Consider the following 70,521-nt stretch of genomic DNA (forward strand, 5'->3'; position numbering starts at 1 on the left):
TGCATTGTTGTGTTGTTATCTTAGTGCTCTCCCAGAGTATACTACCAAGCCAGTTTACTTATACTGACAAATCCAAGCCAAGATATATGGGAGTAAGGGCAATCAGTCTTTTGCAGAGCCAACATCCTGACTCTAAATTTGAAAACAACACCACACACTGATGTGACCTGTGCTCATTGATTCATTCCCGTGGCTTGACACTGCACCACAAATAAAGAGTTAAAGCAGCCTAAAACTGATCTCAAATTCAAATTCAAATTCAAATTTTATTTGTCACACACACACACAACCATACACAGTATGACATGAGGGTGAAATGCTTGTAGCTGTGCAATGGCCGACCATTAAATGACAGAAAAAAGTTTTACAATATTTACAATTTACAGGTTACTACAAAATTTACAAATCAACTTAGAAATTTACAGTAAAAAATGTGCAGATAGCAGAAAGAGATTATAAAGACTATAAATTATAGGAAATGTATGGTGGTGCGTGTGGTGATGTGACGTGTGTGAGAGTCCAGTCTTATAGTGATGTAATGTGTTTGGGAGAGTCCAGTCCTACACCTGGTTCAGGGCCCGAATAGCCTGGTGGAAGAAGCTCCTCTTCATTCTCTCTGTTTTGGCCTTAAGGGAGCGGAAGCGCTTCCCAGACCTCAACAGTGAGAAGAGTCCATTGTTGGGATGGGAGAGGTCCATCATAATCTTCCTAGCTTTGGACTTGCACCGCTTGGTGTAGATGGACAGCAGGTCAGGGAGCTCTGATTGAATGATGCGTTCGGCTGAGCGCACCACCCATTTGCAGATCTCGTCTGTCCTGCTTGGTGCTGTTCCCAAACCAGGTGCAGATGTTTGCCGTCAGGACGCTCTCGATGGTGCAGGAGTAGAAGTTCTTGAGCACCTTCAGTGGCAGATGGAAGTCTCTAAGTCTTCTGAGGAAGAAGAGACGCTGACGGGCTTTCTTAACCAGGGTGTTGATGTGGCAGGACCATGACAGGTCCTGAGTGATGTGGACACCCAGGTATCGGAAACTGTCCACTCTCTCCACTGGCGTGCCACTGATGATGAGGGGTTTGTAATTCCTCGCCTGCTTTGTAGTGAAGTCCACGATCAGCTCCTTAGTCTTGCTGATGTTTAGGAGGAGGTTATTCTCCTGGCACCAGTTCTCCAGGTTCCTAATCTCCTCCAGGTAGGCCGTCTCGATGTTGTCGGAGATCAGGCCCACAACAACAGTGTCGTCAGCAAATTTGACAATGGAGGTGGTGATCTGTTTCAGAAAGGAGGTTCAGTGCAAAGTCTGATAACCTGGATATGAGTGTCTGTTACCACCTGACTCCTCCCCTTCTTCTATACCTGCTTTATTTACTTTTAGCTGCACTCAAAGCTTTTGTTTGCAAGTTTATTACTTTACAAACATTGAAATCAGGTTTAAATCAGTTCTTAGACAACAATCTCTCATCAGTGTGAATCACTGTAATAATTGCTGTTTTCACACACTGTCACACCTTGACTTAAACACATAACTTCTTAACTCAAAATTCACCCCCAAAATAAACAGCAATGAATTTAGTCAGACTAATATGCCCTATTTTAAAACGAATTACTCAAGATCAGAACAGAACAGAAGCCCCACTGAGTGAACATTTAATTTGGTTTTAATTTCCAATTCAGCACCTTTGGACGTCAACAGGCGGTGCTTACCTCTCATATTCCGGGGCCCATCACTCAGTCGGCCTCCTGGCTGTCCGTCTGACACCACTCATACCCCAGCCACGCTCCATTTGTCCCTCCTCAAACCGGGTTTTTCGGCACCAGAATTGTCATGGTTCGGATTTCGAGGAAGAGACTACGACTGGGATATAGTTTGGGTCAGCACAGATCATTTATTAAAACACACATTACAGTGTGGGAAGAGCCGGACTTCTTCTTTGTTTGCACAAAGACAGAAAGCTTTATAGTCATTATGACGTCACACAGTTAGACCTTACTGGCAATGATAACAGTTCCTCGCACTCAAAAAGTTCTCCTTATATGGAAATCAACTGCTACTTTAGAGAAAAACAAGTGTGTATTACATTGTGCACTTTGTGATAGTGTAGCTCTCAGAGAGACTGTCCTAAGACGACCTTTCTGTTCTTATTAAGTGTGTATGTGAACGTGCGTGTTTTACATAACTCTGTATGTGCATGTTTGTGTAAGCCTGCAAGTGACTGCAGGAGGCCCAACTGGACCCTCTAGCTCGAGAGGTGCTTTCGCCACATGATAGAGTATTACATCTAGAATGGGTTTTATCCTACGTGCTCTGAAATAAACAATAAATGATACATGATAAACTGAAGATAAGTAATACAGACTAATGAAGTAATGATGAAATAATGACAGTGCCTGTAAATGATAACCAAGTAACAGTAAAATAACAGGTTTTCCTCGACACACCCCCTCCTCCAATCCCTCTCTCAGCAGCAAGACATCTCCCCCCCTCCCCTCCTCCCAAACACCTCCCAGTGTCACAGTGGATCAGGTCAGGAGACAACTGAGGAAGCTTCGCCCCAGAAAGGCAGCAGGCCCAGACAAGGTGTGTCCTAGGATGCTAAAGGCGTGTGCTGCTGAACTTGGGGAGCCGCTACAACGAGTCTTCAACCTCAGTCTGCGACTGGGGAGAGTGCCCGCCCTATGGAAGACATCCTGCATCGTTCCGGTCCCCAAAACGAACCGGCCCAATGAGCTGAATGACTTCCGACCGGTGGCACTGACGTCACATCTTATGAAGACTCTAGAGCGGCTCTTCCTCAACCTCCTCCGACCACAGGTACAACATGCCCAGGACCCACTACAGTTTGCATACAAGGCGGGTGTCGGAGTGGAGGATTCCATCCTGTACCTCCTACACAGAGCCCACTCACACCTGGATGGGGGAAAAGGCATGGTCAGGATCCTGTTTCTTGACTTTTCCAGTGCCTTTAATACCATCCGGCCCTGGCTGCTTCAGGAGAAACTGAACAGGATGGAGGTGGACCACTGCCTGGTCGCTTGGATCTCCGACTACCTCACCGACAGACCACAGTACGTCAGGCTGAAGGACATCACGTCTGACACAGTGGTCAGCAGCACAGGAGCACCACAGGGAACTGTGCTGTCCCCTCTTCTCTTCACCCTGTACACCTCTGACTTCTGCTACAACTCTGAATTATGCCACATTCAGAAGTTTGCAGACGACACAGCCATCATGGGGTGTATCTGGGATGATCAGGAAGAGGAGAAGTCTGGTGAGGAACTTTGTCGCATGGAGTCACACAAACCACCTGCAACTCAACACCTCAAAGACTAAGGAACTGGTTGTGGACTTCGGGAGGTCCAGAGAAGGTCCACTGCCGGTTCAGATAGAGGGGGAGGAGGTGGAGGTGGTCAACAAGTACAAGTACCTCGGGCTGTGGGTGGACAATAAACTGGACTGGTCATGCAACACAGAGCACCTGTATAAAAAAGCCCAAAGCCGACTGTACTTCCTCAGGAGGCTGAGGTCTTTTAACATCTGCAGGAAGCTCCTGAGGATGTGTTACCAGTCGGTGGTTGCTGGAGTACTTTTCTACGCACAGCAAAGAAGGACTCATCCAGGCTGGAGAAACTGATCAGGAGGGCTAGCTCTGTGGTCGGCATGAAGCTGGACACTCTGGTGACAGTGGCAGAGAAAAGGACATTAAAGAAACTGATGGACATTATGGACAATGCCAGGCATCCTCTGCACACGGCCATAAACAACCAGAAGAGTCTGTTCAGTGACAGGTTGCTTCTCCCAAAGACAAGAACTAACAGACTTAAAAACTCCTTTGTCCCACACGCCATCAGACTGTTTAACTCCTCTCTGGAGGGGAGAGGGAGGGGAAACAGGAGGACAAAGGAGGGGGGAACAACTAAGCTGTAGTGCCTCTGCACCTCACTGTACAATACCTTTTGTGCAATACTTTTGTAAATAGTCAACAGTGCAATAGACTCAATACTTGAAATGTGCAATTCACTTGTATTTTTATTTTTTTATTCCTATTTATTCTATTTATCCCCTTCGTATATTTTATTTATATTGTCTCTGTATTTATATATATATGTGTGTGTATGTATATATATATATATATAATATTCTGTAACTTCTGTCGGTGCTGTGCTTTTTTGGAAATCGAATTTCCCAGAGGAACCCACCCGAGGGATTAATAAAGTTCTATCTAATCTAATCTAATCTATTTTAGAGTTTAGGAATGTGTTAGATGTAGGATGTAGAATTGTGAGACACTGACACTGCCCTGGATATAAATAAAGGCCTGACTGTGTCATGAACTTAGGAGTAGATTTTAGGAGATCCTCCCCCAGTTTGAGCTGTGAAAGTAAGACAAAGAGGAGTTAATGCTGAGTGGAAATTCTCCAGAGGATACCTGGGTGGGGGTCTCAACATTTGTAACTGGATAACTGTGGTCTGGAAGGGAGATGGACTTTTATGACCAGCAGGAAGTCACGTACACAGAGACACACACAGTGCTTTAACTGTTACGACGCACCTACACCTACATGCACACTCACTTACGTGCACTGACAGACACACACATGTACGCGCATACAGTCACTCACGTGCACTCACATAGACATACGGGTACGTGCACACACTGGTGTAACCCAGAGTAATTTCCTGCCATTGAACGCATCACAAATGCATGACTCCAACCACATGACTTTGCTCAGCCAATCGAATGGCATGTAGGTCATAGTAAGCCTGTCCCGGCTTCTTCCGTCAGATGCGTGGAGGCAAGCCAGGTGACAGAGCTGTTGCAGATGCTGATTACTGTGAGCCAGAGCCATAATGTTGTTGTGCACTGAACAGAACGGAATTGGCCAGGTGAACCTTTTTTGGGTATGGAAAAGGATGGCGAGCCAATGAACGGCTAGGAGCAGGACTCATTCTGCATTGAAGCTTCCACTGGACTGGTAGGAAGCTATCAAAGGCGACGCTCTGTCCCGTAATTTCCGAATACACTGATTTCCACAATCATACACACCAGTTCCCCCGTTTATGGACAATAGCGCTTGGACATCTCTCATGGATATTCAGATAAAACTCATGGACTTCAGTGTGGATCAGTGTTTTCGATGTTAACATGTGTTATTTATGGGGAACTTTTTTTGAGAATCTATATTGCTTGGTATAAGCCAGAAGAATTTGCTTAGTTGTTTTTGTGCACCCCCACTGGGTTTTTCTATTAATTAAATAGCTACAGCAGGAATGATTATTTAAGCTTTCATTTTCTTTTCTTAATTTTCTTTGCTTTCGGTTAAATACATGGTACCTGCAAAAGCATTTTGTGTTGTGTGTATTTAATTACTGCCCATCAGCTCCGGTAGCATTCCTAAATCTTCTGATTAATAATAACCACAAAATCACACTCAATCCCTAGCCTGTATTAACTCATTAGCGCTACATCAGTGTTACATTACTTGGCGAACCAGCCAGGAGCTGATTTGGTTAGTAATTAATATATATTCAAACTCACCAATTCATTTTTCCCCATAATGGAAGTTTTTGAGACACTTGCCATTAAGATCCCAAATGCGGTTTTAGTTGACGGAGTAACTGAGCACTCAGTTAATGAAGTTGTACTTTTCCTAGAACAGTATGGTGACATAGCTCGCAAGGTTACTATAGATTCACCAGAATCTGAATTTAATGACATGCTTGTCGCTGAGTACGCTTCGGGTTTATCTTTAACGCGGTTGTCTCAGTTGCTACCGCACACATCTATGTCAGATTCAGGTGACAAACTCCATATTGAAAGTCTATCTGAAGTTTATGCATCAAGAGTTAGTGGTTCCAAGACAAATACTTACTTGGCAGACTTAAAAAGAATAGCCAAATTATCTGGGAGGGATTATGCAGAAGTCCTCAGTGAGGGGATGACCCAGATACGCCGGTCCCTTGCAGAGCTCAACCCAGAGACTCCAGTGGTTGCAAAACCAGAACTAGAAGGTTCAAACCCTCCCGATTCAGTCTTTCCTTCTTCACTACCAGCCCCTCTTCCATCTAAGTCCCCTTCTGTTGCCAGTAGTGCTGAAGCGCACGGCGGAGAGAGGCATTCTGCCTCCATTCCAGCGGCTGATCTCAACCCTCCTGAAGTACAACGCTATGTTGTGGAACACGTTGTTCGGAGTGGGGACAGTTCGCTGCATGCATTCCATCGACTGAGAGCGTTTTCTGGTAAAGTGCCCAGGCCAATTCAAGAGACAGATTATGATATATGGCAGTCAGGTGTTGAATTAGCCCTGAAAGATCCATCTATATCTGATCTGCAGCGCACCAGACTGATTCGTGACAGTCTACTCCCTCCTGCCTGTAATATGGTAAAATATCTCAGCCTTGACACACCACCAGAAGTCTATATGAAACAACTTGACTCAGCCTATGGCACTGTGCAAGATGGAGAAGAGTTATATGCCAAGTTCATGGACACCTTCCTGGACAGTGGAGAAAAGCCTTCGGCCTATTTGCAACGTCTGCAGGTGGTATTACAGCATGCAGCAAAAAGAGGAGGTGTTTTACAGAAAGACATGGACAACCGACTGTTGAATCAATTCTGCAGGGGATGTTGGGATAACAATTTAATATCGGAACTCCAACTTAAGCAAAAGAAGCACAACCCCCCCAAATTTACTGAGCTTCTATTACTCCTTCGAACTGAAGAGGACAGAGAGGCAGCAAAGACATTAAGGATGAAACAGCATTTGGGACCAACAAAACAGAAAGCCACCACTAATGCCCAGTTTGCCAATACTGGAGAAGAAACTAACCTCTGTGCTGCGCTAACCACTCTGACTAAACGGCTCTCACAACAGATGGCAGCTATACAACAGCAGCTTTCAGCTTTGACAGCACAGCAGTGTAATGTCAAACCATCGGTTGCTGCCTGCCCAGCTCCAAAGCTCTATGGGCCAAAGAAGGTTGGTAAGAATCCAAAACCTAGCGTCTCCAGCCCTAAACCAGGGTTTTGCTTCCGCTGTGGAGAAGATGGTCACATTAAGCCGCAATGTGAAAATGCACCCAATTCAGCATTGGTAAGTGCCAAGCGGAAGCAATTTGACAGCAAACAAAAGTGGCAGAAGCAAAAGTCCTCTGCTTCTGAGGATTTAAACTAGTTCCAGTTCCTGTTGAGGGGCAAACAGGAGCTGAGCTGGACCAACCTTGTCCCGCTGAGAACAAAAAGCATGCCAAGTGTGCAAAGTCGCAGACAAAGATCCACACTAGATTACCACCAGGATTAGTTGGATCCAGATGTACAGCAGAAGTCAACATTGCAGGTTGCAACTGCCCGTGTCTACTGGATACTGGTTCCCAGGTTACCACAATTCCAGTTTCATTCTATAATGAGCATCTCTCCGATCAGCCAGTCCACCCATTGAATGAGCTTCTTCATGTGGAGGGGGCTGCTGGTCAATGTGTTCCATACCTTGGGTATGTTGAGGTTGCCATGACATTTCCAAAAGACTTTCTTGGGAGTGACTTCCCAGTTCAAACGCTTGCACTTGTTGTTCCTGATGTGAGACCTGATTATCCAACCTCAGTACTTGTTGGCATGAATACACTTGAAATTCTTTATGAACAATTCTCTTCTAGTAACTGTTCATCATTCCAGCCTACCTCTTACGGGTACAGAGCAGTTCTGCAAACTCTCCAAGTGACATACCAACAGAATTGGATTGATCATCTTGGTGTTGTGACGACCCTTAGTAAATCTCCTGTGCTAATTCCAGCTGGCTGCACAGTTGTGGTCGAGGGTTCTGCCAAGCTTCTCAGCCCAGCTAGTCAATGTGTTGTCATTCAGCACCCGGGTTCAGGCCTGCCGGGTGGTTTGTGTGTCAGTAATTGTCTAGTCGCTCTTAAAGCTGGTACACACACTCAGGTTCCAGTTGTTGTGTCAAACGGAACAGAGCAAGACATCTACATACCAGCTTTGAGTGTCATTGCAGAGCTGGGAGCCTATGACTGCATAGTCTCTGAGCACAGTGTGACCAACCCCCCAGATCGGGAGATGGTGTCAACACCACTCACTTTCAAATTTGGCGAGTCACCAATACCAGCAGAATGGAGAGAACGGATCACAACAAAACTAAATGCCATGTCTGAAGTTTTTTCACATCATGACTTGGATTTTGGTTGCACTAAGGAAGTGAAGCATCACATCAAGCTCCATGACAATACCCCTTTTAAACACAAAGCAAGACCTATTCATCCCCAGGACATAGAAGCTGTTCGTAAACATCTTCGAGAGCTTCTAGATGCTGGTGTTATCAGGGAGTCGGAGTCATCATTTTCATCACCAATAGTGGTTGTCAAGAAGAAAAATGGAGACATTCGACTATGTATTGACTACCGCAAACTCAACCTGCAAACGATTAAGGATGTGTACGCATTGCCCAACTTGGAGGAATCGTTTACAGCACTCACTGGATCGAAATGGTTCTCTGTGCTTGATCTCAAATCTGGTAATTATCAGATAGAGATGGATGAAGCTGATAAAGCCAAAACCGCTTTTGTAACGCCAATTGGGTTTTGGGAGTTCAACCGAATGCCTCAAGGAGTTACTAATGCACCTTCAACGTTCCAAAGACTCATGGAGAGGTGCATGGGAGACTTGCACTTGAAAGAGGTCCTCGTGTTTTTGGATGATTTGATCATATTCTCCAACACTCTTGAGGAGCACGAAGACCGTTTGCTGAGGGTGTTGAATCGCTTGAGAGAATTTGGGTTAAAACTTTCTCCAGAAAAATGCAAATTCTTTCAGACATCCGTCCGATACTTGGGCCACATTGTTTCAGAAAATGGTGTTGAGACAGACCCAGAAAAGGTTGCCACCTTGAAATCCTGGCCAATTCCAACCAACCTGAAGACCTTGAAATCTTTTCTGGGATTCGCTGGCTACTATAGGCGTTTTATTAAGGGATATGCCATGATCGCCAAGCCACTCAACAACCTCACACGTGGATACCCATCCACACACAAAAGCTCCAAAAATGAGACTTCTAAGAGCTCACAGTTTGATCCCAAGCACTCCTTTGGTTCCAGGTGGAGTCCTGAATGTCAGTTGGCTTTTGATACCCTCATTGACAAACTTACCACTGCACCAGTTCTAGGTTTTGCTGATCCGGCACTGCCTTACATTCTCCACACAGATGCCAGCACCAACGGATTGGGCGCTGCCCTTTACCAAGAGCAAGAGGGGAGACTTAGGGTGATAGCCTATGCTAGTAGGGGGTTGTCATCCAGTGAAAGTCGTTACCCAGCTCACAAGCTTGAATTCTTGGCACTGAAGTGGAGCGTGACAGAAAAATTTCATGATTACTTGTACGGAGCAAGCTTTACAGTAGTCACGGATAACAACCCACTTACCTATATCTTGACATCAGCAAAGTTGGATGCTACCGGCCATCGTTGGCTGGCTGCTCTTTCTACATTCTCGTTCAAGATACAGTATCGAGCAGGCAAGCAAAACCTGGATGCAGATGCACTTTCCCGTCTGCCCCATGATGGTACTTCCTCTGGGGAACCTGCTCAAAAAGATGAGGAGCTAATTAATCAGTTTACTCAACAACATCTCTCAAGCAGCAGTGATGGTGAAATATCAGCTGAAGTTGTCGATGCGATTTGCCAAAGTGGTGTTGTCAGGACCCAAGCTGAGAATAGTTTGGTTGAATCCCTGTCCATCAACACAGCAGTGCTTCCTGAGAATTACTCAGAAGATTCACATGGACTTCCTGTTATTTCCACCATATCCCATTCTGAGCTTTATGAAAAACAGAGAACTGATCCAACTCTTCAGGAGGTTATTCACCAGTTGGAGTCAGGAGAAAAAGTTCCTCTGACAGCCAGGAAAGAGCTTCCTGAAATTCCTCTTCTCCTTCGCGAACTGAACAAATTGGAGCTGATTGATGGTATCCTCTATAGGATAAGATATGAAAATGAACAACCATCATACCAACTGGTCCTTCCGACAGAACTGCGGCAAACTGTTCTCCACAGCCTCCACAATGATATGGGCCACCTGGGAGTGGAACGGACCCTTGACCTTGCCAGGACTCGGTTCTATTGGCCAAGAATGGCAGTGGATGTGGAAAATAAAATAAAAACCTGTGGCCGGTGTATTCGCCGGAAAAGCTTGCCGGAGAGAGCTGCTCCTCTGGTTAACATTCGGACATCACGTCCGCTTGAACTCATTTGTATGGATTTCCTCAGTCTCGAGCCCGATACTAGCAACACCAAAGACATCCTGGTACTGACAGATCATTTTACCAAATATGCCCTTGCCATTCCAACACCAAACCAAAAGGCAAAAACTGTGGCTAACTGTCTTTGGGAAAACTTCATTGTTTATTATGGAATTCCAGAAAGACTCCATACAGATCAAGGGCCAGACTTTGAGTCGAAATTGATAAAGGAGTTATGCGCCCTGTTGGGAGTCCAAAAGTGTCACACAACACCGTACCATCCAAGAGGAAACCCAGTAGAGAGGTTTAATCGCACTCTACTGGCCATGTTGGGAACTCTTGAATTCAAACAGAAATCCAAATGGAAACAGTTTGTGAAACCACTTGTCCATGCCTACAACTGTACTAAAAATGAAGTCACTGGCTACACCCCATACGAACTAATGTTTGGACGTTGTCCTCGTCTCCCCATTGACCTCGCTTTTAATCTTCCTGTACGTGAGAAAGAACAACAGACACATTCACAGTATGTACAAGACTTAAAAGCTAGGTTGAAAGAAAGTTATCTGCTATCTTCAAAGAATGCTGCAAAGAACGCTGAGAGGAACAAGACTCGATTTGACCAACGTATTATACCGTCCAAGCTAGAAGTTGGAAGCAGAGTTTTGGTACGGAACATGAGGCTGAGGGGCAAACATAAACTTGCTGACAAATGGGAACCAGATGTCTTTGTAGTGCTGAAATGTGCCAAAGATCTCCCCGTCTACACTGTAAAACCAGAATGCAAAGACGGCCCAATTCGCACATTGCACAGAGATCTCCTTCTTCCGTGTGGGTTTCTTCCTGCAACAGAGTCAGGACCATCAGATGAGACTATTCCAATCACACCCTCTTTAACTCGTCAACAGGCCAAGAAACAACAGGAATCTCCTGAGTACTTTGTTGAAGAGAATGTATTTGAACCGACCTTTGTCCACCTTGCCCCGCTCCCAATGGAGTTTAGAGTGGAGAAGTCTCTCAACCCCCTACAGTCTTTTCCCAGTGGTGAGGAGGAAAGACTTCCTCCAACATCTACACCTGAAATGGAATCAGCTGGAGAAGCTCTGTCAGGATCCCAGAGGGAAGACCCATTGGAGTTTGACGCTGATGAGACATCGGGGGAAGATTTGCTTGAAATCTTACCCGAACCCATTCTTGAAACCGTGTCTACAGACTTGTCCGATCCTGGAGTCTCTGACAACTTAGCGGCCGAGCCTAGTCCTGTGACATTACCAACTCTTAATTGCTCAGATTCGGTTATTGACCCCCCTCTGAGGCGGTCAACGCGTCACAGATCACCACCTAGGCGACTGCAGTATGCCCGCTTAGGCAATCCATTGATATCAGTTGTTCAGTCTCTGTTACATAGTCTGTCAGATGCTTTGACCAAGAGGAGGAGGGATTGACACCCCGTTTTCCCTGACGGAAAAAGCTTTTCGCAATTTAACATCACAAAGGTCTTTAGATTCTACACACTGAAGAATGCTTCAATATGATGAAATCCCTTGGAGGAGTTCGTCAAAGTATGAGGCCTGAAAAGGGGGGAAAATGTCATCAAAATTACACATTAATTTTAAAATGGCTGACTTCCTGTTGGATTTGGGATATTGCTCCAAGAGACTTTTTTGTACATCTTGATATCTTACACAAGCTTACCAAGTGTCAGACTCATAGATGAAACACAGAGCAGGGGCTGATGTTTTGAAAATATTGTAGGGGGCGCTGTGGAGCCATTTTGCGCTATTCAAGGAAAATGGTTACATAACAACAATGCCTTCATCCATTTGGAGGTGTGTGCCAAATTTCAAGCCTCTATAAACTTTCCAAGCCCCTCAAAAGCCACTTCATCTTCATGATGAACCGCATTGCCACCAGGGTGCGCCGTACAGTTTAAAGTCACAATTTTTGCACTGAAGCATCACGAGGGACTGATGGTGATATTCACCGCTTTTGAGGTGGCCACAATCAACCTGTGAAAATCAGTACAACAAAGTTAAAGCCATGACATTTCCTGTTGCCACTAGGTGGCGCTGTCCATATTTCCGACAATGGGCACGTCAATCTGTTCAGGGCGGGTCTGACATCATGCCTGTAAAGTCTGGTACTGATCAGACTGGATTTCATTGAGTTATACTAATTTGTTTCTTCATGGCGTGACATCAAAGTTCGCCATGCTGCTGGGGTCACACCCTTTCGCGAAAAGTCACAGTTTTCACTGTAACCCAAGACCAACTCCTTAAGGCTTTCCTGGAGAAATTTGAGGCTGCAGATGTCACCCATCACTATACTGTACCCCAAAGTGTAAAACATGACATTTCCTGTTCCCACTAGGTGGCGCTGTCCTTGAGGTCAAATATGGCAGTTGAAATATGTTCAGGGGTGGAGCCTTATCATATGTGTTCACTTTGGTCAAGGTCAGAAGATGTATGACAAAATGAGAGGCAATAAGATTTTCATGGCGAGTCATCGAAATTCGCCATGGCGCCACGGCCTCATAGTATTGTGAAAACTCAAAAGCTCCGCAATTTAACATGGCACAAGGGTGTAGTTGACACTGTCCAAATTTGAAGCTTATACGCCCAAATCCCAAGGAGGAGTTCGTTAAAGTTCGAGGCATGGAAATGGCAAAATTAGAGCCAAAATGTCACATTCTCTTCCAAATGGCGGACTTCCTGTTGGGTTTGCGTCAATGGGCCCACAGACTTTTTTGTTCGTCTTGGCATGATACACATGTGTGCCAAATTTCATACATGTAGCTCAAACCATGTGGTCGTAGGGCTGCATTTAACAAGGCATAGGTGGCGCTGTAGAGCCATTTCCCAGTGCTCATATGTAAAACCATTAAAATACAAAATTTTTTCACCAGACCTGGCATGTGTGCAAAATTTCATGAGTTTTTGAGCATGTTTAGGCCCTCAAAAAGGCCCTTGTTTCGCCTGAATAATAATAATAATAATAATAATAATAATAATAATAATAAGAAACGGAGCAGATACAATAGGGCCTTCGCACTCTCGGTGCTCGGGCCCTAATAAGAAACGGAGCAGATACAATAGGGCCTTCGCACTCTCGGTGCTCGGGCCCTAATAATAAGAAACGGAGCAGATACAATAGGGCCTTCGCACTCTCGGTGCTCGGGCCCTAATAATAATAATAATAATAATTAAAGCTGCAAGCAGCGTTATGAGGGCCCTCGCACCCCCGGCGCGTCGAGCCACGCCCAACACCTAAAACCAGCACCTCCGATCTGATGTCACATTGATGGAATTCATGCATTTAACCACCAGCTAACATTTCAACTCATTCATTCATGATTAGTTAGTCGTTCCACTAGGTGGCGCTCTAACCATTATGTACAAATGGCATAACAAACACTTCCAAGCTCGAGTCTCATCACACCTGAGACGTTTGGGAGAGATTGGACATTGTGTTTTTGAGTGACAGCAGATTACTGCTTTTTGGCGAGTGATTCAAACTCTAAGTGCCGCCATAACCACCCCGTTTCCCTGGACGTAAAAAGCTTCGCAATTTAACAACACAAAGGTCTTTGGATTCCACACACTGAAGAATGCTTCAATATGATGAAATCCCTTGGAGGAGTTCGTCAAAGTATGAGGCCTGAAAAGAGGGGAAAATGTCATCAAAATTGCACATTAATTTTAAAATGGCTGACTTCCTGTTGGATTTGGGATATTGCTCCAAGAGACTTTTTTGTACATCTTGATATCTTACACAAGCTTACCAAGTGTCAGACTCATAGATGAAACACAGAGCAGGGGCTGATGTTTTGAAATATTGTAGGGGGCGCTGTGGAGCCATTTTGCGCTATTCAAGGAAAATGATCACATAACAACAATGCCTTCATCCATTTGGAGGTGTGTGCCAAATTTAAAGCCTCTATAAACTTTCCAAGCCCCTCAAAAGCCACTTCATCTTTCATGATGAACCGCGTTGCCACCAGGGTGCGCCGTTCAGTTTAAAGTCACAATTTTTGCACTGAAGCATCACGAGGGACTGATGGTGATATTCACCGCTTTTGAGGTGGCCACGATCAACCTGTGAAAATCAGTACAACAAAGTTAAAGCCATGACATTTCCTGTTGCCACTAGGTGCCGCTGTCCGTATTTCCGACAATGGGCACATCAATCTGTTCAGGGCGGGTCTGACATCATGCCTGTAAAGTCTGGTACTGATCAGACTGGATTTCATTGAGTTATACTAATTTGTTTCTTCATGGCGTGACATCAAAGTTCGCCATGCTGCTGGGGTCACACCCTTTCGCGAAAAGTCACAGTTTTCACTGTAACCCAAGACCAACTCCTTAAGGCTTTCCTGGAGAAATTTGAGGCTGCAGATGTCACCCATCACTATACTGTACCCCAAAGTGTAAAACATGACATTTCCTGTTCCCACTAGGTGGCGCTGTCCTTGATGTCAAATATGGCAGTTGAAATATGTTCATGGGTGGAGCCTTATCATATGTGTTCACTTTGGTCAAGGTCAGAAAATGTATGACAAAATGAGAGGCAATAAGATTTTCATGGCGAGTCATCGAAATTCGCCATGGCGCCACGGCCTCATAGTATTGTGAAAACTCAAAAGCTCCGCAATTTAACATGGCACAAGGGTGTAGTTGACACTGACCAAATATGAAGGTTATGAAATCAAACCCCAAGGAGGAGTTCGCAAAAGTTCGAGGCATGGAAATGGCAAAATCAGAGCCAAAATGTCACCTTCTCTTCCAAATGGCGGACTTCCTGTTGGGTTTGCGTCAATGGGCCCACTGACTTTTTTGTTCGTCTTGGCATGATACACATGTGTGCCAAATTTCATACATGTAGCTCAAACGATGTGGTCGTAGGGCTGCATTTAACAAGGCATAGGTGGCGCTCTAGAGCCATTTCCCAGTGCTCATATGTAAAACCATTAAAATACAAAATTTTTCACCAGACCTGGCATGTGTGCAAAATTTCATGAGTTTTTGAGCATGTTTAGGCCCTCAAAAAGGCCCTTGTTTCGCCTGAATAATAATAATAATAATAATAATAATAATAATAATAATAATAATAATAATAAGAAACGGAGCAGATACAATAGGGCCTTCGCACTCTCAGTGCTCGGGCCCTAATAAACAGAGCAATTACAATAGGGCCTTCGCACTGTCAGTGCTCGGGCCCTAATAAACAGAGCAATTACAATAGGGCCTTCGCACTGTCAGTGCTCGGGCCCTAATAATAAACAGAGCAATTACAATAGGGCCTTCGCACTGTCAGTGCTCGGGCCCTAATAATAATAATAATAATAATAATAATAAGAAACGGAGCAGATACAATAGGGCCTTCGCACTCTCGGTGCTCGGGCCCTAATAATAATAATAAGAAGAAGAATAAGAAGAAGAAGAAGAAGAAACGGAGTAGGGCCTTCGCAGTCTCAGTGCTCGGGCCCTAATGATGTGAAATTAGTCACTCTATTGCTCTGCGTCTCTTTTTTGTTTGTCTTTCTTTAGTACAGGGTTCACGGTTGCTTTATTTTCTGTAATGTAAGAACAGGGTGTGTGTTACTGGGAAAGGTGATGAAAAGTATTTAACCACAGAAAAACTGACACGCAAACACACTTATTTGGAAAATAGTTTCTGGATACGTCAGTTTCCATGTCGTGCTGAACAGGAACTGACCTTCACTTGTTTGAAAGTGGAATAAGGTCAAAGAAGAGGGAACCTTCTAATGTATAATAAGAAGTGTTCAATGTTTGTACACAGTGTAGGGTTTTCTAATATTGTCACTAATAAAATATCAATATAATTTAAGATGTTTTAAATGAAGTGAAACTGCTGCCAGCCTTTGAATCTAGTGGGTCTTTCAGTGTGTTCTCCCTGTGTCTCTGTGGCACCAAAGTCCAAAGACAGACATGTTAGGTTAATCTGTGATTATTAACTGGTTGTAGGTGTGAATGTGTGTTAGTCCTGCATCAGACTTGTGACCTTTAGGATATGTTGAAATGTAAAACACCTGAAGCACCTAGTAAGCCTGTCCCGGCTTCTTCCGTCAGATGCGTGGAGGCAAGCCAGGTGACAGAGCTGTTGCAGATGCTGATTACTGTGAGCCAGAGCCATAATGTTGTTGTGCACTGAACAGAACGGAATTGGCCAGGTGAACCTTTTTTGGGTATGGAAAAGGATGGCGAGCCAATGAACGGCTAGGAGCAGGACTCATTCTGCATTGAAGCTTCCACTGGACTGGTAGGAAGCTATCAAAGGCGACGCTCTGTCCCGTAATTTCCGAATACACTGATTTCCACAATCATACACACCAGTTCCCCCGTTTATGGACAATAGCGCTTGGACATCTCTCATGGAATTTCAGATAAAACTCATGGACTTCAGTGTGGATCAGTGTTTTCGATGTTAACATTGTGTTATTTATGGGGAACTTTTTTTGAGAATCTATATTGCTTGGTATAAGCCAGAAGAATTTGCTTAGTTGTTTTTTGTGCACCCCCACTGGGTTTTTCTATTAATTTCCTGGTACTAACTGCATTCCACTAAATTGTCATCACCTGTCACACCCACGCAGAGGTAATGAATGCCTCTGTGTGTCTGTAAAAATTTCCATTCTCACGACTGTTGCTGTCAGTCAGCTCTCTGGGTTTATTAAATAGTTAAAGAGCAGAATACGTTTTAGAATCAAAAGCATTCAGATTTTCACCTGTAGCTACATCTTGATTTCTTAATGTCAGAATTACTCAAAGAAATTGTGTAATGAGTACTCATGAGTACTTCTGTTTCAGGTTCTTTGAATATATTTTCATGTTACTGTTTAAGTAAATGATTCAAATACTACACTTTATTATACTTACACATAAGTGGCCTGGACTTTTTTGGGGGCTGCAACCAAGGCAATGAAGTCCTTCACACATCATTTGTTTCAAAGAACTGGAAGTCATCTGATATCCACAGTGTTACACTGAGTGTTGCCACTTGTAACACAAAGTGCCTGAGCTCCCTGACTGGTCACAAAACGGGAGAAAAATGTGGATAAACAAATGGCAGAGAGCACTTACCAACCTTCCACCTGTCAATATTTTACCAGTTTAATTTCTATTGGTAATATATAATTATTTTTTCATTTTCAAAGATAAGGATGTACACATCCTGGAAAGAGACGAACGCTGGTTTGAGCGCGGAGTCAAGGAGGCCATTTATGTGAAAAGGAAAAGACCATCTCTGAATCGAGGAGGGGGCCTAAGGGTATATCTGCCACCATCTTACAATGCTGTGATTGTAGCCATTCCCCAACTCTCTGTGAATGGTACTCATGGCCATTGATCAGTGGGCTTTGAAATGTTTTCATATTTTTGGACACATTTAGCTTCATTAGCGTTTTGTGTGTGTGTGTTAAGGTGAAGAAACTTAAACACAATTGAACTAATATAACAGCCATAACTAAAGCCTCAAATAAACATGATGGATGCCAAGTGGAGAGAGAACAGCGCAACCAAGGTTCAGTCAAGGTGTCTTTATATACTGGGACTGGCCTTCTCAGGTGTGCTGCATCTATAATTGGGTGAGCTCTACCCATATGTACACACACGCAACCTTGTGTATAATTCAATAATTCAGCTGATGGGAGTTGAACTTCTTGGAAAAGAAGCTAACTTGATGTTCAATACCTTGCTTGTCAGCTTGGACTAGAACAGCACCTGCACCAATGTGGCTTGTGTCCACATATAGTTAGAAGGGCTGAACCAGACGGGGTGCTAAAAGCACAGGTTCAGAACACAGTAAAGCTTTTACATCCCAAAAAGCTTGCTGGCATGCTGCAAACCAAATGAACTTCACTTTGGCCTTCAACGACAAAAACAATGATAATAACCGACCAGACCCAAAAATCTCATGAGTTTTTTTTAGTGACTGGAACAGAGAACTCTTTGATGGCCAACACCTTCGCATCAACAGGCCTCACATAACTTTGGCCAACAACCTTACCAAGATAGGTCACAGTTGCTTTTGCAAATTTACATTTCGCCAGGTTGATAGTAAGATTTCCCCAAACTAGTCGTTCAAATACGATCCAGATGGTCCTCCCAGGTACTGCTATATACCACCACGTCATCTAGGTAAACAGCACAGCCTTTCAGCCCATTAACAACCATATTCATGAGTCACTGAAATTAAGCTGGTGCATTGCATAAACCAAAACCCATGACTGTATATGAATAAAGACCAGATGGTGTGATGAAAACAGATATTTCCTAAGCTCTGGGAGTCAGTGGCACCTCCCTTCAACAGGTCAAACTTGCTCACATATTCTGCTGCACCCACTTGGTCAATACAGTCGCCAATATGAGGCAAAGGATAAGAATCGGGTTTGGTCACTGCATTTACTTTACGAAAGTCTGTGCAACAACATGGTGATTTATCAGCTTTTTCAACCAACAAACATGAGGAAGCCCAGCTTGATGACGACGACACTGCAATGTTGTTTTCCAACATGTACTGAACTTCCTGCTCAATTATTTTTCTCTTGCACTTTGACAAACAGCTCAGTCAGTAAAGCATCAGCACGCTGTGCTGGAATTAACTCTTGCTGGGAAACTGACAAATGTTAAGAACAAGCAAATCTGGTTCAACCTGACACTCTTCTGCTTGAGTTACAGGCCCTGCATCCCTTTTAGCTGAAGCCCTTGTAACAGCACAAGCTGCAAATTCAGAAAAAAAACCTGTTGACCTGTTGATATAACCCATGAGACTCATTCAGAACTCCAAATTTAACAGGCAGAGAACTATCAGCCCAGACTCCATTTCCAGCCAAATCATTCCCCAAAATCACATGTACGCCCTCAAGTGGCAAAGCAGGATGAACACCAATGCAGATATGATCATCCACATAAGAGTCCTGGCCATCTTACAATGCTGTGATTGCAGCCATTCCCCAACTCTCTGTGAATGGTACTCATGGCTATTGATCAGTGGTTTGATCTATTTTCCCATTTTTAGACATGGATTTTTAGTTCCTTTGTCATTATATGTGTGTGTTTCTCAAGACAAACTATACATGTTTTTGTAGGGATTCTGTTAGGTTCATACTCGCTTTATGCCTGGGGCTCAGGTGAAAGAAAAAACGCTTGTGAATTGTCATGGTTCGGATTTTGAGGAAGAGACTACGACTGGGATATAGTTTGGGTCAGCACAGATCATTTATTAAAACACACATTACAGTGTGGGAAGAGCCGGACTTCTTCTTCGTTTGCACAAAGACAGAAAGCTTTATAGTCATTATGACGTCACACAGTTAGACCTTACTGGCAATGATAACAGTTCCTCGCACTCAAAAAGTTCTCCTTATATGGACATCAACTGCTACTTTAGAGAAAAACAAGTGTGTAATACATTGTGCATTTTGTGATAGTGTAGCTCTCAGAGAGCCTGTCCTAAGACGACCTTTCTGTTCTTATTAAGTGTGTATGTGAACGTGCGTGTTTTACATAACTCTGTATGTGCATGTTTGTGTAAGCCTGCAAGTGACTGCAGGAGGCCCAACTGGACCCTCTAACTCGAGAGGTGCTTTCGCCACATGATAGAGTATTACATCTAGAATGGGTTTTATCCTACGTGCTCTGAAATAAACAATAAATGATACATGATAAACTGAAGATAAGTAATACAGACTAATGAAGTAATGATGAAATAATGACAGTGCCTGTAAATGATAACCAAGTAACAGTAAAATAACAGGTTTTCCTCGACAACTTCTTGATATTTCTGTTGTAAGCTGACAGTTGAGAATCCTCTTCCCCCTCCACACACACACACATTTGTGTGTGTGTGTGTGTGTGTGTGTGTGTGTGTGTGTGTGTGTGTGTGTGTGTGTGTGTGTGTGTGTGTGTGTGTAAAACACTAACACCTCTGGATATTTCATATAATTCATATGAGATAAATTATTTATGTGACATTGAAAGTGAGTGCTACTTGAGGCACAGTTAGTTCCTTTTCTGTAAGTGGATCACTGAACGCTGATTTAGGTCAGTTTTCTGTCAAGGACAGCTGGTACAGTCAGTCCACCATGAATAATCAGGTTGGCTGCGATTCAGCAATTCAGAATTTCTTGTAGTTTCAGTTCTCAGCAGCTCAGAGAAAACATGTGACTGAAGCCAAAACCTGTCAAGAGCCTCTGAAAGGATCTTCATCAGGAAACAAGGAGGAAGTTTCAGTCTGTTCAGGCAGTCTGACTAAAGAATAGATTTGTTACAGTCATTGACTTAAATACACCTTTCATTTTTATGTCCCTTAACTTTTCTACTCATCTACATGTATAGGTCACTTTAACTGATTCACAAACTTTTATAGAAACTTTTAAAACACAAACACGCTTTGTTATGAACAGTGAAGTGAAGTGAAGAAAAAAAAACAGATTCAGGATTCAGGAGATTTACTGAAAACTCAGACAATGTAACCATGGTGTTGAACAAACACTGCTGCAATGACGTCAAACTGATACAATGCTGCAGTAGTAGCTCTCATTAGAAAAAAAAGCCTCTTCATAGTGTGTGAGATTAAAAAGATTTAAAAAGAAATGTTTGTTTTGACAGCTGAACTTTTTAATGTTTTTAAGAAACATTTAGGAAAAAGCAGCAGGTAATAAACTGGACTCACGGAGACTGACAAAATCCAAAAATATAAACAGACAAGTATTTCATATTTTAGGGCAATCAACCCTCAGACCCAGGAGATGTTTCCCTTTGCTCTTGGGTGACGACAAGCAGACCTGCAGTAGCAGGAAGGCCCAGAATCCCAGATCCTGACCAGACGGCCAACTCCTCCAACGGGTCTGCTGCTCCAGATGGTGAACAGAGAAAAGGGCTTTGAATTAATTAATTCTTCGATCTTAAATATGATCAACCTATCTCTAATAATTGGCTATGTACCACAGGCCTTCAAGCTAGCTGTAGTTAAACCTTTACTCAAAAAGCCATCTCTAGACCCAGCAGTCTTAGCTAATTATAGGCCAATCTCCAACCTTCCTTTCATATCAAAAATCCTTGAAAGAGTAGTTGTCAAACAGCTAACAGATCATCTGCAGAGGAATGGCTTATTTGAAGAGTTTCAGTCAGGTCTCAGAGCTCATCACAGCACAGAAACAGCTTTAGTGAAGGTTACAAATGATCTTCTTATGGCCTCTGACAGTGGACTCATCTCTGTGCTTGTCCTGCTAGACCTTAGTGCAGCGTTCGATACTGTCGACCATAATATCCTATTAGAGCGATTAGAACATGCTGTAGGTATTACAGGTACTGCACTGCAGTGGTTTGTATCATATCTATCTAATAGACTCCAGTTTGTGCATGTAAATGGAGAGTCCTCTTCACACACTAAGGTCAATTATGGAGTTCCACAGGGTTCAGTGCTAGGACCAATTCTATTTACATTATACATATTTCCCTTAGGCAGCATCATTAGAAGACATAGCATACATTTTCACTGCTATGCAGATGACACCCAGCTCTATCTGTCCATGAAGCCAGATAACACACACCAATTAGTTAAACTGCAGGAATGTCTTAAAGACATAAAGACCTGGATGGCCGCTAACTTTCTGCTCCTTAATTCAGATAAAACTGAGGTTATTGTACTCGGCCCTGAAAATCTTAGAAATATGGTATCTAACCAGATTCTTACTCTGGATGGCATTACCTTGGCCTTCAGTAACGCTGTGAGGAACCTTGGAGTCATTTTTGACCAGGATATATCCTTCAATGCACATATTAAATAAATATGTAAGACTGCTTTCTTCCATTTGCGCAACATCTCTAAAGTTAGAAATATCCTGTCTCAGAGTGACGCTATAAAACTAGTTCATGCATTTATTACTTCCAGGCTGGACTACTGTAATTCATTGTTATCAGGATGTCCTAAAAACTCGCTGAAAATCCTTCAATTAATCCAAAATGCTGCAGCAAGAGTCCTGACAGGGACTAGAAAGAGAGAGCAGATTTCTCCTGTTTTGGATTCCTTTCATTGGCTTCCTGTTAAATCCAGAATTGAATTCAAAATCCTGCTCCTCACATACAAGGTCTTAAATAATCAGGCCCCATCTTATCTTAATGACCTTGTAGTACCATATCACCCTATTAGAGCACTTCGCTCTCGCACTGCAGACCTACTTGTTGTTCCTAGAGTATTTAAAAGTAGAATGGGAGGCAGAGCCTTCAGTTTTCAGGCCCCTCTTCTGTGGAACCAGCTTCCAGTTGGGATTCGGGAGACAGACACTATCTCTACTTTTAAGATTAGGCTTAAAAGTTTCCTTTTTGCTAAAGTATATAGTTAGGGCTGGACCAGGTGACCCTGAATCCTCCCTTAGTTATGCTGCAATAGACATAGGCTGCCGGGGATTCCCATGATGCATTGAGTTTTTCCTTTCCAGTCACCTTTCTCACTCACTATGTGTTAATAGACCTCTCTGCACTGAATCATATCTGTTATTAATCTCTGTCTCTCTTCCACAGCATGTCTTTTATCCTGTCTTCCTTCTCTCATCCCAACCGGTCGCAGCAGATGGCCGCCCCTCCCTAAGCCTGGTTCTGCCGGAGGTTTCTTCCTGGTAAAAGGGAGTTTTTCCTTCCCACTGTCGCCAAAGTGCTGCTCATAGGGGTTCATATGATTGTTGGGTTTTTCTCTGTACCTATGAAGCGCCTTGAGGCGACTTTTGTTGTTATTTGGCGCTATATAAATAAAATTGAATTGAATTGAATGGAATCGGGAAGGCACTAAGACCCAGGCAAAGGGAGGGTATCAAAGGAATAGCAGCAGGTGCTCTTTTTCTCTCCTTTGAAATGATGAATGCCTATGAACAATGGCAATTTGGGAAGGTAAAGAGTAGGTGTCACGGCTGTTTGCAGGCAGACAGGAAAAGGACCCAAATGCAAACTCCAAAATGGCAGACATGAACTTTAAATGTCTTTATTGCTGAACAAAGAAAAACCAAAACTAAACTGAGGCACAACCTGAACAGAACACACAGAGGTATGACGGATAATGCAACAATGGACGGAGGCAAGCACAGACAATAAATAGAGAAGGTGAACAGGGCAAAGAGGGAACAGTAGTGAGACACAGCTGAGGATTAGAGTTGGATGTCTCAAGACCACTTTTACGTGGTCTCGACAGACTTTTGTCTTGGTCTCGGTCTTGGTCTCGCTGTTTCGGTCTTGCGTTCTCAAAACGACATAGTGTTCGGGAGATTTGGAGTCAACCATCAGCGGAGCGGGGCGGGGGGGGGGGGGGGGGGGGGTGTGGCTTACTGGGCTTAAACGGCCTGACCTGTAAACACTGTTGGGGAGTAACAGAATACATGTACCGCCGTTACGTATTTAAAATACAAAATATGAGTAACTGTATTCCGTTACAGTTACCGTTTAAAAAGGTGGTATTTAGAATACAGTTACTTTGTTGAAATAAATGGATTACACTGTGGTACATTCCATGTTTCATATTGTCGCGGGTCAGGCCTGTTTGGGTTTTGTTTGACAGCTAAGTTCGGTTGTTCCGGGTGGCAGCGTTACGGTTGCCATGGTTACAGGGTGATGCTCTCTCTCTCTGCGTGTTTCCTGGGTGAGAGAGGCCTTTTTGTTGTTGTTGTGCTAAGCTAACAGGCAGAATGTTACAAGCATAGCTCTAAAGAATGTAGCATCATAGGCAGTGTAGTCCGTGTTGCAGGGAGAATGGACTGCCATACACGTTATGGGTCTGTGAGCGCGAGGAGGGAGAAAAAGGGGAGTGGAAAGGTATGAGTTGTCATCGAGCAAAAACGGGAGCTGGAAGCATGTAAATATAATAATAACCACTGCAGCCAAGAAGAGTGTCTGACGAGCCCAGTTGTAAGTAAGCTATTAAGACTGGACTGTACACCGTGTTCGTGTTTTCCTCCAAAAACAATAAGTTCCGTGCTGAACAGGTAAATGAAATGCTGCACTAATGAATTAGACTAACTATTCACTTTAGCTAAAGTTTTTAAGTTAGCTAAAGAGTTGGGATGCTGTGTAAGGCATAAATAAAGCTAAAACACAAAGGTTTGGACACCGTTTTGCATGTTTCCCTACTGTTGGGGTCTCTGCAAGCATACAGAGGGGGTACTCTGAGAGGGTACAAGATGACAACTTTGGAATTCTACTAGAAACAGTCGATCATATTTGTTTGTCAAAGCTGAATTCAGGGCAAACTACGCTAAATTAGCGTTTTTAGCTAACAGCTACAATAAGCATAAAAGTTACCTTACGGCTATCATTTGTTAACATGACGCTTGTTCTTATACATGTAGTACATTTATTACCAACCTGAGAGTTTATCCGCTGGTCATTCGACATGACAAATGACTTCTGAAGTCTTAATTCAGCTCAAGACGCTGTAGATTCCCGTCAGTAACACTTTCGGTCCGCTAGTAAAACGTAGTTCTATTAATCTGCGCTTGAACCGGAACCGGATGTAAGGTCCAAAAAACTGAATTTTGGAACTGAAATTGAATTGTAGAACTGAAACTGAAAGTATTCGAGAGCTGAATTTTTAAAGGATAAAATGCAGTTTCAAAGCAAATCAATTCATTTTCAAAATATAAAATTCAATTTCAATTTAGTTATGATCATTTTCAAACCATAAATTCAATTTCAAATTAGACTAATTCAAATTCAGTTTTCAAAAGCATTTATTCAAGTTACAGTTCAGATTCAATCTGAGCAATTCAAATTCAAATTTAACTTATTCAAATTCAGTTTCTGATGGCACAGATTTCTGCCCATAGATGCGTCTCTAACAGCATCACCATCAACACAGGAGCACCTCGGGGATGTGTCCTCTCGCCACTGCTCTACTCCCTCTACACTTCAGACTTGGTGGCCACCCATGGCTCCAACACCATTGTGAAGTTTGCTGACGACACAGTGGTGTTGGGTAGAGCAGGGCGATATGGCCAAAAATATTTATCACGATATATATTTGAAAATTTGCGATAACGATATAACTGACGATATAATTGATGCGAGACAAAATACAACTCCACAACATTACTAGCGCAAAAAGACAACCTTCCATTTATTTTCACTTAACCCTTTACAGCCGATCGGAGCGGGCACGCTCTGTTTTGCGTAACTATTTTTAAATCCCGATAGCTCTGCAACCACTTAAGCTAGCACAATAATTTTTTTTGCATATGAAACTGGAGGAGTTGTACTTACATCTTATGCCATCAGCTTGTCCTAGGTCACAGTTTCCTTCCACATATAGCTTTGCAAAAACTGCATAAAAATCACTTGCAGCAACAAAAACATGATATTCCAGAAACACGCTTCGCCGATCCATCAGCTGTTTGTAACACTTCCTACGTCCATCAGCGCGAACTATCACATGACCGCATGACCTGCCCGAAACCGGAAGTGACGTCATTTTGCGGAAATGTAGTTTTTTACGATCGGGCCCTTATGAGCTTGTGTTTTACTTGTTATGTGTTTTAAAAAGTTATGTTTGAGTTTATGACTTTCTGTGTCGTTTCTGGGATGCTTAGGACTCATATTGCACTGCTGGAAATAGTTTATTTTGATGCATATGCTGTTATTTTGCAAATTTGCACTATAATATTTATTTTCGTTTTTCCTGCAGTATATAAAAATTGGTGTATTTCAAAAATAAAACTATGAAGACACTCAAAATAAATTTCCTGTGGTGGGAAACTAGTTTGTGTAACTTTTTTGTATTTACAGTTTTGAGGGATAAGCCTCTTAAATTTCTCTAACTAGAAATATATGTTAAAAAAACAAAAACGATTTTAAATTTTTTTGTAGTTTATTGCACTTTTTTGCAATTTATGTAATTACTATGCACCTAATGCAGACATATTATTAAAGTTTGGGCTATAATGGTTGTATTGATGTATAGCAACTTGAAATGCTCCCAAAAATGGCTCCACAGCATGTAAAAATATAATATAAGCTCTGGCGAACCTGGTTCTATGGTAGGTCTTAAAGGGTTAAACAAGAAGCTGGTTTTTATGTACATTAAAGCTTTATAAAAATGTAACAGTGCAAATGCAAATTCCTTGCTGAAAGTTTAACCAAAAGGCATTTCCAGTAGAAATGGGCTGACATATCCTGAGCATAACCATGTATAATATCCACTGAAGTTAAAAAGAGGTGCTTTGCAACATTAAACTGCAGTGTGCAGTACGCATTTTTCGGACCATAAGGTGCACGGGATCATAAGGCACATTAAGCGAAACAAAGCAGTCAGATAAATCAAACTTTATTAAACTCATTCTTCTTGCTTCCTCCACTTCTGTACCATTTATTCATTAATGTTGAATTCTCTGGCAGCTGCTCTATTCCCATGTTGTTGCAGTATATTAATGACTAACCTTGTATTGTGGATGGATTATCTCAGTTGTTCTCCTGACTGAAGTTTGGTGTTTACAGCATCCTGCCATGCGATTGCATTTGTCTCTAACCATGAGGAACCTTCACGTTAACTTTTATAAGTGGAAAAGTGTTAGTGTTCGTCCTCCAGCTTCACTGTTTATGTTATGCTAACATAGCTGTGTCGCGAGCGATCACGTAGCACATCATTATATACCAGCTAGCCCAACTTCAGTAACCCTACAAACGTCACTGCTGTTTAGTTTCCTGTCTTCATTTATGTTGGAAGTGATAGCAGAGCTGTACGTTTGAATTTTTTCAGAAATCTCTCAGTCAGAACATGCTATATCATGCTTAGGTAACTAGCGAAACTAGCGAGCTAACTTCTGCTAGCTTGCTGCTAACTTCTAATTCCGTTAAATGTAATAAATTTTGTTTTCACGGATGCCTGGAAGTTAAACTTCATAGTTACACCTGGTAAAGCAGCAATGCTGATCGTTTTATTAAAGATGAAAGAATTTAGACAGTTTTTAACTCTCAGTGATGCTGCAGTGTTAGTTTGACCTGAAGATTACGGAGTTTAGGACCCAGATTACTCCCAGATTTAAGAGCATCTTAGTCCGATAAATACGACAATAACGACGGCCGCTTGCATGTTCTGCAAAAAAATGTGCTTTGTCGTGTATCTGACGGACAAACACCAAACCAGTTCCACATCACTGAAGTTGCACCATTTTTACAAACCAATTCTGGTTCATCTGTTTCACTCAACAATCGGCCATGTGCATATGAAAACAAAGGCACTGCGCATGCGCGTTTTACTCATATTCTATCGCGATATTTCATTTTCCTATCGTTGCCTAACATTATACCGGTATTACCGTGAACGGTATAATATGGCCCAGCCCTAGTGTTGGGTGCCATCTCCAACAACGATGAGGCGGCCTACATGGATGAAGTGAAGAATCTGGCATCATGGTGCCAGGAGAACCACCTCCAGCTGAACGTCGGCAAGACGAAAGAGCTGGTGGTGGACTTCAGAAGGAGTCAGCACAGAGACTACAAGCCCACTATCATCAATGGAGCTCCAGTGGAGAGGGTGCAGTCCTTCAAGTATCTTGGTGTTCACATCTCCTCAGACCTGACATGGGCTGCCCACATTTAGGTCCAGACCAAAAAGGCTAGGCAGCGCCTGTACCACCTACGATAACTGAGGAAGTTCAGGGTCTCTCCAAAGATCCTCAGGATTTTCTATACAGGCGCTGTGGAGAGCATCCTCACACAGAACATGACATCGTGGTTTGCCAAGTATGCAAATCTCTAGTGCAATGTGCCGCAGTCTCCCATTGAAGGAGCTGCTCAGTGCTGTCAGAGCCTCATGCATGGGGTGGGAAATGTTGTCCAACAGGGATGACAGCTTAGCCACCATTCTCCTGTCACTCACCACCTCACCTGGTGTGACGACTAGAGGGAGTATATAAATATAACTAGGCTTCCTGTTTGTGCTTCAGATTTTGGCTGACGTGTCTGTGTGTCTGCTGGGTCTCCATATTCCGGAATATGTAAAATTAAAGATCATTTTTTGAGTTTTACCACTTTGAGCACTTTTGTCTTTTTGGCCGTAAAGAATATAAAAGAACCGGATTTAATACCGGGCAGATAACCGTATCAACATATGAGGTAAAAGTACATAAAAAAAGCTGAGTTAAAGCGAAGTGTTAAGAAAGGTGAAGCACTAGAGCGACATGAGGAAAAACCTCTCGATTGTGATCAATTTTCTCTGTTTGGGGAGTCTGCTGACCACTCTTACCTGGTACGCGTTTGAGGACAGGTGAGTGAGTACTTTTGTATTTTACAGATAAAAGCAAGAGGTCATGAAACAAAGTATTCTGATCAAAAGTAGCTTATGGCACTGTGATAAACGCTTCCCAACAGTTGGGAAGCTGTGTAAAATGCTAATATAAGCCTGAGGTTGCAGAAATACAAACATGCTTAATTTAAGTAGAAATACACATTTCATGTTTGTTAAAAAATACTCTGGTAAAAGCTGAAGTACATGTCTTCATGTCTTTGTCATTCATTCTTTCACACGTAACCACAAACCTCAGCTCTCACTCTGTATTTCCTTCTAAGGAAATAACATAGTATTTGGTATGTTTGTTTTGTTTGCATTGTTCTTTTGATACGAGTTTTGTTGTGCAGTGAAAATAAAGTTAGAGTCACATGACCGGTTTACTCTGACTACACAACATTATTGGTACTGATTTGTAAATAACTGGACATGAATAACTTGTATATTACGTAGTATTGCACAAAAGTATATTTCTAATTAACTTGGCTGCACTTAATTTCTTTTGACAATACTTTTTTTTTTTAGTTAGAATTCATTTTGAAAGAAAGGCAGACGTAAAATGTAAAGTGAAATACAAACTCATATATAGTATGGTGTTGTAAAGAGCTGAGAAACCACAAAGTGGGGAATCTACAAAGAGGTACTGAACCTTCAGATGTTGCTGTAGCTCAAGCGAGATATAGAGGACCTTCTTTCATTCAGCACATAAAAAAACAAAACAACCAACACTGCGCTTCCAATGGGGTCAGTAACCCTGCACATGCCTTCACTTATTGTGTAACAAATCTTTTTTACCACCGCAACAACTGTAAATCAAATCAACACTGCACTATTGGTAGAAACGACCTATAACAGCTACAAAACCATAACAGAGTAAACACAATGTCCCAGGGGGATGATGGGAGATTCCATTTAGCACTCCCAGCACACCACATATCTTTGTATGGTACTTTCTACATGTTGGTTCACAGTACATCTGTATATCTGTGTATCCCATCTGTATAACAGTATAGATCATCTATACATTTGTATACAACATCACATCTGTATATTTGGTCTCTGCATAGCAATATAAACATCTGAATACTTATTTGTGTATACTTAACTTACTTGTACATAATCTGTTCATAGCTATTCCCTCCTTTTATACTATCCTTATCCTTATATAATCTGCTCGTATTGCACTTACTGCTCTTGCACATCTGATTGGATGCAAACTGTGTTTTGTTACCCTGTATTTATGTGTCCTTACAGGCACAATCGCACACGTTTACACACAAATGTTACCAGAAACATATTCCGATTACTATATGCAGATATACTATACGTGTTTCTTACTGTCACTGTTGATATTGATTATATATAGCCATATAGGAATGCTAAATGGGGATTCTAAATATCTTAATATTAGTAAATAACGTACTCTGGACCGCTTCTTCAAGTTCCAATAAGGTTAATTCTTTTATCATTAAAACTATACTTAAAACTTCAATTCCTTTTGTTTGCAGTGACAGCATTTAGGGAATTCTATTGGTATCTAGCGATGGTTAATATCACACTCTAGCTTGTAACCAAATATCATGTCACATTTGAGCTCTGACTTTTACACTGACTCACTGATTTTTAAACACCCTCATCATCTTAAATTGAAACTGATCTCTGGCACCACTGATGTGACTGAACTATGACTGTAAACACTAAAGCTCTTCTGCAACTGTTCAACAACAACAGCAATGCTGTAAACTTCAATACAATACTGCAGACTAACCAAATTTCCCCTTGTGGGGACAATTAAAGGATTATTCTATTCTATTCTATTCTATTCTATTCTATTCTATTCTATTCTATTCTATTCTATTCTGTTTAGCCTGCACCAAACTGTCTGTGCTTTATAGCACAGCAGCTGCCAATAACACAGTTGGTATATTCGAGTTGACATTTAAGACTATTAAAAAACAAAACAAAACAAACAAACAAACAAAAACCTCATTGTGTATAGATACAATATCTGATACAAACATCTCTCAAGTGAATTACGGCATTACTTGTTGTTGGGGGAAAACTCTGTAAAAAACCCAGGAGAAATAAAGACACAATGAGACAAAGTTACTTTCTTTATCAAACGTGTACACGGGTGAGCTGCTAAGAACAACTCACACCATGCACAGTGGCTTGGTAATTTTTATAGGCACAGAGCACAGAGACAGTGAGAACAGGATAACAAATAATAAACAGATAAAATAAAACAACTCCATATATGGTGCTAGTCTCGTCAGCAGAGAGCTAGGGAAGATAAAACAATCTAAAACAATATGTCCCAGAAACAAGATGTGTTTGCTGGGAAAGTCTAAAAAGATAATTCTAAACTAATCTAACCATAGGGAGAGGGCAGACAAAAGGCATCTTTGTACATTTAAAAGAAGGTAAAGAAACATAGAATCATTTTTCCTGTAACATTCCCTCCTGTTTTAACTTATTTTAAATGTATACAACAATTGTCTGTGAAGGTTATTTATTAAGCAATTTTTTAATTTTCAAAATGTCAGCATAGCAGAAATGGCAGTCATTTGGTCTAAAGAATAAAACAAAAGAAAATAATAAAAAGAAAAACATAGTAAATGAAAATCATAGTAAATGAAATAACAAGTGGAATAAACAAGAAAAAATAATAAAACTAAAACTACAAAAAATAAAAGAATGAAAACTAAAATGAAAACTTTGTATTTGAAAATGATGAAAACCTAATATGTAAAATGAAAACTTCAAAAAATACAAGGATGAAAACCTTATATTTAAAATGATGCAAACCTTAAATTGAAAACTTTATATGTAAAATGATGAAAACTTCATATTTAAAATGAAAACTTCAAAAAATAAAAGGATGAGAACTTCAAAAAATAAAAGGATGAAAACCTGCATAACCTACTAATGTTTTAATCAGTGCGTGATCACTTGACAAGTCATTTTTAATCACCACGTCATTCATTAGCAGTTATTACAAGTTCTCCTCTAACAGAATTGCAACGGGATGCTGGTCTTCTTCAGGCACGGCAACATAAGCAGTCATTGTAGTTGTTATCATCTTTGAAATCATTACTCTTAGGCATGGCAACACACACAACACTAATATGAGCAGTGCTATCATGATGAGACCTAGAAGGAAAAATGGCTTTGCTACAGCAGCCAGCCATGAACCGCCGAACAGCCAGTCCAGCCAGCCTTGTGCTGTAGCTGCTCCAGGTGTGTGGTCAGTGACATATTTTTGCAGAGCGGTCAAATTCTGCAAAGCTTCATAAATGTCTCCTCCAGTTTCGTATCCATCAGGGATAAAAGTGCAACATGTTTCCCCGATCAGCTTGCAAACTCCTCCTTGTGATGCTGTTAGCAGGTCTAGTGTCAGTCTGTTCTGCAGCACCATCGTTCTGATGGCCTGCTGTTCTCCTGCTAAGGCCGTTCCCAGGGCCTTAGTTAAGTTGATGTGTCGTAGCAGAGCATATCGGTTGATTTCCACGTGATCCCGCACCTCGGCAACTCCAATGCCGGGGATCAAGCTCTGTAAGAATTTCACTCCTCCTCAGATGCGAAACTCTGGTTCCTTTACTGCTGGGTGCCGTCCGTGCACATCCTGTCTGGTAATGAGTCTTTGTTTGTAGTATCATTCGGTAGCTGTAGTTGGAGCGACAGTTGAGGCTCATCAGTGTTGCGTTACTGGCACAGGTTTCGTTGAGTGAACAGTCCATACACTTCCTCTCGTTCCTTGGTGGGCAGAAAGTGTATATGTATTTGACCCTTGACATTCGCTTAGTTCAATAAAATCCATATGAATTGTGTGAAAAGGATAAGGTGGAGTGGGAAAACGGCCTCTTTGTGGTCGCAGGTTACCCTGAGCATTATATTTTTGACACGTCATGCACGTTCTGACAAATTGTTTTGCTGAAGTTTCAAAATTTACAAGTTTCAAAATTTACAGTGTAAAAATGAGAGTTGACAATACAGGTCATTCCCCCCGATGACAAATGCGTACAGCCATGAGTCACTAATGCCGCCATCTTGTGGAGCGATTTCGGCAACACTGGCTTGCCATAACACATCATTAAATCGTTTGTCAGAACTGCACCGTGTTTTAGCCATTTTGCCTGCTCTGCTGTGCTTGCTGCTTTTTGTTCATTTTTCAACACATCCAGTGGAATCTGATGTGTGTTTACTGCCATCAATGTGATGTTTGTCTTTTGTGCCGCCTGTTTTGCTGCTCTGTCAGCAAAATTGTTGCCTGTAGTAATGAAAGAGTCAGTAGGCGTTGTAAGAGGTTGGCATGCTGGTTTGCCAGTTGGTGTAATCATTCCTCTGTTATGCCAAATTTTTTGCAAAATGATGCACAGCAGAGAAAACATACTGGCTGTCTGTATGTATGTTTATTAGTTTGTCTTTGTGTATTTAGCTTTCGCGTATCACAGCTATCAGCTCAGCGCTCTGTGCAGGACATGAAGAAGAAAGTGGTTTTGCTTCTATTATTTTACTATCTGTGGTTACTGCGTAACCTACACAATTTCGGCCTGTGCTGTAAGGTCAAATGCTGTTCTCCTAGCTTCCACACTTGCTGATCATAAGGTGGATCTGGGCCTGGAGTTTGTTTAAATCTCAGAATGTTGTGATACTCGGTCGGTTTCTGGCACTCAGGTGTAATACCAGAAAAGAATGGCATGACTGCTATCTTAAGTTTTGTCAGAGCGTCTCTACCTAGCAAATTTACTGGACACGACGGGTCATATATGCATTTAATAAAGCACCTGCGGCCACTTGCTGTATGTACTAGTTCTAAAGGGGCAGTTAATTTTTGTACAGTTGTGTGGCCTGAAGCTGACTTTACAACTAATTTGTCCTCTACTCCTACAATCTCGTCGGAAGTGACCTTCCTCTCCACGGTTCTAGCAGGTGTTGTCTCTATGTTATCTGCTGTTTCTGCGTGGCTGTCTGCAGCCTTGGTGTTTGTGACTTTGCCCGCCTCTCTGTTCCTGATAGCCACCTGCGGATTAGTGTTTTAGTCTGTTGTCAACAGTCAGCCTTATTTTTAAGTTACAGAATGCTTCTTCTCCTCTTTTTTTTTTTTTTTTTTTTTTTTTTTTTTTTGTTTGGGAGAATAGATGCAACTCTACATTTTCACTTAAGGCATTTTTAGATAATTTCTAGTTCTTCAAACAATTCATGGATCTCACACATTTCAAACTTTCAAGTTAGGGTTGTTTCCCATTTATACAAATATATATATTTAACTGTGCATTGCTCACAGCTCATAGCTCACAGCTCTAAACCTAGGCATTTTTCAATCATATGCCTAATCACTATGTGTCACTGTGATTCTCAAGTATTGTCACAAGTTCGTTTAAATTCGTTTCCAAAACCAACAAAATAATCAAACAAAAACAAAAAACATAAACGTGTCAGGACACAAAAGAAAAAAGAAAAATGCTGCCACCCGAACAAGGCAGAAGTCTGCATATGTTGGCTTGTAATAGCATGCAGCTTGTAACATACTAGACTAATGTGCCTGTGTTACTTCAGCTCCATATTATTGTGTGAAGTTTCACTGGGTTGGGAGTGGTTTTGTGGTTGTCACATTTTTGGTGAGCCAATGGCTGGAATGGGGTTGGACTAATTAGAGGCAGGTGTACTTGATTGCACTGATACACTGGTCTACTTATAGCCCACACTACAAACACTGCTGTGTTGTTTTGTCTCTCTGTGCAGGTATGTAATGTGATGAAATCAGATATGTTTGGGATGGATGGGTTTTGCCCTATGAATTTTATATTAAGTGTGTCGTTTTGTCTCTCTGTGCAGGCCAGGGCCTATTATATGCCACAGCCTAAAGGCAGCAGAGTTCCAGAGGCTTGAGTGACCACTGACTATATGCTTGCAGGGTGGTGGGTCTCCAAGGACAACTTCTAACCCTGTTAAAGGCAACATGTGGAGTGCAACTTGGCTGTGTGGCATAGCTGGCTCTGGCCTTGGGACTGTGTGTTTTTATACAATTCTTAAGTGGGACACTGGACTGTTTTATCTTTTATCTCTTGATATATTTTTCGTCAATAAATTATCTTTTAGAATTTTATTGACTGACATCTTTTTGCCCATGACTGAGACGGTTGGTCAGACCTAGAGTCTTTCTTTGGGTGTGTTACAGCAGCTTCTGCTCTAAAAGAAACAAATAAATAAAAAGAAAAGAAAATGTGGAACATGCTCATCAACTTAGCAGTGTCTACATATTTAATTCAGCTTCTCAATCCTGTAGTTGTAGCTGTTGTCTACAGGGTTTTGCTTATTGGTTGTTATTATAGGTGTGCTCTATATCTCAGCAATGTGTCATTCTAGGATGATAGGTTTCAAGCTGGTCAAGTGCCTCTATGCACTTCATTAGTTTAGTTATTCTCCGTATTGTCTTCATCTCACATGTCATTACACTGAGTTTTAGCAAACCTTAAGCTTGATGCAGACTACTGCTTAACAGTTATCCACCTTACATCATAACCGATTAAGGTGCCTCTTCATATTAATATTATGTCATTGTTAATATTATCCTCTTTGTCTTATATAACAGCAATAGCATATTATAATATTTTATCAGTGTGTACCATTATACTACTCCTGAGCCAATTTGTTAGTTAGGATCATCTTATTCAGCAAACAGATAATTTAGAATTCATCCAATCTGCGGTCACATTTGTTCTCTCTGTTGCATGGCAGACCAGGCAGTTCTATTATAATATATTATTTATATTTTATTTTGTATCCATCAAGGGCTTCAGATGACCTGCAGAATCATCCTTTTCCCAAGGTGGAGACAGTTACCTTTTCACACACTGTCCTTGGCTGAACAATGACACAGTCTTAATATACCTTATTTATTTTATTAAAATATTTTCGTGTGAATTATTTGCTTTATATTCATTTTATACATGCTGGGCATGGTCATCATGCCAACTGTGTTTCATTGTTAATATCACTTTACAGGTTGTTATCCTTGCTATTATTAATTTCAAATACTCTAAAGATAATTTCTACTGTAACTTTCCCTTTGTTCATCTTTATTTCGTACTTTGTATATTTATATCTACTCAGTGGGGTCTGTTTTCAACCCTTTTAAACTACTTCAAACTACTGTGATCTCTAGTTTTCACTTAATAAGGGATTATTAAGTTCTTCCTGATATGGGTGGTGCTGCAGATGCGGCTGCAGGAGTGAGTGATGGCTTTCTAAAAGGGTTGTGGGAACTGCACAGTGTCTCGTCTTCTGGTTTTACTAAACTGGCAGTTGAGTTCTGTTCTTCTGACTGTTTATATTTTGTTTTCTTAAATCTCTCAGTTTACAGACACTGTTTTTGTCCGGCGTCTGGACTTTTCTTTTCTCACCACTGCTCGTCAGCAGGAGTGAGTTTTAATTTCACTTGCGTGATTACCCATCTTATTTATGTATTTACTTATTTTTGTTTAAGTAATATATACACAATACAGCTGCGATCACCTTCGCTGGTATTAGAGACGAGAGTGGTTGCTCACACGCCCTTCTACTTTCGGACTATTTCCAAAAGCGGTGTGAACTTTACGAGACGGAACTCGACCGTTCTCTCAACTCACCAGCACGTCAGTGAATAGCAGTAAAAGAAAAACACAGTAGGAGCAGCTCAGTCTCTTATTGGACCGTGAAAATTCAGCTTGCTCCATTAATTAAAACAATACACACACACACATTCACAGCTTCGACGCGCGCGCGACCGGAACCCTTATGATAAGGGGAGCTCCCAGAGCTACTTACTCCCTAGACCCAGTCTAGACCCAGCTGGGGGAGCTACCCAGAGCTCCAAAGCTACCAGTCGACGAGCTCCCAGAGCTACCAGTCGACGAGCTACGCTACCAGTCGACGAGCTCCCAGAGCTACCAGTCGACGAGCTACTTCCGCTATTTTAAATTCCCTGAATTCAAAATGCGCTTTTACGCAAGATTGTGTCAGTGTGTCTGTATCTACCTGGTCAGTGTCGCCGGGTCTGGTCCACCTCGATCGGGTCCCACCACCGTGGGTCGCTTTCTAAGACGTTGGCCAAGACCCGAATTTAAACGCTCCTGGACTTTTACCACACACCTGGTGTGTGAGCTGTCGACAGACGAACAACGTGGACTGGTCACGGAGATGGGACACGATGGAGGCGCTCCGGCTCCGAAGGACCAAGAAATGTTGGGGGAAAACTCTGTAAAAAACCCAGGAGAAATAAAGACACAATGAGACAAAGTTACTTTCTTTATCAAACGTGTACACGGGTGAGCTGCTAAGAACAACTCACACCATGCACAGTGGCTTGGTAATTTTTATAGGCACAGAGCACAGAGACAGTGAGAACAGGATAACAAATAATAAACAGATAAAATAAAACAACTCCATATATGGTGCTAGTCTCGTCAGCAGAGAGCTAGGGAAGATAAAACAATCTAAAACAATATGTCCCAGAAACAAGATGTGTTTGCTGGGAAAGTCTAAAAAGATAATTCTAAACTAATCTAACCATAGGGAGAGGGCAGACAAAAGGCATCTTTGTACATTTAAAAGAAGGTAAAGAAACATAGAATCATTTTTCCTGTAACACTTGTAATCTTTAAATTTCCAACAACTCATAGACCCCTCTAATAATATCTTAAATATTTAACATACATAAGAACAGGGATCAGATTTAATAAATGAGTTAAAATCACAAATTACCTCCCGTGAGATGTAAACAAAACAAGACCAAAGAAGGGGTCAAGAAAGAGTCATAATTTTATCTCTTATTTGTTTCTCACAGTTTTGTCGAGCTTCACCGACCAAATCCTCAAAGAAGTGCCCCAAAGCCCTCTGAACTTTGTAAAGGCTGCAAGTAAGAGCAAACATTGCCATGACTTGTTCATTAAGAAATTACAATTTTTATGTCAAGATTAAGTCATGTAAGCCCCCTGCAGGAAGGAGTAGGTCTAAGGAGCTTGGAAAGAAAAGTGTCAGAACTTCTTTATTTTTCTTGAAGACGTCAACATGGTCAACATGACCCCCCTTGGGGGACACTGCCACCACATCCACCATTTGCTCTTTGAACTGAAGAAGCTTCTCAGGTGAGAGGTGAAACGTCTTAAAGAAAATTTTAAAAGTCCAGACGCTTTTCTTTTCAAGCTCCTTAGACTACGATGACCTGGATGACTGAGAACCTTCACAGACACCCAGTGCAGGAAGGTTACTAAATGTACTGGAATGCTTGTGCATTACAGGGAAGTCATTGATGAAGTGAAAAAGCTCTACAATCCAACGTGGAAAAAGCATGAGGAGAATTACCACAGATTGAGGTAAGACTTAACATCCTGATATTATTGATTGATGGTTGAGTTTTATTTTTATGTGAATTTCTGGTTAATAATAAATAAATAAAAACTGCCTGAAGCTAGTATGTGAGTACGAGCATGGAAGATGGCAGACTACAGGAAACAGCTGCTATTTATCCTCAAATGCAGATGAGGCAGGATTACTCCTAAAGGTCTTTAAACAAGCTCTTCAGTCAAGGCTAAGAGCCATTTGCTAAACGAAACGGCTAAACAAATTTTCCCGTCAATATGCTTAAACTAGTTTTAGTTAAGAAGACACGTGAAAAGGGGACCTTTGACCAGCCCACAATTAAAAGTCTAAGACCAGCCAGAAAGAAATAAAGGTTTGGTTTACTTGTTTAGCAGACTCACACTCAGGATGTGTACAAGTGGGTGGAAAAATTGTCTGAGAGGCAACTAAATCAAGTAGAGAAAATTCTCTTGCAAAAATGTTGAACTTTGCTGTGATGTAGAGACAAATTCCACTAGTGGAGCTGATCGCAGCCACAGATTCAGAAACCTGAACCAACACTGTGGATGTGGACGCAACTGCGAATGATGGTTTTGGCCTCTTCAGCAATGCAAATGTTCCAGCATCCATGGAGGAGAGGAAGGCGGTCGTGTCGCTTAGTGAGGACAAAATAATCGTCATCTGACAGACAAGAGCGGGCCCAAGGTTTTACAAAATTGTTGGGTTTTTGAGGAAGAAGACAAATAAGTACATTTTATTACATTTATTAAGCAATTCAAGGTTCAAGGTTAAAACGGCTGCCTTGTCTGTGCTCACTCAGGAGACCCAAATGAACAAAGAGCACCACACCAGGCAGTGTACGCCTTTAAACAGAATCTTAACATGCTTGGTTGAAACAACTGAGGGTGGCCTTAGGTCTGATATCTGCTCAGGTTTCTTGTACCTCTCTCTATACGTCTCCTTATATAGACATGAGCCTTTTTCAAGAAAAAAAAATCCCATTACCATAGCAACCACCTCTTGCACTCTGGTCAGGCCTGCATACAGAGATAGGGAGGGGGGAAGGAAAAGGAAAGTGGGGAAGAGAGCTTCTTTATGGGCCTCATCCCCCTCAAATTCCTCACAGAAGGAGCTTCTGTCTGTGCCTGTTGTTGTCAGTGTTATAGACTACTTCCAACACTTCTTACTAGTCTACAATACATAACTGTGTGTGGTAAAGGATAAAACAAACGTGTGATGTTAATTTTGACATAATAGCCTTAAGCATAAAAATAAATTCCAGCTGGATCTAAGGGTAACTCTTTGAGACTTTTATAATGGTGTGATTTCAGCCATTCCAGAGCTCCGTGTGAATGATTCTAATGCCTTTGGTCTATTGCAGGGGTGTCAAACTCAAATACACAGTGGGCCGAAATTCAAAACTGGAACAAAGTCGCGGGCTAACATTAATATTTATTGAAAAAAAAAATTCTTCCTCCAGATATAAGAATGAATCTTTTCTTATGGACTCAAATAAGTTTTGCTGGAAAACTGAATATGGAACAAGCAAAGCTTAATACTAAACAATATATATATTAGCTGTATAATACCAGTAGGCCAGCTCTAATAGTAATTTGGTATGGCTTCGTGGGCCAAATGTAATTAGGCTGCGGGCCATCTATGGTCTATTGGATCATAACAATCATTAAAGTGTTTTGATATTTATGCAAAGGTACTGTTTAAGTTTGAGGAAACCTGCAGTCAGCTGAGAATGAAGAAGTCACTTGGATGAGTGGTAAAATGAAAAGCAAATAGGCCAGCTAGGCCGGCAACACTGCATTTGTCACTGGTGCTAATACGTTTCGAATTGAAACGCTGAAAAAGCATACAGCATTATATGCCGCGATAAATGCGCTGCCAAAATGTCCCCGCTCCCCACTGCCTTTCAGCGGCAGGCAGGAGTAAAGAGGTCATCTGAGGAAGCCGAGATGATCATTAAGTTTAACATCGCCTACAATATTGCAAAAGAAGAAGTTCCGTTTACTAAGTTCAAGTCAGAAATAACTCTTCACAAGAAAAATGGCTTGGACATAAACCCCACATACAGCAATGATGTTGCGTGCGCCCAGTTTCTAGGCGTAATCGCTGACACACTGAAAAAAAAGACGTCAGTGGAAATTGCGAACAGTACATACATGGCCTTCCTGATCGATGGAGACACAGACATCGCCACAAAAGAATGTGTCATTGTGTACACTCGTATCTTGCAAAAAGGAAGACCAGGGAATATACTGATTGGACACATTGAGGTCCAGCATGCCCATGCCCAAGGTAAGCCATGTCATGTCACGTAGCCTATGTATATGATTGTTACTGAATTAACCATATCTAGCATATTCTTATCATTGAAAATTAAACATAGCAATAATACATGAATATAGAAACTCAAACTGAAAAAGACTGCATTGTAAACTCTTGATCTGATAAGTAAATGGTATTTTTTTTTTATTTGTTTAGGAATTTATGCTGCCTCAAAGAAAGCATTTGCTGCTCTTGGGGACCAGTGCAGTAACTGGTTGGATAAAATCATTGCTATGGGGGCTGATGGAGCTGCTGTTAATTTGGGCAACAAAGGGGGTGTCAAGTTAATCATTTTGAAAGGTTGTTAGTTAATCATTTACAAATCAAAAAAACGTGAACATGTAAAACTGCGGTGTTAAGTAATGCAATTAAAAAATTTGGGTACGCACCAGTGCAACCATGGCAAAAAGTTAGTCTAGAGCCCTGCCCATGGGAGTGTCCCCTAAGAAACCTTGGCTAATCGTGGCCTACACCTGTTTTCACACCTTGACTCGTGTGATTGGGTAGAGAATCAATAGGGGGTCTATTGTCCCTTTTGGGGGTTCACTACCATAGGGCTTAAATCTGGGACTCTCCACCATTTGAACTTAAATTAAAGAAGCTTCTCGGATGACAGGTGAAACGTCTTCAAGCAACTTAAAGAAGTCCAGACGCTTTCCTTTCCAAGCTCCTCAGAGCACCTCATAAAATATATGTCTCTTAAAGTACCACGCTTATGACCGATATTAAAGTACACTTGTATAGGCCTATTTAACACCACATACAGTTTACACAAGACAATTTTATCTCTTATATGAATGTTATTTATTTTAACTGTCATAAACAGGATGTAACAAGCGATGTTAATAATAACTGTACTGAAGACAGTCATTCCTCCATGGTCTCGGCAGACTGAGTCCGTCTTGTCACATTTAAGAGAGCTCTCACTTTCCAGAGGGCATCATTTGTTTACCCTGATCAGAGACATTTGCTACTTTGAAGGACTGTCTAAATTTAAGGAATCTGTCTTGACTTCTTGAATTGGCTGGAACTATTATATCCAGATCCTAGAATATCTGAGTCATGCTGTTAGCAAAGATAAGTTGAAAAATATTTTCAGCTTCATTTCCTCCTGTGTTCCTCCAGTTTTCCTCCAGTGACTACCTCCTCGTGTTTTCTTGTTTCCACGATATAGCAAGGTTTCTTCCTGCCCTTCAGGGGTTTGTTTATTTATTTAAATACCTAATTTAAATGTTCCTCAGTTTAGTTTTGTTATCTTTGTTTTTCCTAGTTTTGTAAATATGCCTTAATAAAAAATACTCTGACTTAATCTCAGTTTTGTCTCCTTTTGTCTGCGTTTGGTTTCTCATAAAATCACTGTTATGGACTGTTGTGAACTTTATCTGTCTCTGATTTTTCCATGCCTTAAGTTTTTACTGTCTTGCAAATCTTTCATCTCAACACCAAAACTAATTTAACTTTTTATGCTTTCTTTTATTTGTTTTTCATTTGTTTTTAATTTGTCAAGATTACAGCTGAGCATCAATTGCAATGGATCCAACAATGGCATCGTCACTCAGGAAAACACTCCAGTGGGATCTAAGATTGTTTGTGACAAGGACAGGAGTGTCATCTCTGTGACCCCGGAGCTTTTCAAAATCTTTATAAAAGTATGTTATTCCTAAACACAGGAACCGGTCTTGTAATTTGTTGTTTATGAATGAACTAGTATGAAGACAAAATTTGCTGCATGTTTCATGCCTCTGTTGTTCTTCAAATTTTCAAACATGATATGACTACGTTTTGTCATCATCCTTAAGGGATTAAATCACATCAGTTCCTAAATACAATGAGTAGTTGTCTTTCACACACTGTATGTTACAAGCACTGTAAATGTTGCTCTTTGTTATTTATAATCTGCTGATGTCACTTCCAGGAGAATCCTTTCTCAAAAAAGAGATGGGACACTTGTTCAATTGTTGGAAGCGGTGGGATTCTAACAAACAGCGGCTGTGGAAAAATGATTGATTCAGCTGATTTTGTTATTAGGTGAGAAAGATGTTCACTGTAAGGAATGGAAATCGTGATGAGGACTCTTCTCTCTGAAAGTAATATTTCATGTTATTTCAGGTGCAACCTTCCTCCTCTGGAAAATGAATTTCACAATGATGTTGGCAGGAAGACTAACCTTGTGACAGCAAACCCAAGCATCTTCATGCATAAGTGAGCAATTAATGAACCCGACATTGAACTGACTTGTTAGTTTATGTCTTGTTGCTTTAAGTCATGCATTAATTTGCAGGTATGGGTCACTGACGGGACGTCGTGGGGCGTTTGCAGACAGTCTCCAACAGTATGGCAACTCCCTGCTTCTCTTTCCTTGCTTCTCCTTTGGTTTTACTCGTCCAGTTTGTCAGCGGGCTGTGTATGCCATTGAGGACATGGATATTCCTATCCAACCAATCTTCATAAACCCTAGGTATCTCGAAAGACTGGTCAAATTCTGGGAATCTCTGGGGTTAAAGGAATATCGACCTAGCACTGGATTATATATGACTACCCTGGCACTGGAATTTTGTGAAACGGTGCATTTGTATGGATTCTGGCCATTTAGTAATCACCCAGATAAACTCTTTGCCCTGACTAACCACTACTATAATAATGTACCCTATAATAGGAAAGTCCATGCAATGCCAAAAGAGTTTTCCCACTTGGTGGAGCTGCATAATAAGGGCGTGCTCAAGCTTCACCTTGGAGACTGTAAATCAGATCAGGTCTAGTTTGAATTTTGCAATAACAAAAGAATATGTTCAAGTATCCAACTGAGAGGCCAAGACATTTGCACTCAAATCCAAACGTATTAGAGAGATGTACACTACTTATTATTTCAACAGTCTTTCTTTTAATTATTGTTCCATTTCATGTGTTAGAAATTAATTTTTTTGCTAAAGTTTCTTTTTAACAACATTTGCAGTGCATGGTCATGATAAAGTTGATACACTCCTCGTTAGAAGGAGGGTACCCTGCAACAGATGCAGGATGAGCAGTTATGGAGACCCCTGGCAAAATAGAAAGCTCAACAGGGGGCTGAACTGTTACTCTGGCCGAAGAAAGATGCTGCTGACTCCCTGGAAAACTTAATGTAACATCACCCAATTCATTTCCCAACTGATCGCCCCCGGAAACATTATTCATTAGTTCACCGTCTGGTTTAGAACCCAGAATATTAATGTCCATTGTAGCCTGAGAAAAAGTCGCTCCGCAGTCAAGTACTAGGTGAGTGTTCCTTTCAGACGTCTGTCTGTCATCGCCCGAATTCGTATTTTCGTTGTTCTCCAAAAACATAAATTCAGAGTCTTTATTCTCAGTCTTTGGTTCTTTTAACTCAGAAGCAGAAAAACACAAACACAGATTGGCTGCCTCACCCTCACCAGAATTACATTGATGAATCTTTGACACACAGGCAGTATCTACCCCATAATATTGCCCAGAGTCAGTAACAGTCTCTGCATCATCTCTAGCGGAAGTTTCACCATTCCTAGCAAGCAAGTTGACTGTTATGGAAAAACCCTGTTTGAAAGTTGGGCCCCCAAGGTACTCAGTACAGTTCATTTTCTCTGTCACAGGAAGACAACGTGACATTTCTTCAGTCTCCACCTGTGACAGGGTTTCAGTCACCAAAGGGGCCAGTTTGGCCCCGTGAGCTGCGTTTATAACAGAATTGTTCATAGACACATGATTTATCTGTTCATGGCTGGTTCCTGGACATCCATTAATTCGGCACAACTGGTCAAAGAAGACTCATTCACGTTCATTTTGCAGTCATGTGGTGGACATGTAACCTGATCAGAGTCTGTGGTTACACATAAAGCAGTTACACTTACTTATGATGGGGAGGCTGGCACTAGGTTAACGGCAAGAGTCTGAATAAACTCTTCTGTGATGGGTTTGACAGAGCCATTAGCTCTAGCAGTAACCACATTAGTCACAAACAACTCAAAAACGACGCTGTCAGAGGGGATTGAAGCCTCATTATGCTCTGACTGACAGGAATCACGGAGCTCGGCCTGATATTTGGCAGGTCAGTCCTGCATTCCCCAGCTAGACCCCCACCAGAAGCTGACTTAGACAGAGGCTCTGAGTCACCTATGAAGGGAGGTGCAGCTAACATAGTGTTTAAAAGAGCTTTGGCTGCCAGTGGTGGTGCAGACTGTGAGCTTACTATGTCAGTAGTACTCCCAACCAACACCCCATCCTGAAATGTTTTAGAAGAAACAAAAGACCATGATTTCAAATTTACACAAACTGAAGGTAGAACATGATCATTAGAAACAGTATCGGAGGCCCAGATCTCAGCCTCGGCATTCACTGCGCCCTGAGGGGAGCCAGAGCTACATAGGTCAGACATGTGTCCCCCATCTTTTTCTTCTGGGGGGCACAATACACTTTTAGAGTTCAGAACATAGACCACATTGCCATTACTGTTCTCTTGACCAGGAACACAAAACTCAGGTGAATTGTGCTTGTTGAGTACAGGAGTGAGAGCACCACTCAGAGGTCGCTTTGAATTGTTTTCCTCTGGTTTACACAATAATTTGATCTTACACAATTCATGACAAGTATTAGAGTCACAAGATGAATGAGCTAAGGAACAGTCAAGTTGATCACCAGGTACAGACAGGGTGTCCTTATTTAAGTCACACCGCTCATGACCAGAGGTTATATCACCACCCTTCACACCAAACATGAGTTCTTGATCAACACTTTCATCATTTATTAAGGGAATGGGTGGTGTTGAGGAGCACTGGGTTGCTATTGCTTCTCCAGCACATGTAGAAATTGTCTTTATCTCTGGAGCATCTACAGACCTTTCATAACAGTCATATTCCTGCAACCTAGGCAGAATTTGAGGCGAAAGACTGTCACTAACCTCTATTATTAACGGAGTCTGAGAGGAAACAAGAGTCCCACCAACCTCCAGCTGCTGCGCGGTGCGTCGCCTCTTCTTTGAAGAAACCACTGAGGGTGAAGCATTGGCTGTTGGGGAAGTGAGGGGTGGCAGACCCTGGCAGCTCCGAGGGCCCCCGAGAGACAGGCGTGTTCCCCGAAAGATGTGCTGACAATCGGGGGTGAGCCACGGCTTTCCCCGGAGCTCCTTCTCTAGGTGGGTGCAAGCTGCTTGCTGCCACTCACAGAGGTCGAACTCCATGATTCCCGTCTTTCTAAACAACTAAACACTGTACTTTCAGTCTCAGAACACGAGTTTCCGGCCCCGGCGAATCAATGCACATCACGCTCTTCTCTATAGAAGGATCGTGAGACATAGACACACAGTCACTCACCCCCGGGGATAGCGCGGTGCAACGGCGGCGTAGACGCCGGTTCTTTCTGGAAGTGGGTTCGATGGATGCTGAAGCCACCGAAGCAGAGGGTGACGTGGCGGCGATCTCCTCGTCGTCCGCCCACATCCTCGCCAGAAAAGAGGCAGGCGAAGTAAAGTCCGAGCGGGGTGGAGAGGGCGAGCAGCTGGCCCGAGGCGGTGCAACAGGTGAGAGTTCCTCCTCCAAGATGAGCCAGGGCTTCCAACGGAGCTCGTCCTCCCGTAAAGCTAGCAATACCTGCTGTCACTCATCGTTGCCGAAATCTGCGGCCTCCACCATCTCAGTGCGCTGTGCTGTGCAGCTTGACAGTGGCGGAGACGAACTGTGAAACGATGGCGGTGCAGCGGTGAGCCTCAGTGTCCCTACTCTGATTGCCTCCAGCTCGCGAGGTAACCACAACGACAACCATTTAACGCGTCGGAGTCGTAGGTGCTGAGGCGACGTTCAACACCCTCTGAGCCAGCGCGCGGGCACGAAGCTCCTCCTTCAGGGGGGCCAGAGAGTCGAACGCCTCAAAAAGCTGGGGAAACTGCCGGAGCTGTGGCGCCTTCTGAAGGATGGCGTCAATGGCCGCCAACCCAGTGGACACCACTCTGGGGTCCGTGCAACCACAGATGCGCGTCATGAGCCGGCTGATCCGCTGCAGCTCCTCCCCAATTTCGTCCGGACTGTCCGCTGGGTCTGACATGGTCAGATCGTACTGTCACAGCGGGGTGCGCCGGTGTGAAGAAGAGGTAGACCCAGATGCAGACACGGTGGAGACAGAACTAGGTTTCCAAAAATAAAGAGAGCCTTTATTACAGTTGATGGCATGACAAAAACACTAGAGAACACTGAAACTGGGAAAACTAAGGAGGCTAAGAACACTGTGTAACGAGACCCGAACTAGACATGACTCGAACTAGACAAACAAATAAAACTTGGACATGAAACATGACAGATAAACACACGAAGACTTAACACAGAAAACTTCACACAGGGATGAGACAAATGGGGATCTTGATAAATCATGAATTAAAACTGTAACCTAGGTATGACAGAATGTAACTAGATAAACTGAAATGAAACTAGACTGAAAGGAATAACAAAAACATCAAGAAACTCAGAATACTGGGTCACATGACCCAGGACCATGACAGGGGAAGGAAAAGGAAAGTGGGGAAGAGAGCTTCTTTATGTGCCTCTTTCTTCTAACAGAGTCAGTCTTAAAGTTTTGAACCTTCTGGTGCCATCAGCAGTCCAGGCAGACCATCCCCCTCAAATTCCTCACAGAAGGAGCTTCTGTCTGTGCCTGTTGTTGTCAGTGTTATAGACTACTTCCAACACTTCTTACTAGTCTACAATACATAACTGTGTGTGGTAAAGGATAAAACAAACGTGTGATGTTAATTTTGACATAATAGCCTTAAGCATAAAAATAAATTCCAGCTGGATCTAAGGGTAACTCTTTGAGACTTTTATAATGGTGTGATTTCAGCCATTCCAGAGCTCCGTGTGAATGATTCTAATGCCTTTGGTCTATTGCAGGGGTGTCAAACTCAAATACACAGTGGGCCGAAATTCAAAACTGGAACAAAGTCGCAGGCTAACATTAATATTTATTGAAAAAAAAAATTCTTCCTCCAGATATAAGAATGAATCTTTTCTTATGGACTCAAATAAGTTTTGCTGGAAAACTGAATATGGAACAAGCAAAGCTTAATACTAAACAATATATATATTAGCTGTATAATACCAGTAGGCCAGCTCTAATAGTAATTTGGTATGGCTTCGTGGGCCAAATGTAATTAGGCTGCGGGCCATCTATGGTCTATTGGATCATAACAATCATTAAAGTGTTTTGATATTTATGCAAAGGTACTGTTTAAGTTTGAGGAAACCTGCAGTCAGCTGAGAATGAAGAAGTCACTTGGATGAGTGGTAAAATGAAAAGCAAATATTCAGATGAACCCAATTATCATCCTGGGACTTTTGAGTTCACACACACATCCTGTTCCCACATCACCATTGCACTAACAATCTTCCTCCTAGCGTTTTTCCCGCTCGGTTGCAGGGTCCGCTTTTCTGCAAAGTCGTCTCCAACCATTGCACTAACAATGATCATGCATTTTTTGACAGATGGCTGAGTGAGGCATAGAGAATTTAAGCCCCATGGGAGTGTCCCCTAAGAAACCTTGGCTAATCGTGGACTACACCTGTTTTCACACCTTGACTCGTGTGATTAGAAAGAGAATCAATAGGGGGTCCATTGTCCCTTTTGGGGGTTCACTACCATAGGGCTTAAATCTGGGACTCTCCACCATTTGAACTTAAATTAAAGAAGCTTCTCGGATGACAGGTGAAACGTCTTCAAGCAACTTAAAGAAGTCCAGACGCTTTCCTTTCCAAGCTCCTCAGAGCACCTCATAAAATATATGTCTCTTAAAGTAACACCCTTATGACCGATATTAAAGTACACTTGTATAGGCCTATTTAATACCACATACAGTTTACACAAGACAATTTTATCTCTTATATGAATGTTATTTATTTTAACTGTCATAAACAGGATGTAACAAGCGATGTTAATAATAACTGTACGGCATTAAAACATTCACAGCAGGTGGGATACCCAACCTTTAATTGACGACGTATGAACTCTGCTTCCGGGTCCAAACTACTATGCGTGTTTTTAACATATTTTAATGTTTTGGTTTCTTGTTCTATTTAATCTGAACAAGCCCTCTTTAGAGGAAGCAGAGATGAGGTAGAGGAGGGCCAGAAAGTAGAGCAGGAACGTGAATGCTCAGAGGAGGAAAAACCAGCTTCTGGGAAGCTTGAGCAAGGGCAAAATGAGAACACGCAACATTCATTAAGGATAAGAAGTGATATGTAATATGTCTTGATGCATGCTCAGTCATCCAGGTAAGTAATTCTGTTCACGTAGTGTTTTCATTGGAAGAAATGTTTCGTCACTCATCCAAGCGACTCCTTGAGTCTCAGCTGACTGCAGGTTTCCCCAATCTATAAACAGCACATTTGCACAATGACTGAAACTAGCACCACTGAATGAACAATGAAAACGGGACAACCTGCAGTCAGCTGAGACAGAAGAAGCCACTTGTATGAATGACGAAGCATTTCTCCCACTGAAAGCGCTACATCCAGATGAACAGACCACTCTGAAGTTGTGATTTGGTACAGATGTATGAAGACAGTCATTCTTCCATGGTCTCGGCAGACTGAGTCCGTCTTGTCACATTTAAGAGAGCTCTCACTTTCCAGAGGGCATCATTTGTTTACCCTGATCAGAGACATTAGGATCATTTGCTACTTTGAAGGACTGCCTAAATTTAAGGAATCTGTCTTGACTTCTTGAATTGGCTGGAACTATTATATACAGATCCTAGAATATCTGAGTCATGCTGTTAGCAAAGATAAGTTGAAAAATATTTTCAGCTTCATTTCCTCCTGTGTTCCTCCAGTTTTCCTCCAGTGACTACCTCCTCGTGTTTTCTTGTTTCAACGATATACCAAGGTTTCTTCCTACCTGTCAAGAGATTTTTGTTTTTATATAATTTGATCAGCTTCATGAAATGTGCTTTTTTTCTGTTTACTCAGCAATCTATATGTCTATGTGACTTTTCACCTAATAACGTTGTGATGAACTTATTCAGCTACTAAATCACTTCCTGTTTTCAGAGAACAGTTAGATGTAGAGAAGACAAACCGCAGCTCTTTCCGAGAACATGCAGATGAAGAAAAGTATTATCTTACTTTTTTTCATTGATTGTACTTAATTGTATTTTTGTATTTCCTTCATATATCTGTACCTGAGCTGAGGTGACGCAAAAATTTACCCGTTGTGGGATCAATAAAGTCTTATCTTATTATATCTTATCTTATCTTATCTTAAAAGGGGAAGAACCTGTTGATTCTGAGTGACGTTGTTATTTTTACACACACACACACACACACACACACACACACACACACACACACACACACACACACACACACACACACAGACATGTATAAAATAAAAGTACGCAGGCAGCAGTTCGCAGTTCGCAAGGTGCGTTCGTTGTTGCCCACGCGTGTAAAAAACGACTGCAGTCTTTATGTTTTCTAACTCAGGTGTCTTAACTGAAGAATTACAGGCTGATTTTTAGAAATCCCCTGTCACTACCCTTCAGGGGTTTGTTTATTTATTTAAATACCTAATTTAAATGTTCCTCAGTTTAGTTTTGTTATCTTTGTTTTTCCTAGTTTTGTAAATATGCCTTAATAAAAAATACTCTGACTTAATCTCAGTTTTGTCTCCTTTTGTCTGCGTTTGGTTTCTCATAAAATTACTGTTATGGACTGTTGTGAACTTTATCTGTCTCTGATTTTTCCACGCCTTAAGTTTTTACTGTCTTGCAAATCTAAAATTTAAAACTAATCTACATCTAAAACTAATTTTACGCTTTTTATGCTTTCTTTTATTTGTTTTTCATTTGTTTTTAATTTATCAAGATTACAGCTGAGCATCAATTGCAATGGATCCAACAATGGCATTGTCACTCAGGAAAACACTCCAGTGGGATCTAAGATTGTTTGTGACAAGGACAGGAGTGTCATCTCTGTGACCCCGGAGCTTTTCAAAATCTTTATAAAAGTATATTATTCCTAAATACAGGAACCGGTCTTGTAATTTGTTGTTTATGAATGAACTAATATGAAGACAAAATTTGCTGCATGTGTAACCCTGGTTAACACAGCTATCAATAAATAAAAGCCTGTTAGTAAAAACAGTCATAAGAAAAATATTACAGGTGATAAATAGTCAATAAATAGAGCATAATGGTTAGAAATTTCATTAAAAACATCAGCAATGATATAATTCTCGTTATAGGATTTCATTTGTGTTTAAAAACATGTTAAAAGGGTACAGAACTTGCTAATTCATGGTGTTTTATATTAATTCAGGTAAAATGTCTAAAAAATGTGTTGAGACTCTTATTGTGAAAGGGCACGCTGCAGCGTGACTCCTGTGATAGCCACACCCAATCAGGTTGTTTCTTCTTTTTGATGCTGGAGAGGGAGAAATGCAGACAGTCATTGCAGAGCTGCTGCTTAAATGAGTGAAAAAATAGTAAAAATAAGCCAGAAATCTACTTGAAGCCATTTTTGTACTCTGGAGAATGTATTTTTGTTTTTCCGACCTGTCCTTGCCTTGGTGGCGTTGTAAACATAACCGAACGGGACTTGGTGAGTTCAGAAATTGTCTTTTATTTCATGCAAGAAATGTTTTGTTGTATTATATTGCTCATTTCATGCAAATGGAGAGCCAAGGTAGCAGATTTATGTTGTTTTTTGTTAGAAACGGTGGATTCGTGCTTAAGCGACACACAGACTGTACTTCAAAGGCCTTTGACGGTGTTTCAGCGCGCCATATTGGCGTCACCTCATTTACGGCTAAATAAGCTGGAAAAAACAGACTTTTACTGTTATTTAAGGGCTACTCGTATTTTATTTTCGAATGTTTATGCACTTTATTTTGTTGTTATGGTAGGCCATTAAGGTTTGGATCGGGAAATGCTGAGCTAGAATCGGGAGTTTGATCCGCTGAGCGAGAAACAAGATGGCGAGCCACCCACGGACCCATTGAACTATACCGAGCAGGAAAAGGGAAACGCCCCCTGCTGGACGTTGAGCTCTTTCGCTAAAAAAAAAACAAAAACCGGTAGGATTAATCCATAGAACTCTGCAAAAGAACAGCGGACTTTTCAAAGCACTGGATAATCATTTGGAGTAATTCCAGGATTAATAGTTAAAGGACACAAAGAAAACTTTCTTTTGTTTGTTTGTTTGTTTAAGGGATTCATTCAGCCTTTTGCTGAATTGTTTTCAGTTTTTACATGTTTCTGTAAATTATTTTGGTCAACCTTACATTTTAATGCTGTAATAGTGTTAATGGAAATGTAAATAATTTTGTTGGGTTAAAACAAAATAAGAACTGGTTGAAATTTAAAGGTGAACCAAGACCAAGATTAAATTAAATCTTGGGCTTAAAGAACTGAACTTGATTTAAAATAACACATTGTTAACTCAAATGGATTGAAGGATAAACTTGAACTTAGAACTTGAAATAAATAAGACAATAACCTAGGTTGAAAATAACATCCTTCTAAAGCCAAATAAAAGGTTTTGAGATAAATACGATGAACTAACAGAACATACTGAACAAAAAGGGGAAAGAAAATATCTTGTTTTCCTTAAATGTGTGATGTTGGATGTGTTATATAATGTGTCTATAACTCTATTCTCTGTCTTCACAAAATAATAATCCGGCAATTTAAACGTATTTACTGGTCTGTGGTCTTTATTACATGCTACACTCATTTCTGCTCTAGTAGTCGAACCTAACTGGTCCTAGTATACTGTAACGACTCCAGAAGTGTTACACATGTTTCATGCCTCTGTTCTTCAAATTTTCAAACATGACTTGACTACGTTTTGTCATAATAATAATAATAATAATAATAATAATAAATTTTATTTATGAGCACCATTCAAGTCACCCAAGGACACTTTACAATAGGATAAAACACTTAGTAAAACAATGGCAGAATGAGAACAATAAAATACAAGCACAAGATAAAATGAACAAACAGTGGATTCACAGTGAATATGCAGATTTGAACAGATGAGTCATCATCCTTAAGGGATTAAATCACATCAGTTCCTAAATACAATGAGTAGTTGTCTTTCACACACTGTATGTTACAAGCACTGTAAATGTTGCTCTTTGTTATTTATAATCTGCTGATGTCACTTCCAGGAGAATCCTTTCTCAAAAAAGAGATGGGACACTTGTTCAATTGTTGGGAGCGGTGGGATTCTAACAAACAGCGGCTGTGGAAAAATGATTGATTCAGCTGATTTTGTTATTAGGTGAGAAAGATGTTCACTGTAAGGAATGGAAATCGTGATGAGGACTCTTCTCTCTGAAAGTAATATTTCATGTTATTTCAGGTGCAACCTTCCTCCTCTGGAAAATGAATTTCACAATGATGTCGGCAAGAAGACTAACCTTGTGACAGCAAACCCAAGCATCTTCATGCAAAAGTGAGCAATTAATGAACCCGACATTGAACTGACTTGTTAGTTTATGTCTTGTTGCTTTAAGTCATGCGTTAATTTGCAGGTATGGGTCACTGACGGGACGTCGTGGGGCGTTTGCAGACAGTCTCCAACAGTATGGCAACTCCCTGCTTCTCTTTCCTTGCTTCTCCTTTGGTTTTACTCGTCCAGTGTGTGAGCGGGCTGTGTATGCCATTGAGGACATGGATATCCCTATCCAACCAATCTTCATAAACCCTAGGTATCTCGAAAGACTGGTCAAATTCTGGGAATCTCTGGGGTTAAAGGAATATCGACCTAGCACTGGATTATATATGACTAGCCTGGCACTGGAATTTTGCGAAACGGTGCATTTGTATGGATTCTGGCCATTTAGTAATCACCCAGATAAACTCTTACCCCTGACTAACCACTACTATAATAATGTACCCTATAATAGGAAAGTCCATGCAATGCCAAATTAGTTTTCCCACTTGGTGGAGCTGCATAATGAGGGCGTGCTCAAGCTTTACCTTGGAGACTGTAAATCAGATCAGGTCTAGTTTGAATTTTGCAATAACAAAAGAATATGTTCAAGTATCCAACTGAGAGACCAAGACATTTGCACTCAAATCCAAATGTATTAGAGAGATGTACACTACTTATTATTTCAACAGTCTTTCTTTTAATTATTGTTCCATTTCATGTGTTAGAAATAAGTTTTTTTTGCTAAAGTTTCTTTTTAACAACATTTGCAGTGCATGGTCATGATAAAGTTGATACACTCCTCGTTAGGAGGGTACAATACGCTACAAGAAAATAGAGACTTTAGATAGAAATTGAGAAATCACCATTTGCTTTTAAGCCACTACTTCTGTTACAACCTTTATATTACTCTGCTAGTGGTCACTTTTGGTTCTGCAACAAAGACAATTCTCTGCAGCACTGACTGTTGACACTTTCAAACATAAACACTTTCAAGCATTTGTAAAAGGTTAAAAATGTGTGTTTAAGCCAGAAATATGAGTTAAACTAATAGTTAAAAAGTTAAGGGATAAGAAGCAGGAGATCGCAGCAGACGGACGCCCGTCCCTGAGCCTGGTTCTGCTGGAGGTTTCTTCCTGTTAAAAGGGAGTTTTTCCTTCCCACTGTTGCCAAAGTGCTGCTCATAAGGGGTCATATGATTGTTGGGTTTTTCACCATATGTATTATTATAGGATATACTGTACAATATAAAGCGCCTTGAGGTGGCTGTTGTTGTGATTTGGCGCTATATAAATACAATTGAATAGAATAGAATAGAATAGAAGAGCATTCATAACTTATGGGGATTTAAGTTCAGTTCATGTCTTCAAACAAGGTAAAAAAAAATGGACACCCCCGTTATATTTTTTGTGCTTATTATGTCTTATTATATTTGCTGAATCACGGTTATCTTTACATGTTCTGTGGCATTACTTAAAGATACCACTAGATGGCGCCTAATGCTCAGGAGGAACGTAAACCCTCTTTGGAGGCAAATCTGCAGAATAAATCCTGCAGTTGAAACTGTAAACAAGCTCATGATCTGTGCCTCTTTATTTTAATGCACAGCTGCAGGATCTAGGATTGCACACCTCCCAGCCACCTGTCAGACCAGGGGGCACAACACAGTCAACTTATCAATTCTAAATCCACATAAGATTTACAGTTTTAAGACTTTGAAAGTACTGATAGAATTGTTTACCTGTGAGCCTGCAGTACATTGCATTTGTTACGATGCAGCTAAAGAGTCAACTGTCACAGCAAGCTAGCTTTCACTAGATTGTTCTTTAAAACATACAGATGTGGCTCTGATCCATTTGTTGTCAGTTTTTATGACAGGCACAGATTCATCATTGTCTTTATGGAAACTATGTACAAAAATGCAGTTTAAAATTTGTCTAAAGAATTAATATATATGATAAAAACCTGATTTCTATCTATTAAAGTAGTACTTTACCCTGAACAATGAATTTGTTTTGTATTTGTATCCATGAAATTAAGTCAGTGAAAAAAACACTTTATATATGAATTTATTAACTTTGCTGCTTCACATGAATTTTGTTAATAATACGCATTACATTTGTTTTTCATTGTCATTTAATTATACACAGCAACATAATGACTCGCATTTGTGCAACTTACAGGCAAATATCACAATCAAACACGGCACTTACAACTGCATCAAAAACATGACCTGTTTGAACATTTATCCTCACAATATATGTAATATTTACTTCTTTTTCTTTGGTAAAACTGACATAATAGCAATAAACTGAAGAACAATGTAGTAGCAAAGCAATCAGCCATAGAAGTTTAAAAGAAAATCTATACCCTGTGTCCACAAACACTGAAAAACACGCTAAGATGAATGTGTGCAGCTGCATAATTCGAAAGATATAATACTATGGTGGCATGCTTAGTTTGAAAAACAACTGAAGTAAAGTCTCATAAATTCAATTTCCTTGAATCAAAATGTACAAATAGACACGTACAGTTTGTTCTAAATATATTCTGTGCACTGTCGACCTTCTGAATGATGTTCATGCTGTTTACAGTCTGGTTAAAGTAAAGAGAAGTGCGCACGGGTTTGCCACAACGCCTCAAATTTTGATCAGAAATCTTTGTAAAACCCACAGAACCACACAAATAAGAACAAAGAAATGAGACCAAAGCTAACTGATCCTGCAGAGAAACCAGATAATTGCAGTGGTGATAAAGACAATTATTATTATTGCTTTTTGTTTTAGTCTTTTTTCTTTTTTTTTTTAATAAAAATCTTTTTCACTGTTGAATTGATTTTCTTGTCTCACAAAAGTTGTGTGACTGTAACTCCATGTAAAGAACAGAAGATATCTACTAATCGGTTATACAAGTAATTGTTATCTGGGGTGTTGGGTGGACGGATTCGAGACCCTCAGCTGGACTGCAGTGGTTGGACTGGTGGACTACATCTTTTAGGGGGGAGATGGCATCTGGCTCTGATGGAAACACTGTAGCAAGACAAACTATCCACACTCAATCACAATCACTTGAGAATCACCAAATAACTTCACTCGTTTGTCTTAGGCAGTGGGACTAAGCTGGAGCGCCCAGAGAAAACCCACACAGACACAAGGAGAATGATGTAAACAGAAAGGTCAAAGGTCAATTGGCGGTCAAAAGGTAGCTGAAGGATAAGCTATTTGTTTATTTGAGTGATTTATTTATTTGATTCAATAAAAGGACTAGATGTTGTAGTCCCTGATAATGCATTGCTTTAAATGGCGAGAATCTTGAGGGATGCCTGTTATGAGGAAAGGCAGCCCAGAGACATCGTTGTGTGCCTCAACTTTCCATCTTTAAGGCTAATCTGCCATTTTTAGGGGGATTAGATTTCTGATCTAGATTATCATATTTATGATTTGGGACACAGCGTCAGTACTGGACCTTGGATTCATCGGGTGTTTCGGCCATTATCACTAGACACCCTCGTCAAGGAGGCCCTGCCAGGGTTGATCAGGCCCTGGAGTGTCTGTGGTTTATGTTAAATTGTTATTTCTTTTCTTCTTTCTTCTGTTTAGTTTCCTACAGTTCATCTATTCACTGCAACTGAGAAATAATGCTTAACTCTTTAGCATTTATGGAGCTTCACTTCTTTAAAGGGATAGAAAAGGTGATAGAGAGAAGCAAGACAAAAGGGACAAGATAGGAGAGAGCAGAGAGGAGAGCCAGAAGGGGGGCGCCTGATCTGGCTTCCCACACCTCCCCGCTGGATCGGTCTGTACGCTCTACCTCCCCACTGCCTCCCAGAAAAGGGAAGAAGAGCAGATAATCATTTTTTATTCATTTATTTGTTCATTAGTAGAAACAAAGAACATGAACACCACCTCTGCTCTGTCCGATGTCACATAAGACGTCACTGATTGGATTGTCTTCTATAGCTTCCACTTGATTAGCTGAAGCGAAACCAAAAGGAACAGCAGTATGACGCTGTGCAAGTTTTGATGACACGTTTAAAGTCATTGATATACTTGTACATAGTTCTGAAAAAACCAAACCTGAGACAAATCCAGAGGTCCGAGTGTCACCTTCAGGTTTTCTAACATCACAAAGTTTTATCAACAGAATTATTGAAATGAGTAGAGCTGCAACACAGACTGTTAAAAAGAATGACAACACAGAGACAACAGGCGGGGAGAGTGATGTATCACAAGAGGTGCAACCAGGAGGAGGTGTGGATGTAGGTGGAGGTGTGGTGGTGGGTTTGTCTAAAACAAAGCAAACACAGTCATGAAGTTGTCGTCACATTGTGAACATTGAAACCTGCAGAAACACAGACAGGTGAGTGTGTCACCTGTGATAGTGATCCAGCTGGATGGAGACTCTCCATGACCGCTGATGTCACACTTGTAGAGGCCTTCATCAGACCTGGAAACATGCTGGATGGTCATTGGCTCTTTTCTGATGAAGACGCCATCTTTGAAGAAAGCAGCTGTGAGGTTGGGGGGAGTGGTCTTTGTTTTACAGAGCAGAGTGACGTCATCTCCCTCCATCACAGGGAGGACAGGACTCTGCAGGATCACTGATCCACCTCAACACAGAGACAAACTACAGCATTTCATCCATTTACACACAGCTTCATCAACACTAACTCCACACACTCAGCTTACCAGCGACTGTCAGGTTAACCATGTTACTGATGGTACTCTGATTGGACTCACACCAGTAAACTCCACTGTCCCATGTAAAGAGATCAGTGATTTTCCAGGAAGAACTATTCTTTTTTTCCCCAGTCGACCCCACACAGAGTCCTGTTTTCCGTGTTTGTGTTTCTCCTCAGAGTCCATCCAGCAGAGCTGTCGTCCTCCTCACAGCTCAGAGACACAAAGTCATCTTTAAAGAACTGAGAGCTGCTGGGACTCACAGTCAGACGAGCTGTGAGGGTTAAAAGAAAAATTATGTTGATCTTTTTTAAAAATAATGCCACAAAATTATTCCTACATTCAGTAGTTTTACATTAGTGACCCCCACTGAAAGAAGGAGTAACAGACTTGGTTATTTAACATAATTGGAATAAATAAATGAAAAAAGGTTACTGACCTTGATTTGCTGCACAGCTCAGCACTAAGATCAGAACTGAAGAGAAATAAAACAGTTCACTGAATCACCGAGAGGAAAACAATTTAGTTTTCTAAAGGTAACCAAGGAACATTAAACTCTGGTGTCTCTTTTTATTATGTGGCAACCACATATTAAGAGGAGACACTAGATTGAAGAAAAAGAAGATAGAGATGCACTGTAAAAAAATATTCCGTAGAAAAACAGAAAATGTCCTGGTAATTTTCTGCCAGTACATTTTCTGTTTTTTTACGGAGGTTTGACGGACCTTTCTGTAAATGATAAAACGGAAAATTCTGTAGATTTACAGTATACTCTCTGTACTATTTACGGACATTTCCTTCAGCTATAAAACAGAAAATTCCGTTTATTCACAGTATATTTTCTGTATCATTAACTGATATTTTCCGTTAATAGAAAAATTGAAATTTCTGTTTATATTACTATTTCCAAGCACTTCTTTTCACTGTAACTCATTAAATATAGTTCTTTATATCCTTAAACATACATTTCTATGCAATTACAACCTAGTACACCATGTACTCAAAAATTCATAAATTAAAACTTAAATTAATTTGTGCTTCGTACACAACAACATTGGTACAATTAATGTTAAATATTCTTTTATTCTCCTTAACTCAAACACTATACTAAAATATAATGACAGCATCCATCTTGTCATAAAACTACTAAACAGCTGATACATGAACAAAATAACTCACAAGCTTTCAAATTTGAGCATTTTTATTTCCTTGAAATCAGGTTGCCCTCATGTAAATGTGTTTATTTACATTCATTCAAGTGGCTACCAAGTGTTTTCTTCAAACAGGACACCTGACAAACAAAAAATGTCATATTTAACGACATGTTCACATTTAATAATATCCATAGTACCTTTGAGTTATAATCACTGCCTTGTGGTAGTTTTGCCTCAGCCAAATGGTTAAGGTGTGGTTTACATCCATCTCTGTCCACTTATGATACAGTATACACATGTAGTCAGTTATAGCCAAACACCTTTGATTACTGAATTGCATTCACTTCATTAATGAAGTGAATGTAATTCACATTTGTGTGAACATTTGTCTGAGATTAACTCTTTGGGCTCTTTACCTTACAATATAACATACTTGAGTCAAAATTTGTTGACTGTTTAAGTGGTGCCACATGAATACAACTGAACAGATCTAAAGAAGATGTTCCTGAACTTTGGGTTTATTCGAACAGGACTGATGGATAACCACAGGACTTTTCCCCATATGATAACTACAACACATAATAAATTAAGACAGATTACTGTCCCAAACTTAAAGATAAAAGTGTATTTACAGGACTTATTTTGTCAGTGAGGAGCAAAGTATAATTACAGTGGGGCAAAAAAGTATTTAGTCAGCCACCGATTGTGCAAGTTCCCCCACCTAAAATGATGACAGAGGTCAGTAATTTGCACCAGAGGTACACTTCAACTGTGAGAGACAGAATGTGAAAAAAAATCCATGAATTCACATGGTAGGATTTGTAAAGAATTTATTCGTAAATCAGGGTGGAAAATAAGTATTTGGTCAATAACAAAAATACAACTCAATACTGTGTAACATAACCTTTGTTGGCAATAACAGAGGTCAAACGTTTACTATAGGTCTTTACCAGGTTTGCACACACAGTAGCTGGTATTTTGGCCCATTCCTCCATGCAGATCTTCGAGAGCAGTGATGTTTTGGGGCTGTCGCCGAGCAACACGGACTTTCAACTCCCGCCACAGATTTTCTATGGGGTTGAGGTCTGGAGACAGGCTAGGCCACTCCAGGACTTTCAAATGCTTCTTACGGAGCCACTCCTTTGTTGCCCGGGCGGTGTGTTTTGGATCATTGTCATGTTGGAAGACCCAGCCTCGTTTCATCTTCAAAGTTCTCACTGATGGAAGGAGGTTTTGGCTCAAAATCTCACGATACATGGCCCCATTCATTCTGTCCTTAACACGGATCAGTCGTCCTGTCCCCTTGGCAGAAAAAAAGACCCATAGCATGATGTTTCCACCCCCATGCTTCACAGTAGGTATGGTGTTCTTGGGATGCAACTCAGTATTCTTCTTCCTCCAAACACGACGAGTTGAGTTTATAGCAAAAAGTTCTACTTTGGTTTCATCTGACCACATGACATTCTCCCAATCCTCTGCTGTATCATCCATGTGCTCTCTGGCAAACTTCAGACGGGCCTGGACATGCACTGGCTTCAGCAGCGGAACACGTCTGGCACTGCGGGATTTGATTCCCTGCCGTTGTAGTGTGTTACTGATGGTGACCTTTGTTACTTTGGTCCCAGCTCTCTGCAGGTCATTCACCAGGTCCCCCCGTGTGGTTCTGGGATCTTTGCTCACCGTTCTCATCATCATTTTGACCCCACGGGATGAGATCTTGCGTGGAGCCCCAGATCGAGGGAGATTATCAGTGGTCTTGTATGTCTTCCATTTTCTGATGATTGCTCCCACAGTTGATTTTTTCACACCAAGCTGCTTGTCTATTGTAGATTCACTCTTCCCAGTCTGGTGCAGGTCTACAATACTTTTCCTGGTGTCCTTCGAAAGCTCTTTGGTCTTGGCCATGGCGGAGTTTGGAGTCTGACTGTTTGAGGCTGTGGACAGGTGTCTTTTATACAGATGATGAGTTCAAACAGGTGCCATTCATACAGGTAACGAGTGGGGGACAGAAAAGCGTCTTACAGAAGACGTTACAGGTCTGTGAGAGCCAGAGATTTTCCTTGTTTGAGGTGAACAAATACTTATTTTCCACCCTGATTTACGAATAAATTCTTTACAAATCCTACCATGTGAATTCATGGATTTTTTTTTCACATTCTGTCTCTCACAGTTGAAGTGTACCTCTGGTGCAAATTACTGACCTCTGTCATCATTTTAAGTGGGGGAACTTGCACAATCGGTGGCTGACTAAATACTTTTTTGCCCCACTGTAGAAGTGCTTGTTCTGATGAAAAGTTAAACTGTAAACAGCAGCATAGTGAATAAGGATCTGTGTCCACGAATCCTCAGCAGTGACAACACTTAAACATCATAGTTCAAAATCCTTAATGCACACCTTTTTCTCCACGGTGTTCAAATTCTCTAAGCTGGTTAAGTAGAGGAAAAAGTCTGACATATTTCATGACCATTAAATGTTAGACAAGGCTCTGAAAACGAGGTTACAGTTACAAACAAAAACCTCTGCTTGTGCGCACAGACCCTAAATCACAACAAATAAGACAATAGTAAGACAAATTACTACAAAGTCTTGTTACCACTCTTCATATAACAGTGTGACAAAGTCCTGAATGCAGCCTGCATGTTAGTACATCAAGGTCCATCTGAGCTTTAAGTAAAATACACACAGCTTTTCCTTGGGTTTTAAGAGTTGCTCAGTTCATACAGGAACTGCAGCAGTCGGGATTAACGTGTCGCTGTGTTGCTCCTCCGTGTCAGCCATTGAGACTAGTCGCAATTTATTCTGAGGAAAAAAAGAGAAACAACAAGACATTTTTAAAAAGTTTGTATTTTTATAATTTTTTTTTACCTAGAGCATAAACAACATAAACAAAAAAAGGATTAGGGCTGTGCGATATGACGATATATATCAGATTACGATATAAAAATGTCTATCGTGTCATATTATACACTATTCTTTGTTTTGTGGTGTTGCAAAATAAACTGTTTACGGCAATATTTTTTTCATGGTTTTGATGGTCACTGTAGTTGCTATATTATTTCTTAAAGTTCTCTCCTTCTCTTATACTTAAAATAACCACACTATGGACGGACAAGTGACTGTTTTTACGCGTACTTTCGTTACCAACAATGAGGATAAAACCATCGTGTGGCTCCGCCGTCCGCTTGTTTATTTTCCACATAAACCTTTCACAATAAAGCTCAAGTTTCTGTTGAGACTTTTCAAACTAAACTGAAATGATATACATTATTCTCAAACATAAAATTTCAGAATATGCATCAAACAAATGACCTCAAATAAAAACATCAAGTAACTATAAATGGCGCTTATAGTCACCACGCAGATGAAGGCACAGAGAATACCAGCATGGCCAGCAAGGATGAGGCAGAACCAGAAGGACCAGTCAAAACAAATCGAGGACCTTATTGTTAAATGAGGGGCTACCTCTGTAGCATGGACATGGTTTGGTTATGAAAAGTCTGACACGCCCCAGAAAACTGTACTATGCAAATTATGCCACAAACTGGTCCCCACCACCACTCGAACACGACAAACCTCTTTAACCACCTACACAAGAATCACATGAAAGAGTTTCGAGAGAGTTTACGAATGAAAAGCAAAAAAGAGTCGTCAGGTGCTCAAAATAATCCTTAGACTCAAACGTTAGAACAGGCTTTTCCTTGCAGCACGCCGTGTAATAAATACTCAGAAAGAAAATGGCGGCCATTTAAACTCATGTCTAAAAATGTATAGTTTCATGCATCGGTCAAAACACTCGACTCCAGGTACACGACGCCCAACTGAAAACATTTCACATAAGTCGAGTTGCCCGAGAATCACAGAATTTACAGAAAATGCACTATTTTGTGATATATATCGTTATCAGGAGAGATACGTCTTATATTGGGATATGAGATTTTGGTCATATCACGCAGCCCTACAAAGGATTATAATTCACGTAGAGTTGCATACACATAACACCATTCTGTTGCAACAAAAGCAGCTTATAATTAAAGTAACATACATACCTTGAAAAACTAAATCAACCACAACATTAAACTCACCTTGTGTTTGTAGAGAAGGTGATCAGGGTTTTTCTTCATTTCCTGAGACCAGCTGCTCTGGATCATCACCAGCTTGTATCTTCATCTTTTTTTTTCCACTCGGGGAAGTCTTTCCTTTTCTTGGCCATTGCTCTGCACTGGAAAACCAAAGTGTGTGATCAAAGGTGAAATAAGGGATATTTTTCCACTGCAGGACTTAAAGTGCTTCAAGTAGTGATAGCTGTTGATCCATTTCTCAAATAATCTGTAAGGATCTGGATTTTTAAGAAAGATACAAATATCTCTGCTTATATTTGGCTAAAAGCTTGATATAGACAAGGCATATAGAGCCCCTGCACACCAGCACTGCGCTTACATTATAGTTCAATCAAGAAATAGTTATTATTGATTTATTATTGAATTTTTTTAGTAATAATTTTTAGTATTTAATCACATTAGCACAGTGGGGTGACAAAAATATTCCACATACAAAAAAATGCTGCTCAGCATTTCATAAATTACATTTTCAACAAATGTTGGAGTAAAAACACAGTTACAGGGAAAATGTGTCTGCACTGTAAAAACTGTGATTGGGGTTAATTAGAATCTAATAGGAGAGTAATAGTAATTATTACTCAGTAAAAACGTGTATGAGTAGTTTTAATCAAATCTAAGCAAAATTCAACAATTTTGAGATGTTCAGTTATTTAAATTTACACAGTTTTGTTTGGGGTAAATTCAGCAATGGTTTGTTGAGTAGATTTAAAAAAAATGTTTGAGTAGTAAAAAAATTTAAGAAATCTAATAGATTTAACTGATGAAAGCATTTTCATTTTAATCATTGTACACTTCCGCCCATAATCCTTTGTGCCACGGGCAGGACACACGCGCTTCATGAGTGGACGTCTCCATTTTGTCAGAGGTAAGACTTCTTAATTTGTTCAAATATAAGACACGGTTTAAACAATAACGTATATCGGTTTTGAGTAAAGGTTTTAAACAGTATGATACGTCGAAATTTTATTAATAATCATCACTGTAATGATAGTATCGTATTTTTACACAAATGGCAGTTAGTGGACTGCTAGCACAAGGTCACTTTCCAAGCCTTCACGACTGTGTTACTGAACAGCTTTAACTAACCACATGTTTTACCGTATTAAAAAATATCAACGGTATATTCCGATGAGTTTTAACGCCTTTCATCCACGTTTAAAAGTTCATGAAAAGGTTTTGCAGTCAGTTGTGAGTGATTTTGTCAGCCACAGTCAGTTTTTCGAACTCCAGTTTCCAATAATGGCGGCCGCTACTAAGTTTTAAAATTACTCTTAGTAATCTTTCTGGGTCACAAAATAAACTTTTAACATATTTTCAGGCGCGAAAGTAGCTGTGTAAACATCAAATATCTGCTCGGTTTATCAAGATATCGCATGTTTGCAAAAGTGCTTCGACGTTTTCGGAGCATCTGCTACCCACCAGCTCGATAGCTAGCCGGGAGCTCGAGGGTCACTGAAGCCGCTGAGAACGGCACAACTCCCGGCACATCATTTTCAGATCACCGCGGGGTTTCGCTACTCAGTTTAAACGTAATGTATAAGTCACTTAGACAACCTAAAAATGTTATTGTTTGGTTTTTTCAGTGTTTTATTTGTTCGTGAGTAAATCGGTTTGGCTGAGATTAAAGTTATTAGATTAGATTAGATAAAATAAAACTTTATTAATCCCCCGGGTGGGTTCCTCCTTGGTTTTTACACAGCTGACTAAACGTCAAAAATGATAATGTTGCTTTCCTTTCAGGTAATGGAAGATCCCTCAACTTAAATTCACCTGATCAGCATGGGATTGAAGTTGCAGGCTATCATAGCCAAGGTATTTTCCACAGACATTTCAGCTTGGAATTTTATTTAAAGAATTTTTTTGTCAAATTTCATTTGCATGGTGCACAGCTCCACTAATTTGTTTGCATGTTTTTGTCAGTGCAAGAGGACGCCAGGACGTCACTGATATAATTAACAACACAATTATGGGTTTCATGTTTTAATTGTATTTTAAATACATGTCTATTCTTAGTAAAAAAAAACAAACAAAAAACAAACAAAAAAACACAAGTACAGGTATTGCTGGGTTTTTGTTTTGTCCCAAGAAGGAAAAACCCTTTCTGACGAACATAAACTAAATTAGATAAAAAACTAAATGACTAAATTAATGTAATTTACTAAAACGACACATTTAAAGATTGAACCTGTCAAGCATGTTGACAATACCTTTGTGTTGACTGTCAGCACCCAGGCATGTGCATTAACATCAGCTAATTATCGCACATAATGCTCCATGTGATGATAATTTGATATTCAACAGTTTTTTTTAATACTGCCAATTCTCACAGTTTTGTCTTAATAAATGGTCACTTATCTGATGGTAATTTTTGGAATTCTTGCTCATTTTCAGTCACCAAGCAATCCTAGCAATAACATAACCAGAAATCTGGTTATTCAGTGCTTGATGGTGTACCTTGGGGAGTCCATTGATCAACTGATCAAAGAGTACAGTGTAAGTGTTGAAGTAGAAACATTATTCTGTTTTTGTTATTCATATGTGTTTGTCAAGTTTCAAATAATTTGAGGCATTATCATGTTTTATTTGTCATTCAGCTACAGGATGTGTCCAGGAAATATTTCATGTGTGCAACTACAGTCAGAAAACCCATGTGTTTGTTGTTTCAGGATGCTGATGAGGATGGTGTGTCACAAGATCTTTCTGAACAGAGGATGAAAATCTACAAAATCAAGGCTGTTGGATCTGAGGAGGATGACATTGGCATTGTGCTGGAGGGTGTGAGAGTTATGCCTGGGGCCCGTTCTTCGTACCTCGCTAAGTAGGTTAGCCGGATTAGATTGTTGACGATTTCGCGTGATCCTGGATCAGTCGGTTCCCCGAAGCTCATCCGGGACTTGCTGTCATAGCAACAGAGCCGTAAGCGTAAACCTGCTCGGGAGCAGGCTTACTTTATGTAAACAGGATTAGATCGCGGCCACGCAGGTATGTCCGCTTCATTTATACGAAAGCAACAGCGATATTCCACCACTGTTTCACCATAAATAAATATTATCAATGTAACTAAAGATAATGCAGCACTTGATCCTTTTATTGATGTCACACAGATACATACAGGTCATTTCCTAAAAAAGGGAAATGTACTATTAACATTCTATTACATGTATGTGATTATTACAGATGTAATTCATATTTCAGAGTAGTAATTGCAAATTACTTTGTGTAATCAAGATGAGAGACCACGGCTATAAAAGCGAAGGTGGATTTGGGAAGCCTGTCGCAGCCATGTCCTGTCCGTATACGCGACCAACCCATTGCGGAAGGTGCAAGATTGATAAGGAGAGTCCTCAGAATTCAGCGTATATTGCGGGATAGACAGGATCCTTTAGCTCAGCGCGACAGTGTGCTCATAGAGAGATATCGATATTCCCGTGAGGGTATTATTTACTTAACCAACTTGTTGACGAGGAGGTGCAGGACCACCACCTGTCTTTTTTTTGCTCTGCCCTTTTCTTGGTTGCTGTTATAAACAAACAGATTATTTCAGGGTCTCTTTCCTAGAGACGAAAAGCAATATAAGTGATAAATATTACCATTCTGTAGAATATTCTTATATTTCACTTTTACTTGTTCCCATGTTCTAGTGGGTCCTGTTGTGGCTCTAATGTGTAAGGGGATATAATATAACATAATATAATGTAATATAATATTGGATAATATAGTGTAATACAATAAATTTACCCTACCGCCTACTGGTGTTGGCCAGAGGGGCCGATGGCGCGATATGGCAGCCTGGCTTCTGTCAGTCTGCCCCAGGGCAGCTGTGGCTACAACTGTAGCTGCCTCCACCAGTGTGTGAATGTGAGAGTGATTGAATAGTGGCATTGTAAAGCGCTTTGGGTGCCTTGAAAAGCGCTATATCAATCCACTCCATTATTATTGTTATTATTAAATAACTTACGAGTTTAATTTGTCAGCAACTTTCTGCCAGCCCTCTCTCCTTGCTTTTGCAGCCTTTGCAGTGTTCCCTTGCGTTCTGATTAAACTCTGAAACTCCTGAAATCCCTCAATCAAGAGTTCTTGCTCTGCTGCCGGAAAATACCGAGCACGCCCCTTCGACATTTTCGCCGACCAATCAGCGGGTTGCCGATCAATGTTTCTACTATCGATGCGTAGCCCCTTTTACGACACCCAGTGATGTCACATTCCTGCGTCCAGCTGTAGTAATCGTCAACAGCAGGTGTGTTCGGGGAACCGGATTAGCGAGCTCACGGTTAGCGCGATGATTTGATCTTGGATGTGTCATTTGATCTTGGATGTAGTAAGCGACGTACGAAGAACGGGCCCCTGCTCTGGGCAATTTTCCAAGAGCATGCGCAATGCTGGTTGGATTGACATATGCAGTCGATCTTGCCTATCCCAAAGAGCTAAAATACACCTTGGAAGTATTCCAGAAACTTTTCCTTGAACTGGATTGTGCTAAGCTCTCACCAAAAGTGAACAGCCTCAAGAACAAGTTATTGGCTTAAACGAGGACTCTGAAAGAATGAAAGGGAAGTAAGCTCACTGAAAACCTTTGGTTTGTCTTTGTTAGATGCAGCTATCTTTTCAGTTTTTAAGTTAATTTCATCTTATTCATATCTTACCCAAATGACCTGCAATGTGTCAGGCTGTATTTGTGCTCTTCATTTTAATTTTGTTTTTTATTACCTACAAGTTTCTTAGGAATATTCTGTTTGAAAGGCAGCAAATTGGAGGAATCACTAGTGAAGCTTTTCTTTGTTTATAGTGTATGTTACTATAAAACATTGGTTTAAAACAACTTTAAAATTTAACAGAAGTGCAGTCCTGTAGCTGTAGAAATGTTACTTGCTCTTACATGTGTCTTAGATTTTCTCAGGTTAAACATCCAAATTGGGATAAAAGGTTGATTTACATTATTGATATTCCATGTACATGAGTGAAAAACCTTTGTTCTACAGTTATATTGAGTGATTCAATTTAACAAAAGATTGACAAACTAAAGTTTTTGTTTGTCAATCATAAATAAGTAACAGAGATAAAGGAAACGGTAAAAGATATTCAAATTTCAGGTTCATGTTGATATTACAGTCTAAAGATTAATTTCTTTTTTACAAAACTGGTTTACATTCATGCAGTTTATGTTGCTGTTGCTCTGTACACAAAGCTGTGTGATAAACTGTTTATGACACTAAAACAAATTTACAGCAGAGGAATGTATTTAGGAGATCAGGAGATTGTTGATGAGAATTCAGTGTATACGAGCAGAAAAATGTTATATTATAAATTACTGTGTTTTATTTTCCACAATAAAACAAATTACTGTTTTGATGTTTTCTTTGTGAAATTGATTCATTTTACTCAGAAAATAAGTAAAATCCATTTCATTTTCTCTTATTATTCAGTCATTATTTTTAAGGTTTATTTGGAAAATTATTGAATCCAATTTGAGTTTTACTGAAAAAACAAGAAGATTTCATTTCTTTGTAATGGATATTTTAGGAAGTTTTTACTAAACCTTTGCCAGATAGTTAGTAAATTCAAAGTAATTTTTCTCAGAGACTTATTTCATATCAATTATTTTTTTTGGTAAAGTTGGGCAATTTCAACCTTCAGTTTGAGATTTTGACCCTAAATCCAACACATATTTACAGTTTAATTCTATTAATATCTACTTTTGTTTTCTATTTGGATTTAATTAACATTTTCTCTACATTTTACATAAATCTTTTGAAATTAAAATCTACTTAATTATTTCAAGTGTCACTTTGTTGCCATAACTTTTTTAAGTAACCTCTAGTCACAGTTTTTACAGTGTGTCTGTAAATATTAACTAAACATTTCTATGTGCTACAAAATAGACATACTGTAATTGTAAATGTGCTGAGGTGAAACTATACTTTCAATAATTTTACCACTACAGTCTGTTAACCACCGAAATAATCTATGCTGGTCAGCTAGCTAAAAGTCTTTACTTTAGCAGCCCAAATCAGAGGCTAACATTAGCATTTGCTAGCGTCAGCCAGGAAGGTCTGAGGCTTAAACTAGGGTTAGTGTAACTTTGCCTGAAACCCTTTAAAGTGTACAGTAGAGCCAACTGTAAAACACAGGTATTGATACAGTACTTATTAGAGTCCTAGAATAATTTCTAGAACCATGAAGTTCTCACTTTCCCAGTTATCCACATCGCTGACTTTCGCTAATTAGCTAGTCAGCAGTCACAGCTGTGTAATACCCAGAGAGACACAGACAGCTAACTTTAATATTTATGAAAACTGGTTCAGCCACTGAAGGGCAAAACTGGTGGTATCACAGTAAAAATTATTTTAACATTAACTAAAATAAAGCTTAAGTCATGTTAAACCTAAATAACAATTATTTTAAAAAATGAGTCAGCAAAATATTCCTGACTTGTCTGGAGACAGCCGAAACCAGTTAACAAATAAATTAACAATTCTTTCTAAATAAAAACACGGAGTCTTTTGAAAAACATTATTTTAATAAAACGAAACATGAGTTTTAATTCTTACCACAGAAATTTGAAGGCAGTTTCTCCAACTTCAGAATCCAAAATCCAGATGAAGCCTGAAAGAAGCCTAATGGCTGCTCTTGCGCTTACTTTTCCCTCCTTTTCAGGTTCTTTTTCCCACAATGCATTGCAGTAGTTTAGAAATACAGAAAAATACCTGTAAATGACTAATACGGAAAATTCCTTCACGTTTATACAGTAGATTGTACTGTATTTTTACGGATTTTTTTTACAGTGTGGATACGATGCACTGTAGAATCCAGGCAACAACATCACCCGAGAAGTGAGGAGAAACAGGACTACACAGTAAAGAGACCTCCAAAAGTACAGCGAGAAGTTTGGATAGACCTGCAATGAGATCAAGATGCAGAGATCCATGCCATTCGTATATAGGTGTTTTTTTTAATGTGCAGGGTAAAGAGGGCGTACCATAAACAAATACAGACAAGAGGGGTATGTTGCATCTGGGTTATAAAGTATTGAATCTGGGATAGCATTGTATAGGGCAGACACCTCCAAGAACTACAAAGTAATGTCTTGATTTTTTTTCTTTTTTATGCTGCTACTGTGCAAGAAAACTCTGCGGTCCTAAAAATAAAACCTGAGCAGTTAAAGTGTTTTCATCAGAAACAGGAAACTAGATCACCGCACAGCTGCTAGTTTCCTGTTAATCACAGACTGAAAAAATAGATGCTCCACACAGATTAATGCATCATCTTAGTGTTAAATGCAAACGCAGAACAACTGCGTTTGCGTTTAACACTCACAGTGCTACCTGCTCTACTTCCTGAAATAAGGCTTTTAGTTTTATTTGCTAAAGTTGAAAGTGATTTTTATGCTTTACTTGTATTGAGAATGATTTAATAATCTTGAATTAGAATATTGATTGTTAATTTAAGATGGTTAATTTAAACAGACAGTCTGAGCCACACCTTGCCTCATTGGTGAGACTGGTCTAACCCATTTACCGTAACATCAGAGGAAAGGACACCACACTGCTGCTGCTGCATTACCAAACAAGTTGTCTGCAGGCACTGGCGACATCATACTGCTCAATTCACTCACTGAGACCACAGCCTCACTTCAGGTTTGACAGCATTTCTAGCAGGTAGCGGCAGACAGCTTGAAAGTGAATTGAGGCTGCAGTTTGGGGGAGGTCTCAGAGGGGACTGGCAGCAGGGTGGGTATATCCACAAATACTATCATATGTAGATAAAGAAACAGAAGGGATGAAACTGGTCTCCATAAATGATCTCCAATTCTAAATGGATACTTTATATAACATTTCTTGCTAGTACTGGTTTCAACCATCTTTTGCCTTCTTCATGGCGGAAATTTATTCACCTCAGAGAATGTAGTCTATATTGGCAAGATATCATCACACAGTTG

General features: G+C 40.6%; 2 protein-coding genes across 3 annotated transcripts; both read left to right on the forward strand.

Moving 5' to 3' along the window:
• Positions 1 to 28,196: 28,196 nt before the first annotated feature.
• On the forward strand, positions 28,197 to 47,000 carry LOC113017191 (alpha-2,8-sialyltransferase 8F-like). 2 transcript variants are annotated; one of them, XR_003271411.1, is made up of 8 exons: positions 28,197 to 28,499; positions 37,348 to 37,419; positions 37,802 to 37,876; positions 41,710 to 41,851; positions 42,118 to 42,230; positions 42,312 to 42,404; positions 42,484 to 45,345; positions 45,431 to 47,000. XR_003271411.1 is itself a non-coding variant. In XM_026160344.1 (7 exons), the coding sequence occupies exons 1-7, from the start codon at positions 28,414 to 28,416 to the stop codon at positions 42,959 to 42,961; spliced, it is 1,059 nt and encodes a 352-aa protein (XP_026016129.1). In that variant the 5' UTR covers positions 28,197 to 28,413; the 3' UTR covers positions 42,962 to 47,000. The 2 variants fall into 2 exon arrangements, 1 of the variants encoding a protein (XP_026016129.1); XM_026160344.1 differs by having other exon boundaries at positions 42,484 to 47,000.
• Positions 47,001 to 48,446: 1,446 nt separating this feature from the next.
• LOC113017300 (alpha-2,8-sialyltransferase 8F-like) lies at positions 48,447 to 53,785 on the forward strand. The gene is given in 5 exon segments (XM_026160469.1): positions 48,447 to 48,466; positions 50,060 to 50,201; positions 52,368 to 52,480; positions 52,562 to 52,654; positions 52,734 to 53,785. Coding segments are annotated over 5 exon segments (846 nt in total). The 3' UTR covers positions 53,212 to 53,785.
• Positions 53,786 to 70,521: the final 16,736 nt, after the last annotated feature.

The sequence above is a fragment of the Astatotilapia calliptera genome, unplaced genomic scaffold, assembly GCF_900246225.1.
Source record: "Astatotilapia calliptera unplaced genomic scaffold, fAstCal1.2 U_scaffold_1, whole genome shotgun sequence".
Taxonomy (NCBI): domain Eukaryota; kingdom Metazoa; phylum Chordata; class Actinopteri; order Cichliformes; family Cichlidae; genus Astatotilapia; species Astatotilapia calliptera.

Excerpts from the sequence above, each read along its gene's own strand:
- LOC113017191 (XM_026160344.1), top strand. The coding sequence starts at position 28,414 with ATGAGGAAAAACCTCTCGATTGTGATCAATTTTCTCTGTTTGGGGAGT. Across the intron at positions 28,500-37,347 it reads TGGTACGCGTTTGAGGACAG|TTTTGTCGAGCTTCACCGAC; the intron begins GTGAGTGAGTAC and ends TGTTTCTCACAG. Across the intron at positions 42,405-42,483 it reads CCAAGCATCTTCATGCATAA|GTATGGGTCACTGACGGGAC; the intron begins GTGAGCAATTAA and ends ATTAATTTGCAG.